The sequence below is a fragment of the Varanus komodoensis genome, unplaced genomic scaffold (genome assembly GCF_004798865.1).
Source record: "Varanus komodoensis strain SLA01 unplaced genomic scaffold, ASM479886v1 scaffold10, whole genome shotgun sequence".
Taxonomy (NCBI): domain Eukaryota; kingdom Metazoa; phylum Chordata; class Lepidosauria; order Squamata; family Varanidae; genus Varanus; species Varanus komodoensis.
Window position 1 is genome coordinate 12,546,520 of NW_025335269.1, and position 72,089 is coordinate 12,618,608.

The 72,089-nt window shown below is 41.4% G+C and overlaps 1 protein-coding gene across 1 annotated transcript; it reads left to right on the top strand.

Annotated features, from left to right (window-relative positions):
- The first annotated feature begins 39,642 nt into the window (after positions 1-39,642).
- INHBA (inhibin subunit beta A) lies at positions 39,643-57,575 on the top strand. Its single transcript, XM_044454158.1, has 2 exons — positions 39,643-40,259; positions 53,389-57,575. The coding sequence occupies exons 1-2, from the start codon at positions 39,872-39,874 to the stop codon at positions 54,267-54,269; spliced, it is 1,269 nt and encodes a 422-aa protein (XP_044310093.1). The 5' UTR covers positions 39,643-39,871; the 3' UTR covers positions 54,270-57,575.
- The last annotated feature ends 14,514 nt before the right edge of the window (positions 57,576-72,089 follow it).

The window sequence follows — 72,089 nt, forward strand, 5'->3', positions numbered from 1 at the left end:
AAGGGAGTGAAAGGATTCAGTTTGGAAGCCACTTCATAGCAGAGACTCTCAGCTATTGGGCAGTATGTAAATTAAATAAAGTGGTACATTAAAATATCATTAAGGCACATCTCCCTAATGGACATTATTCTACTTGTTTCTTTTCTTTCTTACTTCTGCAGTATCTTTTTAGTATCATAAAGGTAACCCACCTGGTCATCTTTAATATAATAAAGAATGCATTTAGACAGGCTTTTGTCCTGATTAGTTTGGAAGGAAGTAAAATAGAGCAGTTTTCAATGGAAGACATCAGTGATCTTGATTATTTCTGTTGCATATGATCCCCTTGGGTTTTCTCATTTTTTGCTTGCATGAGCTTCTTCTTCTAAACTCCCATCAGTCTATTTTCCTCCCGATATAAAATTCTGATCTCTCCCCTGTCCTTACTTCCCTTTTTAACAAGTGAGAGTGTCTTTAGGGGGCAGGTTCTGGAAAATTTAGCAGTCATGAAATAACAAGGGAGGTCCTCTTATGGATCGGTAACCACATATCATAGTGCCCATATACAGATTTATGGTGCTTAGAATACCGTGTTCAGTTCTGATCATCACACCTGGAAACCTATATTGTGGAGTTGGAAAAACCTACAATAAGGAACAACTCATATCTTCAAAGTGGTGGAGCAAAGCTTTTGAGAAAAATTAGAAAAAGATGATAGTGTTTTCCTTGGGAAAAATGGTGAATGAGGGGACCATGACAGAGCTGTACAAAATTCTGCACAGTGTGAAGAAGGTGGATAGGGAGACTTTCTCTTTCACCAAAAGTTTTTGAGAAATTATGTTTGTTTATTTAGAGGAAAAGCTGAATTCTCCACTTTATACTTTCCTTTGGAAATTATTGCATCTACCAATGCAGGAAGCATTACCTTTGGTCACTCCAATGGTAGGATTGGAGTATGATCAATAGGTATGGTAGCTTGGGGTTCCCTCTAATGCACTACACAGTATGCATGTGAAGTAGGGCTATTTGGCACAAGAAAAACCCATTTTATGACACCTGGTGTACAGTCTCAGAATGCAAGAAAATAATTCTTTAAATTCATTGGCCTGGAGAGAGAAGGAAGCACAAACAATCTGTTTCTCGGCTTCAAAAGTACGGAGCCTGTGCAAATGATCACAAAGGGCAACGTTCTGCCTCTCCCTTTTCATGCATCCAAAGGCTTCCCTTTGGAGCTGGAGAAGAGGGAGATAGCAGCTAGGGTAGCCACTTATGCATCACTATAGAGAAGGACAAAATAGGGCACTGATATGCATATGCTAATTTGTATGACTACATGCAAATTTAGACATAGTTACTACAATTGAAGTATTAGGGAAGAGGGTAAACAGGGGTCTTGCTTACCTGCTTGGTCCTTTCCAACTGTTGATGGGTATCTTCAAAGTCTGTGCTCACTTTCCCTTCTTAGGATTCTTTATCTCTAAATCAGACCTGACCTGTATGGCATGTCATACAGAGCAGGGGTGGGCAGAACGTATTTTCAATTCAGCTCTCAGCATTCTTGGCCACTGGTCAAGCTGGCATGAGCTTCTGGGAGCTGAAATCCAAATAAACTGAAGATCTATCTTCTTCCCACCCAAGGTAGAGAGGACACCTCCAATAGAGCACTACTGTCTTGACAGCTCTTCATACAGAGGAGTGTACCTCATAAGATAGGACATGTGGCTACCTTAGAGGTGTTCTCAGGGCTCTGGCAGACTTTGAGTCCCAGAATCCTAGGTGGAAAAAGGACATTGTTTCATTTCTCTTTGTCCTTGTTCCAGCAAAGAAAGGTCCTCTGCTAGGAGTGCCAACCATTTCAGTTAGTTGTTGGCCTCTTTCCCATGAACCAATGTAGGGTCCCAGGCTTTTGGGCTGGAAGGAAGCTCTGGTGGTGATGGAGCTCACAAGACCATGATGAGTAGATCTGTCCCTGCTTGCCTGGCTCGTGCTGATGAGGGATTCTGATTGCTCCTCTTTGAATGCTTGTGACTCCTCTGGTTTCCTTTCGCTCAAGCCCAGACATTCAAATAGATACTTGGAACAGAGAAGGAATTTGAGACTAAGAGCAGGAGACACTTTGTTGATGGAAAATGTATGCAGAGTCTCCCTAGCATATTTCAGGGCCTGTGCCATAAAGTGTTTCTACCCGTTTTCATTTTGGCAGCCACTAAATAACAAGCCAAATAAAGAGATGTGAAAGGAAAGGTGGGGGAGAAGGATATCTCCAGTCACTGGTCCTTTTTCTGTGACCCTGATGTGTTAGTTAAAAGAGCAAAACAGAGCAAAACCAAAGCAGCAGTCGCAAAGGGAAGGTATTCCATAAATACCCAGCATCTTGAGGGAGCCATTTATCAAAGCTGACAAGGATATACACATGAAGGCTTTTACTGATTATTTTTTTAAGGCCATCCACTTATCTAAGAATACTGATTTCAGCGAGTGTTCGGGGGAAGGTTAAGTCATCAGTTTATACTGTTTACAGTATGGACTTTCAAAAAAAAAAAAAGGAGAGAGGGAGGGATGGAGGGAGTGAAGGAAGGATGGAAAGAAGGAAGGATGTCTCAGGCCAACTACAGGAGGACTCACATTGTCCTTCAAATAATAGGTAAGAGCTTCATCTGACCTGCATTTGCTTTTTTTCTGATTTAAAGTCTGCAAGAATTTTCATTGTGAGAGTTTTGCATTTATCAGAGGCATCAAAAAGGAGATAAACAGGACCAAAAAAACGTTGGCAGGACTCACATGGCTAACCCAAGACATTTTGCTGCCTTAGGCATAACAGTAAAGAACACCCTCCTGCATTCAACCTAAGTGTGCAGTTCCCAACACTGGTCACATTATCTTGACACCAAAGCAGAAAATCTCTTATGTACCTCACTCTGGGAACAACAACAACAACAGAACTAGCAGTGGTATAGTCAGCTCTTGAGGTACCCACTGCAGTCTTCCTAAAGATATAGCAGGCCTTGGCTAGGTTGCAATATCATTTGTCTCTGAGAGAAGCATCATATCACTTTTGGTAGGGCTGGGAGAAAGCAAACAAATTAAAAAGAATATTCACAGAATTATGGTTTGGTTGTGGCCAGATTGTATAACATCTAAGCTCATCTTGGTACCTTTCTAACAGTATTCCTCTCAGCTGGCTGCTTCACGCCCAGAGAGGAAATGTTTCCTCAAAAGAAAGCTTAAAAAAGGATAAAGATTTGCATCCCATTTCCCTATACTAATTTATAATTCAAAATTAGACATGATTGCTGTAAATAAGGAGAGAAAAGTGTAGAAGCTCACCTCTGTGGCCAGGTAGCCTCTCTACCTGCTTGCTTAGTTTACCATCCAGCAGCTAATTGATGGGCAACCTCATGTTGCCCACTCTTCCTTCTGATGGTTCTCTTCTTTAAATCAGTCTTGGGCTGGTTAGTCCTTCAAATACAGGACACCTGCCAATAGAGTCTGTGATAGAATAGGATAATAATTTCCAGAATCACTGACTGGAAACTGATGCAATGCACATATTTTTTCCTTGGGTGAAGGCCTGGGCAATGGCTTTTGATGCCACCTGTTTTCTTCCATTGTTCCTTGGTAAATTCCTGGAGAAGGGAATGCCTTGCCAGGGCTCACCAAACTGAAGCAAACATGGTGCTTCTCACTACTAACCAGCTCATGAGCATTCAAATGTTTGTGACACATCTAAGGTGTACAGCTAAAGATGTAAAGTTTGACTGTGACCAGCTTACATACCATCCTGGCAGGGAACCATGACAGACTACTCAATGGCAGAATGAAGGGGGTGGTTGTGTGCATGAACACACATATGGGAAGAATATTGGTGCCTGATATGAGTATTGTGGAGAGACGCTCAGCACTGTGTGGTGTCCCAGTGCCAGACCTGTAGTGGGTCTTAGAGTCTAGAACCTGGCAGAAGTGGTCCAGAAGGGTTTGGACCTAATTTGGTTTGTGGAATGCCAGAACTGATGCAAGCTCATCTTGGTGAGTATTCTCAGGAGAAAGCAGGCAGGGGTAACTCCCATCCAGCTTGGTAGAAAAGGAAGCAGGGCAGCCTCTTTATGAGGAGGTGGTTTCTGGAAGCTGTACACAGGTTGAAGGGTCTCTCCTGAAGGGCAGAAGGGGCACTCCCTATTTGTGCAGTGGGCCTTGTCGATGTGCTAGAATTCCTGGAAGGTCATTGGTTGGAGAGGTTTGCTGTCACAACTACACCTTCATTTTAAGCAGATACGCAGGCTGGGACCCTTTGCTTGGAACATTTTCTTCTTTATAGCCCCCAAATCTGTTTGGACTTGCTGACCTTCTTCTTCACATGGGGTCTCCACCTGTTTGGACTTGTTTACTTCTGGATAAGAACCTGCCATGAAAAGTACTGCTGCACTTTTCATAGACAGTGAATTCTTCTTTGTTACAGAGAACAGAATTTCTTCACCGGTAGCCCAGATGGCTTGGCTTGTTCCTGACTTGTGGACTTTTCAGCGCTTAGACTCATGCAACATGGGGATGCCAAAGTGACAGTTTTGGTCACTGAATTTGTTGGGGTGGGAGAAAAGAAGGAGAGAGATTAATCTGGATTTACTCAGGAACCTGTTTGACTTGCAGATTTGATAAGCTTGATCCCTGCAGTGTGGATGTTCTGCTTCAGGGCTGGGTGGGTTTCAGTCTTTTTGAATTTGATTGCCTGAGAAGGCTTGTCCTAGGAATCATTCAAGCCCTTGCCTTGCATTTTGAGCCTCAGAGAGTACAGCAGGGAAATGGAATTGCCTGGATCTCTGGCATGGCTATAGTTACTAGCTCCAGATTGCTGTGCAATTGTTTTGGAGCCTATAGAGGACTGTCATGAGTTAGCTGTTTTCATAAGAATGTAACCATAAACCTTTTTTGACTGGATTTCTTAAAAAGAAGCCTATTGACTTGACATGTTCTCAGTCAGAAAGCCAGAGAGTACATGGGAGGACTGAGCCTATGATGGATTGGATTTACACTTGACCCTTCCATTTGCAGGGTGAGGGGTGCGGAGCCCCTGCAAAAGTGGAAAAACTGTGAAAATCTCTAGCCCTCACCAAACCTTAACTCTGAATACTGTGGACCAAACCTGTACCAGTAGCTGCATTGTAATTACCTCTTTCACAGTTGGAATAACCTTTAGCTTAAAACCAGACCCAACGGGCTGGAGCGTGGCCCTTATCAGGGGAGCTGATCCTGCATTGGTGCAAGGACGATAGTGCTTGGTGGCATGATGGGTTTCCCCGGAAAATTTGTCACACTAAGAAGCACTCCTGGACTTCTGCTATGGCTTGCTCATGCTAGCGCGATGTAGCTTACAGGAGTGTTAGTGTCATGCTGGGCACTGCCTGATGTTTCACAGAGTATACATTTATATTATACTGTTGCTACCACAAGGGCTGCAAACAAACTTACAGGACTGTCAGAGTTAGAGATATTGTGTCCCATCCTGGTTGATTCAAGCGATGCCTGCTGGCACCCCTAGTCATGCCCCCTACCAGAGAGACCTTTGCACCCCATTTTCCTGAGAAGGGTCTGCGCCATAACTTCGCTCCTCAGCATATTAAGCACTTTTATCCAGTGCAGGGTTCAAGCTAACCTATGCAGCTGTCAGAGAGCTGGACCTATTTTCTCTGCTCCATCTGAACAAAGCTATAGTCTCTTGTACTCCCCTAGTGCCTTGAGGCGGAGTCTGTCTTCTCTATTCTCCTTAAGGGGGCTTCCCCACAAGGGCAGGGAGGGGGAAGCTGTATCACCATGTACCTGTGCTTACAGATTTCTTCCGGAGATATACTGTATGCACTGCAAAATTACACCTGGTTAAGAAAGTCTTCCCTTAGGGTCTGAACATACTGGCAGAGTCACGAGACAGTAAAAACATAAGAAGAGCCAGTTGCCACCTAGACCAGCATTCTGTTCACTCTGTGGCCAACCATAACCAGCCGGGACATCCCAGTGACTGCTGCACATGGGCAAACTGCGCTTGATCCTGGAGACGGCACATGGCTATCAGGACTAGTAGTAATGGAAAGTTGTTTCCTCCGTGACTTTGTCCAATCCCCTTTTAAAGCTATCCAAATTGGGGGCCAAAGCTACGGCATGTGCTAGCTACATTCATAATTTAATTAAGTGTTGAGTGAAGAAGTATGTCCTTTTATCTGCCCTGAATTTGCATTTTGCAGACAGGAGGGAAAGTGGCAGGCATACAACTGTGTCCATCAGGCCACTAATCTCCCTTAGTTTCAAACTGTGTTGTTGCTGTTGTTGTTGTTGCTGTTGTTGTTGTTGTTGTCATTTCTCTATCAGCCCATAACTGAATCTCTCTGGGTGGTTTATTACAGTTCATAAACAGTTCAATAAAATACAATAAAATGGCATAAATCTTATAAAAACCATTTTTTTACAGAACAGCTAGCAAACACACAATGAAGAACAGCCCTGCTAAATCTAGGATGGGTAATCCCCACAGCTCTTGGATATCCAGTGCATCTTTAAAAGTTTTGGCATAAAGGGCCAGTGCTATGTTCTGGTTAAGGAAGTTTGCTTCTAATGGCTAAAGATATTACCAGAGTCTTCCACCACAAGGACAAATTAAAATTAATTAAAATTAATTTATAGGATATGGGATGATCAACTCAAGTTGTGACAACCCAAAATAAGGCTAGATATCAAAAAAGTTTCCTCACTGTCAGAGCAATACTGCAGGGGAACCAGTTGCCTAGAGAAGTTGTCAGCTCTCCCACACTAGAGGCATTCATAAGCCGAAACCCTGGACAACCATCTTTTTGGGATGGTGTAAATGGGTGCCCTGCAACAGCAGGAGATTGAACCTGATGGCCTTCTTACCCCTTTCCAACTCTACTATTCTATGATTCTAGAATCCCATGCACTTACAAAACAAGACAGTACATATCCTACCCTTAAAATGCATGTCACATTTTAGGTGCCTGGGTATTGTGGTCTTGGCACTACGGTGAAGACAGACAGGTATCCTGCATGCTGTATTGCCTTTAGTATACCTATTGATTGTGAATGTGACTATAACAAGACTATAGCAATATATTTATTGCTAGGTTAATTGGGTATTTATAACTCTCTCATCTATGTCTATGTCTACGTCATCTATCTATCTGTCTATCTATCATTATATTGATTGTGAATTTTGTGTATTTTTCCTTTGTGTAAGTTTCTCTGGGAATTAACATGCGCATTGAAAGGAAGGAAGGAAGGAAGGAAGGAAGGAAGGAAGGAAGGAAGGAAGGAAGGAATGAATTAGGCTTGCCTCTGGGTAACATTAAAGAAATGGCCAGTGTGCATTCCCACTTCAAAGGCTGCCATCATGGGACAGAACTGTTTAGTGGCACTCATTGGATGGTGCTAATGACTGAACCAATCTTCTGAAATTTTGGAATATACTCTGAGTTTGACAACTAACTTTAGCCCAAGAACCACTTTCTAGGATGTTGGTCCTCCATGATGAGAGGTGACTGTTCACTATGTACTGTTTTATTGATTTGTAAAGCCCTGATTAATATTTTAATAGATTCAGAAGCATTTGTAAATGTAGAAAAAGGCAAAAAAAAAAAAAAAGCCCTGTGCTTTTAGGGCTATACCATTTAGTCTGTGGTTTGAATCACAATTAATAGATATTTCATCCCAGGATCATGGTCCATTAGATTTATTTTCCAGGAGGTCCGGCTGAGATGCTTTGATTTATTGTCCTATGTAAACAATATATAATTAGTTACTTTAAGTACACCAAACACTTAGCACAACTGAGCTTCTGTACAATGTTATGGTATCTGCAATAAAACAAAGAACATTTTAAATGTCAATCTGAGTTTCACATAAACTCAGTGCTTCTGCAGCACAACAGGAGAAATTAAACAGATAAGTTCTGCTACAGCAGAAAATGAGAAATTAAACAGAAAGTTCTACAAATGTGGGTATTGAACTGGGTTAGAATAATGCTTGCTTTGACTATTTCACTGTTGAGTGACTACTGTGAATTAGGGATGCATATGAATTTTGTTCCTGTTCGTAAATCGTGTGAACTTGTCTTATTTGCTGTCCCAAGCATGAGCAGGAGTTTTTTAAGTTTTCTTGAGAAATGTTCACAAATTCTTGCATTTGTAGTCAAAGCATTTTTGTAAAAATGTACACTTTGGAATGCAAATTTTTCAAAAATAAAAAAGCAATTTCACACTTCAGTCAGTGGAAGGAAGGTGTGGAAGGTTGAAAATATGCACTGAAAAGCACACTTTCCCCCTGTGAACATATTTATTAGCAGGTTGGAAAGTCAAACAGGAGCAAGCTAAAATGCACCTTGGAATGGTTTTTGGAGAATTTAGGTGAGCTACAAGGTCCTCCCATTGCTACGGAAGCTGCGCTCTACTTTGTGATGCTGCTCTCCATTTTGTTTTATTGCAAGACCTTCCCAAGACCATTTCTAGTGGACAGTATACAAAAGTTTTGAATGAATAAATAAATACTGTGGATGGTAAAAGTATTGTAGGCAGCAATCCACCTGGGATGCCCATAGCCCTCCAACCTCCCTGGAGGATTAAAGGCATCCTTCGCACGATGGAAGGAGCATGGAGGTGAAATCTCCATGATCCTGCTTTGCTGCAAATCACGAGGGCCAATTTTGGCGATCTGAATGTTACACTCAGGGAAGGAAGCTGAGGCACCACTAGGGCACTTCTTATCTAGGCGATCCTCTTTGCTCCCCTCCCCACCCCTGCAAAATGCCCACAAAAGACCCTCTCCAAGGTCACACTAACCTTGGAGAAGTGGAGAGTGTGGCTCTTTCCATGCCAGCCACAGGGCAAAGTGGAGGGTGGGTGATCTGTTTTGGCTGGTCTTCTCCCGCTCCTTCCAAGCACACCCGTAGAAAGGCTTTCTGACTAAAAGGCTTTATTGTGTTAAGGCTGGCAGGCAAGGCTGGCTTTAAAGTACAACGAAGAGTATTGCAGAAGTCAGTAATAAAAGAAACAAGCACTGGCCATTAGGACAAAGCAGCTAACAGATAAGAATCTGGTCCCAAAGAAGAAGCTGGAGGGATCCTTAGAAAGAGCTAGAACTCCCAAAAACACCAGCCCCACACCCCAAGCTTTCAATGGGTGGCACTCACCCCCTCTTTTGTTAATAGGCATCTCGGAACGTGGCTTTTAAAGATTAGTCCAGCCATTGCTTTTGATATGATTTAGGATGGTCCTTTGCAGAGTTCCTTATGCCCAAGGTTTAGGAGCTCCGTTTGGTTGCATCCTGTCATCTAGTTGAGGGCTCCTTAAAAATCAACTTCAGAGAGCTTTTGCACTTATCACAACTCATCTCTGTCTGAATTGTGATTAGCATCCAGGACCTGGAATAAAAGCAGAGGAATATATTTTCTTTTCTAGATATTTTAATAGATTAGAGTTGTTTTAACATTCTTTTATTATTATAAAATGATATTATTAAAATGTATTGCTGCTATGCAATGTATCAGTCCTATTAGACTTGCTGTGGGTTGTTGATCTCAGTGTATTGGTTTTTATTGTTTATTGTTTCCTTTAAATATTATCATTTTACTGGTTGTTTATATGTCTTTTAAATTCATAAACCACCCAGAGAGCCTACGGGCTATGGGGTGGCATAGAAGTGCAATACTTACATAAATTAATAAAATGTATAAAATATAGTAAACCTTTATATGGTTGGATTTAAACTTCTTCCTCAGGTACCATGTATACTTTGATACAGAGACTCACAAAAACGCAGCTTAGCACTAGCACTGAATTACTTTATTTATGGGCTCAAAAATGCAAAATACTTGCTCGAGAATTTTTTTTCTGGCTTATGAGCAGCATTTTCCACAATTCAATGGTAAATAATTATACCATTAAAAAGAATGATTAAGACAGCTTGATAACCTTTTAACAAAAAGCTGGGATGCATCACGCATTTAGGCCATAGTGATGAAACAGAACACTGTGCCAACAGAGAGAGTAAATGTGAATGCTGGAATTATTGCCAAGAAGAAAGTAGATTTTGCTGAAGTGAAGTCTTTTGCTCCACAAATCCCCTTTTTCAGAGAAGTCCTGTTGGAAACACCAGGATCCTTTTGTTGTTATGTCTCAAAAATGGACACCAAGGATCATATTGTAATCAAACAGAGACGTCGAACATTTTTCCATCTGAGGGTAAAGTTCCCTTTCTGGGAGGCTCCTGGAGACATGACTACAGGCAAATTTCAGTGGTGAACAGGGACACAGGCAAAGGGGACAGGGACAAAATGCCCCAAGTGCCAGAATCTTTTAGCTTAAAGGTCTTACTTTCCCAGTGCCTCTTAGGAGAGGCATTTTGATCTCCAGAAATGGAGGGAAACAAAACTGCTCAAAAGCCCATCAAACATGCAGTAGTCAGGGGAAAGGACCATGGCAATCTGTGGAACCTCAAGGGTGAGACTGGGACCTCAGGCCGGATTTGGCCAAGGGGCCTGAGAATGATAGAGTGTTAGCCAACCTTTGAAGTAGACATGCCACAGGTCATGTCCGAAGTCCATCCTCCTTTCTAGTGACACCTTGCACATGCCATTACCTCCAAGATCCTAATCATAGCCTTGGCCCCTTTTACCATTAGATCCCAAATGCATCTCTATCCCTGGACTCACTCCTTCAGCTCTGCCATGTTGCAGGTTACCACAGAATAGCAATAGGAAAGTGGCAATATATCCATATCCATATTATCCGGGTAATGACTGTGTCTTTGTTTTATATATTCATAAGCTGCCTTTCCAAGCAGAAATTAAAAAGAATTACCAAACAAACCAATAACCCCCTTCAAGAATATAAAAATGTCAAAACATTAAGTACCAGTACTAAAATAGCAGCTGCCATGAAAATTCTTCTACTACAGACTGGCAGCATTTAGTAAGACAAAATTTCACTTAAAAGCAGATGCAGTAAACCATTTAGTACTCTATTTAAAGTGCCCCATTTAAAAACAGCCAGTGTGGGAGCCAAATGCATTTCCTGAAGGACTTTTACAATGATGATAATTTTGGGTGCCGTAGCTAATACCCCAAAAGTGGGGGGAAAAAATCAAAGTGATCTTGATAGGCTGGAGCTCTGGACTGGAAAAAAAAGCCAGAAGGAAATTTAAAGCTCTGCGCCGAGGAAAAAGAGACCAAATTGATAGTTACAAGAGGGGGCATTATATTAAAATTCCTTAACGCCTTTATTCATTTTTTTCAACTTAGATGATGTTTAAACTAGAAAAGATAATTTCACCCCCCCACCCATCCTAGACCAATAAACAAACAAACAAACGTTCTGGGGAGATCATTCCAGAATGTCATTTCTTTGACAGTTGAAAACCTGGTTCTGATCATGAACCTATATTTATGGATGTGGTTATATCCATATGCTATGCTACCAATGTTCTTTAATCTAAGCTTGATGCAATTCCTTTGATATATTTGCAAGGTTAGGCCGAATGGGCCAAATCAACTCTTAACCTCATAAGACTGGTTCTAAAATCCTTTGATCACTCTAGAATGTCCTTTTCATGCCTCATACCATTGCGATGAATTCATGCTGTGGGACAAAAAATCATATCTACAGTTCCAGACTTCTTTATTCTCTCTGGGAAAAAACTCTAGCTTTGAGTATATGTATATATATTTCAGTACATCAGGAAATAAATAAGGAAAAAGAACAAAGAGGCCCTAAAATCCAGAGGGACAAAAAAGGATGGAGTTCTAGATGGCCACAAGGAGACAAAATATTATTCTAGACTAAGAGGGCAACCCTATACTCTCTTACCTGTTGAACACAATGTGACTTTGTCCTGGTTGGATGTGCGCTGCAGAGATTGCACTGCAAATAGACAGATGCAATTCCTCCATGACAAAAGGAAAAAGAAAAAATACAAAAACTGGACAATTGATTATGCATTTTTTTTTTATTTTTCCAGGGCCAGCCAGAGGCTCACCCCTCTTTGGGTCTTGTAGTATGTTGAGGTTTCTTTTATTCTTCATTCCATTTCTTGATACTTTCCCAGGAATAGTAAAATGTTTCTTAATAGTCCCTGGATGCTTGCCCTTTGAGTTCAGAGTTAAGTTCTGTTTTCATAATGACATGAGTGAGATATAGAAATGTATTTTCTCATGAAATGGGATAGGAACTACATGGAAAGAACTTGCACTTCTGTAGGGTATTGAATAAACTGTAAAGCCCTACTCTCACCTCACCTTTGGATTTGCTAGGCCTAGTTTAGACCCAAGAATAAATGTCCTAAGCAAATATTGGTGGTTAGAGGTGTTCCATGGGAATGTCCCCACTTCCACCCTTGACTTCTTGAAGGATGCAGAACCTGAGGCCCCCCAGGGGCTCACTTTGACCCACCTGGAATCCCTAGAAGATTATACCCTAAGTTTTTCTCCATTCGTAAGGTTGAATTTCCACTCCTAAAGTATGCTAACTGTACCCCTACCACGACCCATTTCCATACCCCTTTCCTTTCCTTTCAAGTCATGACAATCTTTTATTGACACTGGCCACACAACACCACTTTGGGGGAAATTTAAGGTAGCCAGGGTGACCAAACAGAAATGTCAGACTCTGTCTACAAAATACAATATTTTGTGCTGCATATTATATTCCTTTAAAATAAAGGAATGGCCTTCAAAATAAAACCAAAGAGACTTTCCAAAAATCCTAAAGGGCTCTATCCGATACTGCAATGGACCTCCACTAGGTCAGTTATGGGACCCATTACCGGTGCAAAAGGAACTAGCAGTCGTAAAAGTAACCCTGAGAATGAGGAAAATGATTGTTCCTGCAAGAGGACAGGTCAGTAGAGCTCCATTATGAAAGTTCTGCTGATTTGCCCCATTTTGGAAATGAATGTTCCCATTTTTGGTATTTTGATAAATCCTGAGAGCCATAAGGTAGCCTTGAACACCACTCACTTTCAAGAAACACTGTTCAATATGAACATATCAAGTTGTTATAATCAATTTCCTATCTTTAAAACTAAGAGCAGGAATTTTTTTTAAGTCAGCATAAAATGGTTGGATCCAAGTTTAGGCAGGTTTAAAGCGAACCACTGAACATTGATGGGACATAAGTTACTCACTGGTTTCAGTGGAACCATTTTGGAGTATGTCTAATTACAGATACAGCTCATGGAGACAGAAAAATAACATGCATTTGTGGAAGCAGTGGCACTTTGTTCACAGAAATGTGTATCTCTCTCAAATTCTTGGCCAGTTCTTATAAAGTACAATCTCTTTAGCTTCAACATTGCAAGCAAAGATTGCATTTGCTGCTGTAGCTGAACATGATGTCACAATGGAAGTAGGAAGTAGAATCTATTGTCTATCACCTGCGGGTTGGAACCTACATGGAGCACATGGTTTAGGAACAGCCTGCATAGGGAAAGATTAATCTATCTATTTTGCTTTTTCTAATCATGTTTAGAATCCCCATTTATTTGTTTGTTCGTTATCTGGGCAGTTTTCAAAAGTTAAAATTAAACAAAAGATTTAAAAGACATACAAACAAACAAAAATCAATTTAACAGCAATTCAGTAAGCATGGAACCGTAGCAGTGGTACAGAATAAAACGCAATATATAAAAACAAAGTTTAAAAGTTAAAGTGTTAAAATGCTGGGAAAATAAAAAGGTCTTCACCTGCCACCAAAAAGGATACAAAGAAGGTACAAGGTACACCTCTTTGAGGAGCTCATTCCACAGCTGGGGTGACACAACCGAAAAGGCCCTCCTCCTGTTAGCCGCCTGCCCCATTTCCTTTGGAATGGGCTCTTGGAGAAGTGCTCCTGAAGATGACCTCAGGGAGGAGGCGCTCCTTCAGGTAGCTTGACCCTAAGCCATTAAGGGCTTTGAATGTTATTACTAGCATTTGTACTCTGGTCCGGACTTCAACCAGCAACCAGCTTCAAAGCCGTGACTGGAGCCTCAGTGGGAAGAGATGTTCATGGGCTGCTACTCCTGATTTGCTGGCTACAGATATTCTTGGATTAGGATGACCCAGCAATGCACCTGACTGGGCAATTGCAATGCTTTCTACATGAGCTTCCTTTGAAAATGTCCAGAAACCGTAGTTTGTGCATCATATCACTCCATGCATGCTGACTAGGGCATAGGGGGGCTATTGTGAATTTTAGGGATGGGAGCAAAATTCACTGAACCATCCTTAAAGGCAGATTAAATCTAATTTTTAAAAATTAAATAAATGCAGAATTCCAGAACACAATATGTAAAGCAAAATGCAATCATCATTCGGTTTTCATGGTTCTCTAAATTTTGCAGTACAGTTCTGATTTTTTTTTTTAATGAATATAAAATGTCTACACTGGGTTCATTCTCAGTATTGGTTGCCAGTGATCTATCTGTATTTGTACAGGGTTGGGGGTATTAAGTGTTCATCTAATTTACTGGATGATTTCAGTGTAATGAATTATACATCTGTACCTGGAAACTTACAATTTTAATAGTGAATGTGTGTGTGTGTACACACACACCACATATATGGTGTTTTTAAGGGTTGATAGTCACTTTGGGCACTTGTGAGAAAAGGAGGGAAATAAAGCCTATAAATAAATTAAAATTCAGAGTGATCATCAGGGCCCCTAATCCAACACTGGGGATCCAGTTCATGGTGCTCCAACTCATAGCTGGTACAGAAAATAATTGCACCAACAGTTTCAAAGGGAACTGTGCAGAGGTGTAGAGGACTCCAAGGCCATTGGGTTAAAGCTGCAGGCTCTTTGCCCTCTAAAGTGCCACAGACAGAGGGCCAAATCTGGCCATTTAGCTACCTTGCTCCACCGCTTTCCCTGCCCTGCACAGGATGCTTGCAAAACTCCAAGTATGGAAGCTTATGAGCATTCTGGTTGGATCGCACTCTGAACAAGTCGAATGAATGAACCAAATGCAGGGATGTCAGAACTACCAATTCAGTCCTGAGTTTTTTGGAGGAATGGTGAGATTCAAATACAATTAAAGGTGCAATTCCATCCATGTAGTTCCTTTTCCCATCTAAACATGCATAACATTGCCCTGACTCAATTTAAAAAATCAATACATTCACTTCAAAACTACCTGCTTTAGTTTTCGGAATCCTTTGTTTCATTGCATCTGGCTAGACCAACCACTCGAGTGTACTTGAAGCCCCAGGGTTGTTTTCCTGGTGCTTTTGTGTGCTGAGTGCCAAGCCTGTTGTGACATCCTGCCTACCTACTAGTCACTCAGCCAGCTTCTTTTTCTCGTTACTCATTAATCCCTTCCTTAATATCTCATCTTCTAACCCAGCGGTCGCCAACCTTCTGGCCCATGGGTGCTACAGTACAGTGTCCAGTGCCTAAAGAGGGCCACAACTTAAATCAGAATGCAACAACATTATTAACCTACTGATATAGCTCAACAGTAAACATTCAGAGGTCAGTGTAGAAAGGTTAACTCAAATGGAATCCATTTAGGAACAATATTTTACTGTGGAATCCCTTTATTTAGCTGCACATGCTTACCTAGTCCATGTGATTTGTGTGGCTGTTTTCTGTTAGCCAAGGCATTCATGTTCAAGTCAAGGTTTGTGACAGACCCCCTTAAAATGTCATGTAAATGATAATTTGTAAGTCCTGACCTACACTTGGATTTCATGATTTTCATCTTGGGAAAGTTTGTTCACAGATGTATGTAGTGCCAAAGACTGTGAACATGCCTACAGCAAATTTATTTAGGTTGATAAATATATCTGGTAGACCACAGTAGACTATTTTCTTTGTAAATGTCTCTGAGATGATCACTGGTTTGCAAATCAATTAGTTCCAACTGAAAAAAGTTACTTGCATCTTCAGATACTACTTCAAATGGATTCTGAAACATTCATATTTTCTTTCCATGGTTATGGTAATCAATGAATCCATGTGCAATAGGTTCAGTGCTTTGATGTGACTTTCAACATTGAATTGTACATTCCCATCCTTTTCAATGTTTAGTTCATTACAGCATAAGACATTTGAAAAGTTACTTTCACTAACTTGCTCCACAAAAATATTTAGTTGTACTTCAAAAGCTTTCAATTCAGAAAACATGGCACACACCAGCTTTTCTTTTTCCTGCAACCTTAAATTAAATGTGTTTAGCTGCTCTGTGATATCAGTTAAGGAAGCCAAATCAAAAATCCATCCAGGGTCAGAAAGTACTTCTTGACCTTTTTCTTTCTCCTTGAGAAAGACATCAACTTCATGAGGACTGAAAAAACATTTGAGAACTTTGCCTCTGCTAAGCCATCTGACTTCTGCATCGTGCTGTACATTTCCATATTCTGTAAAATTTTGAAACTGACAATAAGTAAGGCTGTGATGCCTGATGGAATTAATTTTGGTTACAACAATACACACCAGTTTCCCACTGAAGAATCTTACCTCACAAGGCTTGCTGAGGGATGATGCAGTGAAAATGCATGGGAAGTGTACTGTTTAATTTCACTATCCTTTCACTGATTCTGGCAACAACCCCAATTTTTTTCCTTCCATATTTCTTGCACCATTGGTTGTGATGCTTTTCAATTTATCCCAACTCAGACCAAGATTTTCTCCTGATCCACATATTTTCAGAAACATGTTTTCTGCAGTTGTAGTGACTTTCAGACTTTGCAGTGCACAAAATTCTTCTGCAATCCTGGGGTTGAAATCTGTCCCTCAGAAAATATTAGTAGTAGACCTTAATACCAAAGGAAAAAAATCTAAACTTTTTGCCTTGACAATCAATGACATGCAGCTCTTCCAGTTCTTAAACATGCCTGGTGATTGTAGATGCAGATAGACTGACACTAGTAACACAAGATACCTTATAAGGGCACATTTCCTCCATTACTTTAACCATGCCCTTTGTGACAAATTCACCGTTGGTGAATGGACTAGTGCTATCAGCAATACATTTAGCAACATGATAGCTGGCCCTCACCGCCAACAGGTTCTCCTCAATGTGCTTTTTAAAGCTATTTTGCTGCAAAAACATTGAGTTTTAAAGAAAAAGTATCTTGCTCACTTGCACTGCTCCTTGATATATTGAGTAGCTCTTGTGACAAGATTCAAAGTGCTTTTAACATTGTACTCCTTTAATACTGAGACATTTTCAGGACATATCAGGCAAACTGCTTTATCCTTGTTTTAAAACAAAGAAGCACACAGTAGTCCATTTGTCATTAAAGACACAGAGCTTACCTGCAATTTTTTGTTTCTTTGAAACAGCACTTTCTTTTGAAGACATCTTCTACAGAATTTTTATCAAAGCAGCAGTTGCAGAGTTTCCATATCAACTTTAAATAAATAAAAAATATGTGAAGTAATGTTTTAGGGATTAGGGATTGAGATAAGGTTTGCAAAATCTTTCATAATTTCGGTTTTTTCATAGTTGACATTAAAGTTGTGTAATTCTTTTGTAATTGTAATTCCTGTTCCCTTACTGTTCAGCTTCAATCCTGCTTTGTACTTTCTTTTTTCACTTTCATCAGGATTAATTTCAATTTATTGTTGCTTTCGGCTGGTAACATGGTATCATAAAGCATATCTTATATTATTGATGTTTCTTCCCCAATTTTTACTTCTTTCTCTGATCCTCATCAAGCATTATTTATGTTATGTTCTACATGCAGATTGAACAGAAGGGAAAATAAAATGCACCTTTCTCTGATGCTTTTGCCTTTAGGAAAGTATTTTGTGACTCCATAAACTATACTAACAGTCTCTTCTTGGCCACAATACAGGTTATACATCCAGACAATTGCTAAGGCACACCCATTTCTTTCAGAACCATCCGTAGCTTCTTGTGATCCACACAGTTAAAAATTAGCAATAGTCCATAAAACAAAGACTGATCTTCTGCAATTTGTTGGTGTGCCCAAGTAGCCAATGCATATTTGTGATAGGGATCTTGGAAATGGGAATCCACTGGATTCTCTGGACTTAGCCCCCTGCACTCGGGTCTGCTTTGCAGAAGCCCTGAGTCTGATTTCTGAATGTGTCTGGCCAGTATTTGTGGGGCACTTACTAGGAATCAAGCTCCACATGCTGCTCAAGCAGCATCCCTTTTCATGCCACCTGCCCTTGATGTGGAAGAAGGTTGGCTACATGGGGCTCACCAGGAGCGGAGCCCCAGGTGATCACTCTGCAAGCAGCATCCCTCCTTCTGTGCCAACTGCAGCAGACTTTGTGTCGCTTCAGCTGATGTGGAAGAAGGTTGCAACCTTCCTTCTGTGAGAGCTCATGGACTCCCTCTCAGCTCAGCTCGCTTCACAAAACCAGGTCGAGCACAAGAGGAAGTCTGTGAATACGAGAGGGACAGATTCCTGAAGGTTTATCCCAACCCTAATTTGTGATCTCAAGCTTTTCATAATTCAGCTTGAATGTCAAGCATTTCTCATTCCACATTGGTAAAATTCTGTGTCGCAATACCTTAAACATGTACTTTGTTTCTGTGGCAATGGTCATGTATTTGGGATACATCCTTGGTATCTGCTTTCTTTGAGATTGGAATATATTCACTATTATTTATTAATTAGATGTTTAGCCTGTCCCATTAGCCACAGGTTACAGACAAACATACACAATCAACAAAACCATATAAAACATTAATAACACAATATTAAACTCTTAATCATAAAACAATAAAGGCACACCAATATCGCATCTTAACAGGACCTATAATTATATAAAAGGCATAACCTCAATCTATATTAAAATGTACCACCATTAAAACCAATCTAAGAATTAAAATACTGGTGAAATAAAAAGGTCTTCACCTGGCACTGGAAGGAATATAAAGAGGGCTCCAGGTGAGCTTTTCTGGGGAGCTCGTTCCAAAGTTGGGATGCCACTCCCAAGAAGGCCCTCATTTCCTGAAGAGTGGGCTCCTCCAGAGAGGCTTCAGATCTAAGGGGCCTCATAGGTTCATTTAGGGTCTTTAAGACCCTAAAAGGTACTCCTGTTAGGATCTTAAAGACTAATGTTAACACCTTGAATTAGGCCCAGACCTCAACTGGTAACCAGTGGAGGTGGTAGAGGACTGACTTTATATGGGCCAGTCCTAGTCAGCAGCCTCACTGCCCTAGTCTGTACCAATTGAAATTTCTAGATCATCTTCAAGGGAAGCCCCATGTAAAGCTCATTGCAATAATCCTGATGAGAGGTTAACTGTCTATCCAGATAAGATCCTGTCTGTCCAGATAGGGCCACAGCTGATATATCAGCCTTAGCCGATAGAAGGTGCTCCTGGTCACTGAATCCACATGGAATTCCAATGATAATTCAGGGTCCAAGAGAACCTCTGAGTTACGAGCCCTGTCCTTTATGGGGAGTGTGTCCCCATCCAGAACAGGCAAGATGTTGCCCGTCTGAGCAGACAGTCCTCCCACCAACATTATCTCTGTCTTGTCTGGATTAAGTTTCAGTTGATTAGCCTCCATCCAATCCATTATCGAGGCCAGACCATGATTCAGAACATCTACTGCCACACTGGCTCCAAATAAAAAAGAAAGGTAGAGCTGAGTGTCATCAGAGTACTGATGATCTCACATCCCACAGCTTCTGATGACCCCTCCCAGGAGTTTCATATAGATGTTGAAGAGCATGCAGGATCAGATAGAGACCTGTGAGACTCCATGCCTTAAATGCCATGGTGCAGAGCAATAATTCCTCTGTGCTACCTTCTAGACATGGCTGGTCAAGTAGGAGTGGAACCACTGCAGAGGAGTTCCTCCTACCCCCAGCTCCTCCATCCTGTCCAGAAGGACACTATGGTCAATGGTATCAAAAGCCACTGAGAAGTCTAGAAGACCCAGGGTCACACTCCCCCTGTCTTCCCAGCAAAGGTCATCCCACAGGGTGACCAAAGCAGTTCCCATTCTGAATCCAGGTCTGAATCCTGGAGTTAGCCAGCTCCCATCCACTCAAACGCATTGCCCAAGAAGGGGATTTTAGTGACTGGGTCTATAGTTGTTGACATCCTTTGGGTCCAAGTTGTCTTCTTCTGGAGTGGTCTAATTACAGCCTATTTTCATTGAGTCTGGGACAACCCCCTCTCTTAATGATGTATTCGCAACCTCCTGGATCCAGGTGGGACACTCCCTCCTTGCTTTGTGTGACCAGCCAAGATGGGCAAAAGTTGACCATACAGGTAGTAGGCCAGTCCAATCCAAGCACCTTGTCTACATCCTTAGGCCTCAACAACTGAAACTTATCCATATAACTCAGATCCAACAGTGCCTGAGCTAAGGGAATTGCATTACCATGGAGTCCAACTAGTTAGAGCAGAATGATTTTACCCACCAAGTGCTGCGCATTTGTAACTGAGGTTTGAATGTTCCTTTGATTTCTTGTATCTTCTGGAAGAGGTTTCTTATTTTTCCTGTTTTGTTCTCTTTTATTTCTTTGCACTGGTCATTGTAATAGTTCTTTTGTCTATGCATGAAGTTCACAGAAAAGTTGCATGATTCTGAACCTATTTCTGTCACTTTTTGCTTTTGCTGCTTGCCTGTCCTTAACTATTGTGAGTGTTTCTTCCATAATCCATATAGGATCGTTCGCTCGCTTGTTCGTTCATTCATTCTTTTATTACAGGAATTATCTTTCTGCATTCTGCCTTAGTAAAATCTTTGGTTTCAGTCCATAGTTCTTTTGGTTCATAGTCAATTGAGTTAAGCAATGCAAATCTGTTCTTTATTTGTACTTCACATGCCGTGGGAATGTTATGTAAATTGGCACGATGCTTCTGTTAGTGATTTTTTTCTTAAATTGATTTTTGAGAGTGTCAGTACCATAGGCTGCTCCTAGTCTTGATTTGACAGTGAGAATGAAGTTTCTCCATTTTCTACTTCCAATTACACAATCTATTTGATTTCTGTATTGGCCATCTGGTGATGTCCACGTGTACAGTCATCAGATCAGTTGCCTCAAATATGTATTTGCAATAAACAGATGGCTGGCTTCACAAAACTCTGAGTCATTCTCCTGCTTCGTTTCTGATCGCTAGACAAAGTTCTCCCACAACTTTTGATTCTGCTTTCCCCCTCTATTTTTGTGTTCCAATTACCTATGATTATCCACATGCCTTCTTTTAGTGTGTTATCAATTTCCTCATGGATATTTGTGCGTGCTCACACACACACACACACACACACACACACACACACACACACACTGGTACCTTGGCTCATGAATCTGTTCCATGACTCTGGCTGTGACCCAAATTGACTGTGACCCAAGTCAAATTTCCCCTTAAGATTCAATGTAAATAAGGTTAATCTGTTCTGTAACTATTTTTTTTAATCAGAAATTTTGAAACAAAGTAACAAAGAACAACAAAGTAACAAAGTACTGTACAGTACAGTACAGTGGAGAACACTAATCTAGGTGGTGGGGGGAGATTATTGTTTTGAGGGAGAGTTCCCCTCCAAAAGGACACTGGGGAGATCTCTTTCAGGGGTTTCCTCTCTTCTTTGTCTCTTAGCTGCAGGGTCAATTTTGGTGAAAAATCTGCCTATATTCACTTGTTTTTTCCTGTGCTGCATAACCCTCTGGAAATGAGAGACCACGTTATCGTTCATCAGATTCAACAATCTGTTCATTACATTTATGTTGGGGTGGTGCTTCTCAAAGAAACCCTGGCATGGGTGTGCTCCTGCAGGAAAGACAGGCGCAATCTCGGCCATCTCCCCCCACACCAACCAGCACGATCGCAGCCATCTCCCCACCCCCCCCCCAAGTGGGGAGATGTCCAGGATCGCGGTTGTGTTCATGCAGGGAAGACGTGCGTGATCACGGGTGCGCTCCTGCAGGAAAGACGGGTGCAGCACAGCACAGCCCTGATCACACATGTGTTCCCTGCACAAACTTGACTGTGATAGTGGCCATCTCCCCACTCAGGGTGGGGGTGGGGGTGGGGAGATGGCTGCGATCTTGGCCACCACCCAAAGCGTGACCCAAGTCAAAATTTTCATGAATTTTTTGTTCGTGACCCAAGGCGTTCTTGAGCCAAGGTACCACTGTATATATATCTATCTTCTTTGGCATCTGTTCTTGGAGCATGTACTTGGCATACATTTTTAAATTCAAACTTTTTATTCAAACGTCATTTTAATTGCTAATATTATTTGCTTAATTCTTCGGCCAGGGCGACTTATTTTATACTGTTAATGTGTTTTATATTTTTAGTGTTTTATATTTTAACTGTTGTTTTGTAAGCCGCCCCGAGGCTTCGACGAATGGGGCGGCATAGAAATTTTTGAATAAATAAATAAATGAATGTATTGTTGATACTTTTTTTGAGAATTCTGATTGATATGATTCAGTCAGCCTGTGCTGCATCTTGCCTATTGGAGCCCTTCTGCTTCTTCTGAGGTTTCCATTTCTCAAGTAAAGTACTTTGTGTTTGTCTGACTGCAGATGTTCCACTCCACTCGAGTTCACTCACACCAAGTACTGCAATGTTTAACCACCCCTTTCCTTGCTTTGCATTTTCCATCTCCATTGATTCATGCTCCCCACACTCCATGTTCCACTTGTAGGTTCCATGCAGCTTCAAACATGCCCTTCACCTCTGTGCATCACCAGACCACTATGGTCCTTTCAATTTTGAGCATTATAAAATGCATCCCTCTAACAATTGCCCACTCTGTTCTGCTGATGCAGATGCTCCTTAGTCAATGTCTCAGCATTGACCATTCCGCCTTGGGTGACCCTCTTGGGAGATCAGCCAAAGGAGAGCGAGCGGCATTGCCCCCAACTTCCCTGACACCCTCAGACTCCTCACAATGTTAAGGTGTGCATCCAAGAGGAGGCTTTGTATGTGCACCTCACACCATGAATTCTTCAGGCATTAGAAATATCATAAATTTAATATGAGGAAATGTTGATAGGAATCGGAGTGAAAATTCTCCTTGAGTGTTGTCCTCATCCACCTTCCTCGAGGAGGGGGAATGGGAACATCTAAGAAGCTCAGATGATCTTCAGTCTCTCCTTAATCACTTGTTTTAACAAAAGTAGCCAAGCTAACTATACAGTCATACACACAGCTAGGTTATTGAAATCCCATTTAATGGGATTTAAATAGCAAAACTGCACTTTCCATGTTTTGATATTAAATCATACCTGGAGGACTTATAGAACCAATTATATAACTGTGATGAAGATGCAAACAAATAGGGCAAGATGGCAATCAAATGATGGGCAGCTCTCCTATTTTACAGATTCACTGTCTTTAAGCAACTTTTAAGAATAATGGCTCCATACAGGTCTACACAACCAGTGAGCCAGGAAGTCAAACTCAGACTATTAATAAGCAACAATTCTGCTTTTCTCTGTTCATTGAAGAGAGAGGCTTTTCTCTGCCTTCCTGGGATGACAAAAGATATTCTGTGTGTGCCTGTGTGTGAAGCACCTGGCAGGCTACAATGTAGGTGGTCTGCAGTTGGCTTGGTGCAGTCCCTGACTTTAGCAAAGTAACAATCGCATGAATCATTCTTGTATTTTAACCCCATAAGTCAGGTGTAGGCAGTCTGATGCTTTCCAGATGTTTTGGACTATAGATCCCATCTTCCCCTGCCAGCATGGCCGACAACCAGGGATCATTGGAGCATTGCATTCTATGGCTTCCAAAGGGTGCTGTGTGGTTCACTCCTGATAATTCATGCAATTAAGAGGAAGTTGGCAGAAAATCCTTTCCTGAGCACCAGTGAAAAAAATGGAAATGTATGTATGACAAATAAACTTTAGGAACCATGAAATATCGAATTGGAGTGCTCAGAAAAGTAGGCACCCTTGTTTATTTGTTTATTTATTAGAGTTCCATATTACCAAAATGCCAAAACTCTCTGGGTAGTTCAGAGCAATAAAAACAATTTAAAAACATAAAATGCTGTGTGAAATATGGGACAAAAACTTAAACATTTAAAGCTATAGTCTAAAATAGAAGTCAAAACCAGAGGAAGACCCAGCAGCAGTTCAAAGATTTAAAATACAGTGCAGGATTTAAAATAAACTGATACTTAAATTCTTGGGAAAGTAAGGTCTTCACCTGGCACTGGAAAGAGTACAATGTAGGTGCCAGGCAAGCCCCTGTGGGAGGATCACCACATGGGAGGCCGTGTGGCTCAGGCAAGCATTTTGTTTCTGGCCATGAGCAGGATATGAATAAGTAGTCATCTCTGCCTTCTCAGCCACTTCCCTCAGCTTCCCTCAAGAGCACCCTAAGTATATATGGGGTGGGGGGTGGGGAAGGGGTAGGCGGCCTCAGCAAGGCAGTGTGGCCACTCCAGCTTCCTGGTGGAACATCCTTTCACACTGCGCACGGGACTGGACTAAGAATCTGAGCCTCCCTGGTGGAAAGGTAATGCTATTCGTATCTATTCCTACCGAGGGAGCAGAGGCGGCTTCTTCCTTCTCCTAACTTATAGGTAGGTTTGGTAGCAAGGATGAGAGAGTGATTACTTTTTGAGCAGTTTTGAACATGTTTTGAGCTTTATGCTTGTTCACTTGGGAGGGGTGGTGCAAGATGGCTCGTTGCCTGAGGGGAAGGGAGAGGTGCCATCTGCTCCATCACTTCTCCCCAGTCCTCCATCATATCCTCTTTTCCTCCTCTTCCCTTGGGATCCTTCCTCAGAGGAAGGGAATGTGGTTGACATAGGCATGGAGACCACTGGTGGTACCCTGGTGGGAAGTGATGGTTGGTCCTCCTTCAGGTGGTGTTGAGAGAGACACAATTTTCTATCGCATCCACCACATTCATGGAAGGCATGGCAGTCCTGCTTCCTCATGAATAGACTTGGTCACTCATTATGGACATATTCCCTTTGGGATGCTCAAGCTTCATGTATAAATGATCCTCTGTAGAAACTGTTTCCTGAAAATAGGCTCATTCCTGTCAAGAGAACTAAGCTTGATGCAATCGCTTTATTGTCAAAGGGTCTCTGTCATGGCTTGAACTTGACTCAGGGGCAAATGGAAGGTCTGTGTTTGGTTGGACAGTCCAAGTGAGGAATAGTAATCACTTTCATATGACATTTGAGAAATGTTTTCACAAAGCTGACTAAAGTCAGTTAGCCAATCCCCTTGAATGATGATGTCACCCATTTCTACTTCCTTCATTATTTCTGGGACTTACCCTTAGTGGGCAAGACTGACATCAACAGCAGCTGAGCAAACTGAGTAAATTGACTGAATTTGGTTGTGTATATACGCCTTCAGTGATGACTAATAAGATTCTAATAGCATTTGAAGAAGAAAGGCCCTTTGGAACTGGAAGAACCTTGATTTGAATAGGGGCCACCATTTTAGTTTTACAGTCAAATTATGGCTTTGGTTGGCCAACAGATGCTCCTGGTCACCCACCCCATTAATTAAAAATATAGCCAAAAAATTACCCTGCATCCTTTTCTGATGTATGATTGCAGTTGCAGCTTAATCCCTTCCCATTTGCTTCTCTCTCTCTCTCTCTCTCTCTCTCTCTCTCTCTCTCTCTCTCTCTCTGTATGTTTGTAAGTAAGTAAGTAAGTAAGTAAGTAAGTAAGTAAGTAAGTAAGTAAGTAAGTATGTATCCCCCATCACCATTCCTAATTCCCATTTGCCTGTACTAGAGGAACCGAATGTATCTTTGGAACATGGATTATTTTAACAACACTTAAAAAAAAAAAAAGTTAAACACTGGAGTGCAAAATGACTCTGAGTTAATCTCCAGAAGAATGCTTGTTTTAATTACATTTTCTTTTTTCCAAACTGATAGCGCCTTATAGAAATCCTGCCTGCTATTTAACCTTTGCAAACTTGACCTAGCCACCTGGAAATATTTACCAATTGAACTAAAATGCATTTCTGGAAGTAAGCTGGATGTTTTAGCTCCTGTTGAGAAACAGGATTTCTATTGTGGTCCCAAACCTAATTCTGAGGTGTCTGACAGGTCTCTGGACGCTTGCTATCAGGTTAATGTTTGTATGGGAGACAGGCAAAAACTACGGTGATAACCGAAAGACATACAGTGCTGCCTCGAACTATACTCCTCTCCTCATTCCTTCTTGCTGTGAGGCAGTCAGTTAGGCATAATTCTCTCAGGCAGTTGTGAGAATGCAGCAGCGCCTTAGGAAGTGGTTCCCAGGCCAAGGAAAATTTTATAGGAATTTCTTCTCAGGATCATGAACAACCAAATAAGGCACTTACATTCTGAACCTTCAACATACCAGGAGCTTAAAGCAATGTAGCAGATTGCAGTTAAAATGGGGACATTTTGTGCAGGTCCCCAAAAGAAATCAACGGTCCTAAAGAAAGTCTGACAGAAGCAGAAAAAGGATGAGAACTACTGAAAACAACTGTGATGTATTTATTGACTTACTCCAGTTTTGTGCTAGCCATCAGCAAATTATTGACAGTTTTATAAACTTCTTGCTGCAGGCTGGCATTTGGAAATTCAAGCTGGGGTAGCCCACATGTGTTCAGGTCGGCATGTTTAACTCGGGGACGACTGATTGCTATAGGGTTTTATCTTCTCTCCTGTTTCACAGGATTATTGGACATCGGGGCAATTTTTGGTCAGCACTCTAAAAGCATGCAAATAACTGTATCTAAAACTGCCATGCGGGGATGTCTCAAAGTCCTCTGGAACAGGAAAGCTGATGGCATAAACATACAGGAGTGCGCTGATGGGGAAGTCCGTGCTCTGGTGCCCTCACTTCTTACACAAAACGACTGGACTGATGAGAGAAATCTGTTTTTAATGATGCTGATAGGAGAACACCTTCCTCCTGAAGGTGGCAAACTAGCAGGCTCCATGACGCATGGCCCTGTCCTCCAAAACCTTGCTCCCACCTCACAGACCTGTCTACTTTGCTCTGCATCTTGCTAGGACCAGGCCATGTTATTTCAGTAACCCTTACAACAATCCTGTGAAGTAGGCCAGTACTATTACCCTTTGTTGCAGAATTGGGAGGACATAATGAGGTGCCAATGGTCTCTGTATGGATCCCTAGTGCCAAAGTTGCAGCTGAGAGAGAGATCTGAAGCAGAGACTTTGTGTCTCACCAATGTTTATGTTCTTAGCTATTGGGCTACCTGGGAGCTTGGTTCTATCACTTCCAGCTACCATTTGGAATGCCTAAGATTGATGTCAACTTCCATCCAGAATATAAGGCCAAACATCTAGCTTAGCCTCTTAGTCAGGGTCAGAGGTGCCTGGACAAATAAGCAGAATTGTGGCCTTCTTCTGGATTGGGACCCTAGTATGGCAGCGGGATGCTTAAATCTGTTGTCTGCCACTGTGTGCTTGGTCTGGATTGGGCCCTCTGTGTTACATAGTAATCCCTCTGCATCTAAGCATGGGGCTATGTGACTAAGCTCATGTGTAGTTTAGCCGTAAGGTATACAAAATTTGTGGGTTTTGTTGAACTATAAACATACTTAAAATAAGCATATTAAAATCAGTGGATCTTGTTAGGCATAACTGATTTATGTCCCATGGATTTGTTTGGTCTCACCTGACTAAATCTGATTCACCCCGATGCCCAGGAGGGCAAGGACTAGGATCCCTCTGTACCTAAAGTTTAGAAATCTGAAATTGTGTGGCAGGATGAACCAGTTGTCCATGAGAAATCACTCTGCAAGGCAAAGTGTTTTATTCATTAACTTATCATCTTAAGCAGGTTTTGGTGTACATTTTTTCAGATACATGCCTGGGAGCAGGGAGGGAGAGTTAATGGTTGGGGAAGTGTTTCTAGTTTTCTGGGATCAAAGCTGACCAATAATAGCAATATTAATACTCAGCATTTAACAAAGCTCTTTAATCTTCAAAGCATTAACCGGGACTGACTGGCCGGCTGAAGAGATTACTAATGATGGCCTGTGCTGTGAAACTTCTGCACATTGAGATCAACAGTTTAGCTCCAACAAGAGTCAGGAGTGACTCCAGTGACATGTCCAATAACAATGTATTGGTGATAGTTTTGCTAACTGACTCACTGTTCAGCTAGCAATGAACTGGTTTCCAAATCTTAAAGCCATGATTGACAATCTGTTGAATCCCATGTGTGTGTGTGTGTGTGTGTGTGTGTGTGTGTGTGTGTGTGTGTGTGTTTAAATCAGCTGTGTGTGGGGGGATTACTTTTTCATAAATGGGGGGGGGGGAATGGAGCCAGCCTGATGTCTCCCTAACTTTGACTTTTTTGCAAATTGGTAGATAACGTTCATTGACAAGGTGGTGGCATTTGTTTCTAGTCATACAAGAAGGAAACAGGAAGCTGCAAACAAAATTAATCAATGCAAATCTGTTTGCTGGAGAATTTCTGAGCTTAGCTTTGCAAAGGATACTGTATTTCAACCTTGATCACTGACCCTGCATGGGCAGTAACAAAGAAGCAATTAAAAGATATGTGCATGGCCAGACTGATGAGTCCTGTTTGCACACAAACACTTTATTCTGAGCTACCTTATCTCACCCCTCTTAGCAGGCCACGGCAGAGTCACCATGAGGGCATGATAAATGGACCAATAAACGGACAATGAAGAAAGAAAAGCTGTTTGTGATTTCATGCCTGAAGCGTTTATCTACAAGGAAATGATATACTACAAAAATGACCAAGATGGCTATCCAGGATCCATTGATTTATGTAGGCCTCAGTGCAGAGTGCCCATTAAGCCCCACCCCTTTCCCCCAACCTTGGTTCATTTGGTGCCACGTCTGCTTTTGTGCACTGTTTCCCCCATTCTTAAAGGTTAAAATGCCTTTCCGGAGGCTTAGTTCCAGGTAGTGGCATGCATGATGAGGAGAATATTGGACTGGGAAATCCAGGTTCTAGGTCCCACTCAGCCAAACTGCTCACTGGGTGACTTTGGACCAGTCACTTGCTCTCAGCCTATTCTACCTCACAGGGTTTTTGTGAGAATAAAATAGAGTGGAGGAGAACTACATAAACCACCTTGGGATCCTTCAAGAGGAAAAATGGGCTATTGATGCTCTATACTAATAATATGCTGGCATTTTCTGACAGTGCTCACATCAAGAATGTGGCTCTGAGAAATGTAATTTGGTCTTTGGGCTGAAAGTGGTTCTTTACTCCAGATTTAGGGACATTTTGAAGCCTGGACATCTTGAAAAATCTAGTATGTTTCTCATTTGGATGTGTCAACAAGGAAGTGACACTTGCCAATTTTGCTGAATGCAAAGGAGCATGTGGAAATAACCACAATAATATCCATGTTTAAAGAGCAAAGCAATTCCCAGAAGCTAAAGGGGACTGTGGCATTACTTTGAATAACTTCCCTGACTTTCAAATCAGGTAGCATTTTCACCAGCAACAATGATAAGCAGGAGTAAAATGACACCAATAATATACAGAGAGTTCCTGTAGAAAATTGTTGTACAGATGGACACTTGCCAAATCGTATAGCAAAATATCTTTGGACGTTGGGAAAGTTCATGTGCTGTAGATCTGGATATGAACTTTGCAGCTGTCCCCTCTATCTGTAGTGGGCAGTGCAAACACCTGGGTCTAAGCATTCTTGAACTCTAGAGGAATTCAGTTCTACATTCAGATCTGCAGCTCTCAAGTCTTCTTTAGTTCCTGCTAATGAGGCTGCAGGGACACACAGTCCAGAAATACATTTTCACTAACATTTTTAGATTCTTTTCTCTCTCTCCTAGAAATCCTCTTAGCATTCCTTGCTTCACTGAACAAATTCCATTGTGTGTATTCTGTTTGGGCCAAAATGAGAATTCCAGAGCCAAACACTAAGCTGTATTCCAGTATTCTGTAAATCCACCAAGTTTGATGAAGCTTCTCTGGATTCAGTGGTAATTGGAAGCTATACTAGTTAGCTAATTAAGAAAGACAACACCGTGTACATTTTGGGTTTAGGCTTGGTGGAGGAACTATTTACTCCCACCCCACCCCTCAACAACCTAGGATTAATTCATTTTCATTGGATTAAAGCATTCAGCCCTTTTTGAATATTGATTAAATACATGGAGAAGAAGTAGCCTTTGCAGCTCTTAAGGTCCACACATTCACCAGAAGTTATGAACAGAAAATGAATGCATGTATGCTTGAGACACATGACTGGCAAACCTTGCCCTTGTAGCTTCTCACCTGTGTGGGCAGTTTATGTACACACACTTGTACATGTATACACTTGTTCAGACTTTTGACTAAATGTGTGCTGTCTGGAAGCAGAGACAGTAGATACAATTCTAAACATCTGAAGAGATGAATAGGCTACAGTCTCAAGTTTAGTACTCCACCAGTGCTAGAAGTAGGGAATAAGGAGAGTTGGGGTTAAGCTCTGAAAACCTGGAGCAGTTTCCCCAAGCTGGTGGCTTTCAGAGGCATTTGGACTGCTACTCCCAGAATTCCCATCCAACAGGGCCACTGACTGGGAATACTGGGTTTTGCAGTCTAAATGTGCCTTTACACTGCAAAACACAAGGTTGGAGAAGGCTGGTCTGGAGGATGTTGTGGTGGATTTGGCTTAGAAAGCCAGTTTTCAAACTGCCACCTTGGAGAAGAAAGCATGAAACATTGAAGAGCAAATACTTCCAACACTGAAGCTAAGATAATCTGGAATCAGTGGTGGAAACTCTTCTGCTGAGAGTGTACCCCAGTTTAGTAGTAACCAGCTTAAATGCTGATTGATGTTTATCACATGAATCCTGCTCTGACTTCAAAGTACACAGAAAGCTTTGTGATTTCATGCTAGCTTACTAACCAAGGCACGAGAAAAAAACCGAGTCTATCCAGCTGATTAGGTCTCAAGACTTGACAGGGTTACTAGTGTTTTTCCTGCTGCGGCTCCTGTGTTTCTTAATAACACTATAAGAAATTCATTAGCACCTGGCATGAAATTGCTTCTTTGACTGATTTTGAACCTCCTCCGAAAGAGTTAATAGCACAAGTCTACAAAAGAGGGTGCACTGGCGCCCTCTGCTGGAGGGAAGAGCAGATGCCCATGGGCGAAACCCCATTTTTGCCTCTCCTCCAAAAAAGTCAGGTGGGCCCAGGGAAATGCATCAGCTCCCAACAGAAGCTCATTAATATTATTGTGCCAAGGTGAATTGAGAGCAAAATATTAGCTGGTGTCACATGAAAATCTACTCTTGATAAACAGGGTAGAATAATCTATGCACATGTACCAGGGATCAAACTCCACAGTGGGATTTACTTCTGAGTAAGTAAGCATAGGATTGGGCTCCTAATACATAGAAATTACAGAGTGTGTGTAATATATTGTGTGTGTGTGTGTGTATATATTTGTAAATATATTGAGGCATTTTGTGTGCATGATTTAAGGAGCTTCCAGTCTCTAACATTCCATTTCCATGGAATATGCGACCAGCAAGAACTGTAAGATGGCAAGTCTGAGGGAACAGGCAAATTTCACATGTGAAATTCAGTGTGATCATTAGTCATGATCTCTGGGCATTTCTGAAGGGAAATGTTAATTTGATAATGTTTTATTCTCTAATGGGTCTTCAAGGGAAAAGAAAAAGCAGAGTATTATAATTTATTTTCCTTTTATGAGAACAAATAGTTAAGGCAAGCACCTTCAGTTCTTTACATGATATCCTTGATTCATACACAATTGTACATAGTATATAAACTTAAAAAACTCCACAAAACTCTTTGCGAATAGATTTCAAACCTCCCCCTTGGGACATCTTAAGCACTGTGACTGCGAATTGCATTTGTGTCATTCTACCTAAATAGAATGCCATCTTCTGTATCACCTGCTTTATGCTCTCATATCTTCCCATTTTATTTTGCTGTGAAAAGAAACCCTATCTATGGAGGCTAAGGTGCAAGAAATATTATCTGTTTTCATTATTAAACACTCACTATTAAACATTCATTATTAAACATTGTTCAACATTACATTACTAAACACTATTAAATCTTTCGTTAAACATTATTAAAACATTAAACTCACATTGTTTCCCAGTCTGCATGCCTGCAGAATTGACTAGGGATAATGGGAATTGAGGTTCCACGCATCTAGAGGATACAGGCTCAGGAAGTGATGTTGTACTTAATGTATTAGAGCAGCCTTCCTCAACCCTGTGACCTCCAAGGACAGGCAGTGTCACATAGTGGTTAGAGTGTTGGACTGGTTCTCACTCAACCATGGACCTTGGGACAAGTCACTGTCACTCAGCCTAACCTACCTTGTGAGGATAGAGAAGAGGAGAAGGATTAGATTAGCTAACTTCATTGCAGAAAAAATGGTGGAATATAAATATAATAAATGTTAGAAGTGTAGGTTGTGTTCCATAAGAGTCAGTGTGGTGCACTGGCAGGAAGTGCAACCTGAAAACCGAAGTTCAGATTTCTATTCCTCCATAATGCTTGGACTAGTTACTTTTCCATAGACTAACCTACCTTACAGGGCTGGTTTGAGGATGAAGCACAGATATCACAGGCATGCAACAAACTGCCCTCTGACAAGTCAGAGCCAGTGCAGTCAACACTGACTGGCAGTTGTTCTTTGGGATTTCAGGCCTTTCCAGCCCAACCTGGTGGTACTGGGGATTGACCCTGAGACCTGTGTGTGATGCAGGTGCTTCACCACAGAGCTGCAGGCCAGCCCCTCCCCTCCCCTCCCCTCCCCTCCATGGAGGCTGCCTTAAGCTCCTTGGAAGGAGCCTGGGATAAAGCTGTCCATTTGCTGCAGAGAAAACATCAATACAGATAATCATGTTTACAGAGCAAGAGGTTTTTTAGAGCAGCAGTTCACAAAAGAAAATGTCCATGCCCCAAGTAGCTTACCTTCTAGGTCAGCATGCTGGCTGTATTTTATTGTCAGAAGTTTAAATCTAAAAGTCATTGATGTGGTATGAGAAAACGAAGCTGATACCACAAAATCAAAAGGTTCTCCATGTTATGTGTCCACCTTCCGCATCAGCAAGAGGAGAGAAGAGTGACTCTCATCTAGCCTTTGAACTGAGTTCTTATCCCCAGATAAACTTCTTTTTAGCAGCTTGCTAATTATGGCTGAAAAAATGGGCATTGTATGTCATCATGTAAGCAACAGTTGTCACACGATCAGGAAGACAAACTCTAATTGACTGATTTACTTAAAAGTAAAAACAGAGAACTTCTGATGTTAAGCTTGTGGCCCATCTTTTTCAAGGCAATTGTGGTTAAAAATCATGTACAACGGTGCAAGATTCAAGCAGATTCACAGCATGATGGCCTAGCAGTGGCTTTTCTAGTCACTGCTCTTCAGAATGAAGCAGAGAGATGCATATACCCCCAGTCCTTTTAGATCCAGGGCTTCCAAATCCATCAACACATTGTGCAACTCCTTCTGGGTGATTAGAAGAGTGACAAAGGTCGCAATGCCATGAAGGCATAAAACGGGAGAGCTTTAATGGGAGACCGGTCTCTGGCATATCCTCATTGGTGTTTTGTTAGGCTATGCCTGGAAAACACAGGGATATGCCTGGGGAAGGAACAGACATTTCTGAGTTCCTCCAGTGTTCACATTTCAATGCTCAAACAAGAGCATTTGGATTACAGCTCTGTGAAATGAGCAGTGGTGCTTTGGATTCCCAGTTGTGAAGCAAATTGCTGTCATCAGTCAGGTCACCTTTTCTAGTGGGAAGAAGTAAAAATAAAGCAGTTTCTTTGTATGGCTTGGCAGAGCTGGATGACAGCTGGTGTGGAGGCTTGTTTAAATGGGTCCTTCCGGCTCATTGCCAGCAGGTGCTGCTGTAGGTACAGGAGAAGAAGACAATGAAATTCACAAGGGAAAAGATGATGAGGGAAGGATGGGGGTGGAGGGGGGGAATCTGGAGAGAGAGAGAGAGAGGAACATGAAAAAAATTAGTCATCACATTTAGCACTCATTAGGCATTTGAAAAAACTGCATTCCACCTCCCTGAGGGAATAAAGAACCCGGTCTGAAATAAATAACAATGATCTTCTCCACCATTTATCTCCCTACCTGAGCCATCGTATATCTTGTTTCTGTGATTGCCTTAAAATAGCAGACTCCAAAAGTAATTTTATGGAAGCGGTCCCAAGCCCACATAGCTAAATCCCCTCGTACAAAGGAGGTCTTTCCATCTGGCCTATGGACCGAGCCATGCAACCCAGACCACAGGAAGGCATAAACTGGGAGCAGGTACATGACAGAAGGAGCGGCCAAGCAAAGTGAGGCCTGGGGTTAGTCTGGCTTCCCACGTGTGCATTTGGTTGTAACATAGTTACTCCCTTGGAGGCTGATGTAGCATAGCCTTCCCCAACCTGGTGCCATCCAGGTGTGTTGGACTGTAATTGCCATCATTCTCAGGCAGCATGGTCTGATAGGAATTGCAGTCCCACACTCACCTGAACTCTGCCTCAAGTCTTGTACGTGTTTTCAAGAGCAATTCGAATATTGTGTAATTCAAAATAGCTCCTCATTTCCCACAGATGCCTCTGGGCCACATGGGGCTGGATGCAGGCTGAGGCCTTCCTTGGCAGTGCATCAAGCCACTCACAAGGTGGTGTCCAGGGCAGTTTTTCAAATTATCAGATGTGCCCAGGACCCCAACGGTTGTCTGCCCCTCATTACGAGTGAGTGAACGGATCCACACAGTGGATCCACATCAGAAGGCAAAAAAGAGCCAAAACCATGATGAGCCTTTTAAATGATCCCCTGAAAATCACGAGCCATATTTGCATCCACAGTTCAGATGGCTCATTGACTGGGATAGAAGAGTGCCAGGCAAGAAGGATCACATCTGATGAGGAATCCCAAAATCTCCTGTGATTATTTTTGAAACATCAACAGGCACCATTCTTGAATTATCTATTAATCAGACAGTGATGCATGAAAGATGTTGAGAGTGCACACTTTCCAAAATTAGACCACTACTGTGTTCTAAATAATGAATTTATTATTGCAGCGAACTTTAGAGGCAAAGCCTTTGGTCAGTGGTTTCCAAGGTCTTTTCCGAAGATCCTTTATATACGTATTGCATGGATCCGCAACAGCAAGTACATCTCCTGAAGGGGCAGTTTGCCCATCCTTGCTGTCCTTGCCCAGCATGGCATGGGCACAAGGAAGTGTTGTAAAGCATGCTATGCTGTAGGCTATGCTCTATGATATTTTTTTATTTATTTTTGATTTATATCCTGCCTTTTTCCTGCAAAGGGCACAAGGCAGCTTACATCTCCTCCTCCATCTTATCCTCACAACAACAACCCTGTGAGGTAGGTAGGGCTGAGAGTCTGTGACTGGCCCAAAGTCACCCAGTTGGCTCCATGGCTGAGCGGGGACTAGAACCCAGATCGTCTGAGTCCCAGTCCCAGCTCTTCACCACTACACCACACTGGCTCTCACCGCCGTTGCCTTCTTTGGCTCTGCCCATCACTGAAATGTGTCCCTGTGAGCTTCTCTGAAATGTAACCCTGCCATAGGGTGCACTCCTAATTCATATGTTGCAGCTGAGAAGCTCAGGATGCTGGGCAGTTCTCCACGTGAACTCCAGTGCTTCCCAGAATCCTCTGCGACACAAGGCATTATGGGACTCATGTGCAGACATCCCAAAATACAAAATATGCTGAAAGGCTTGAAAACCACTAGTTCTGGTTATTAGAAATGCACAACTTCCAAACCCATATATCCTTTTGAAGGAAAACAAAAACTCTGCAAAGAGAGAGCTCTTTTATCTATCAGAGTTTAAGATTTTTTCTTGGGATCTCATCTTTCCCATTCTTCTTCAAATAAAAAAGGGGAAGCTTCTCTCTTCTAAATTACAGTTTTAATGACATAAAGAATTCTCCGAATCCCACTTAAAGATTCTATGGGCTCCTGAGACATTTGTTATATGCATTGTAAACCTTGAGAGCAAGACAACCTGTCTGGTCATATGTTTCTCTTTAGTTCCCAACTATGTGCAGTATGCATTACACCACACTTGCCATAAGAACATCTTGCTCCTCCTCACCCCACCATTTATACTCTGCTCTGCTGCCCGTGGCTGATGGGGTGGGATAAAAGTCCAATGACAAACAAACAAGAGTCTACAATGTTATAGCATTCCTTTGCATCAATGCAAATTGAATAGCTATTCATAATATTTTACATCTTCCCTGTTTAATGACAATTATTTTCCATATTAAGCACATCAAAAAACCCAAGAGTTCAGTCTGGAAGCTGGGAACCATAGTTTGGCTTTCTTCCCTTGAATGGGCATTGCATATGAAAGTGGATTGCAGTTTATGGGCCTTTGTCAGAAGTGGTATTCGCGTATCAGATCGCAATTCAACTCAGTTATCCATTTTGAGGCTTTCTTCTTTCTCTTTTTAAGAGTATTCGACCTCCACTGCTTAAGCCAGTGTGTTTACAACACTGTGCAGCAATAAACTCTAAAACAGTTCCAAAATAGCAAACAGTAAAATGATAGAATCAGGTCGCAATTTTAGGCAAATGTATTTGCGACTATAGTATAGTGCTATATAGTATCATACTATGACTTTTCTAGTTTTCCTCTGCGCTCTCACTGGAAGTGCTTTTTTGTTCGTTTGTTTTGTTTTAGTGTAAGGAATCTGTAGTATTTCATTGTAAAAGCAAGAGAAATGTTTTTTTTTTCCTTTCTTCCCCCTTTTCGCTTATGTTTTGGTGCTAGTCTGCTATATCAGAGTGCCACCTAGAGATTATGTTGTGGAAAAGCAGGAAGGAAATGCTCTTTGTTTCCAGCTTCAAATACACAATAAAACTGAAAGCAGATACAGCTCATTAGCAGGCTTGTAAAAGAAAGTGCTTCCTCTGTTTGTAAGTAAGCCGAACTGAGTTCAGTGGGACTCGGACCAGGTACCTCTTTGCAAACTGAACCACACTGAACTCAGTGGCACTCCGAGCCAACATAAAGAAGATAAAACTGTACATGAAATAAATTGGCTTTCAGAGTTACTGCTGAGCTGTGCTACCTTGATACAAGAGATATGAAGTTTTAAGTATTCAACAGCTTTTAGAAACATGAATGCTGTAACACAATGGGATGATGCAACCACTTTCTTTTCAATACTTCTGATTCCGACATACACGTGTGAGTGTCTAAGTCTCCTGCTGCTATCAAATAAGACAGATCAAGTACTATAATTAATTGGCAAAGAACTATTTGGGTTTTGGGTCTTTTCAAAAATTTGTATGAGATACACAGAGACATGCAAACTCATTCATCTATCCCTTCCTATCTGTATAACTCTTACAGAATTCTTGAAAACCAGCTTGTTTCCAAGTCATGATTGGTTTTGATCTGATTTAATAAAGTCTTGCATAGTTCTACAGCATTTACACATGAGTAAATTGCAGTTTTCAAAGAAAAAGTAAAATCTTGTCTCAGGGCAAATGATATTCAGATGCTATTCAGAAGTATGTGTCACACAGGAAAACACTCATATAATGTTGTAACATAGGACTAACCAATTGAGTGAAATGCTGTATCCCACAACAGTGATGTGTCACGAATGTGTAAATAAATGCAGTACAATATAAAGCTTTGAATTCCACTAAGAACTTGGAAGTGTTCTTAAGTGCCAATGAGAAAGACCTCTGGGAAGTTTTAGGCACAGAAAGGTAAAGTTTAAATTTTCTGTTCTCTCTTTTACAACTTTAAAAACTTATTTTGGAAAGTTCATATGAGGTATGCCCTTATCCGTCAGGTCATGTGAAATGTTCTTTTTTTCAGTTTAAAGTAAAGTTTAACATTTAAATATATTTGTTAATGGTAATGTTAGGTGAATTATGCTAGCAATGTCCATTTTAAAGATTTGATTTCGATCAGGAGTTAGGGATTTTCCATGAATACTGTATATGTGCTTACCCAGTGTGTTGAAATGCTTCATTCCAACCCTTATTCCAGGCTCAGTTATAATTTAAGCTGTTGATGAGTAGTTGTATAATGAAGCTTGTGTTGAATATGTATGTACAGTACTTAAATGGTGTAACCAGAGTTGCTAAAAAAAAAAAAAAGTGAAACCAACTATACTTTCTAAGTACAGCAGCATCACAATTTAGGAGATGAGATCTAGGCAGCATATGTAAATGACAAGGAAGTCCCTTTCTTTGTATTCAGTGTCAGAAAGCATCCACTGCACAAACAGAGGAAAGAAAGGATAGGACACAACTTTTCTGGCTTGTTCAAATGATCTGTATGCAGAAAAAAAGTATTTGTGTTCTTATTTCTTCACCAAGTTCTACTGTGTCTATTCCATGTTTCTGTTCATTGCCGTGCTTCCTCTAAATTGAGATTCTTGGTTGTCTTGGCATTTAAGAAATGGCAGAGGGTATCACCCATTATGAGGTAGACCTGTTTATGAATGAATGAAATGGAAGGCAAATCGAAAATGTTTGAGACCCTGAATCTGGTTTCTTATTTGAGGAAATCCCGATAAGAATTTTGGAATACCAGACATGAGTCTCAACCACTTTAAATAAACACACAGTTACAGAAATTAATGGAAATCCATTATGTCTAGGGGAAGGTCTGGTCCATAACATTATATTTTTCAATTCTATCACCATTTTGCAGTAAGCGCTACTGCAAAAAAAATACCTTCCATGTAATCAGGGACACTTTCAGAAGATGTTAAGCTGGAGCCTGGACTAATCTATTGAAGTTTATGACCTTAGTCATCTTTTACTCAGCTTTAACAGAGGCAAAATTCCCTCTAGCAAAACTCATGGATTTGCCTCAAGTTGTTACAATTGAGAAAAGGCTTTCTGGTTTGGCAGAAGCCCATAGATTTGGCAGTGCTGCCTAATTCCCAATGTATTTGTTGGCAACTTTTGCAAAGAACTGCAGCACAGAACTTGAGAATAGAACACAGTTAGGTGCTTCTTGGGCCTTTCAGTGCCTCTCTGTTTCCTGCGGCTTGGAAATACAAAATATATTAAACGAACCTAAATAAAGATTTGTTTCATTTTCTTCAGATCTCTTGCCAGTGTTGATAACCCACAGCATCTAAAAAAAAAAAAAAAGACAACCAAGTGGAACCTTTCCTCAGCTTCATTCAGAACACAATCAACATATTTCCCCTCCTGTTTTCCCTCTGCCCAGGTCACACATTATTAAGTAGCGCTTCCTCAGAGTCTATTTAACACCTTCCACAACTCATAAGAAGGTGATTAAAAACTCTGTCTTTTCCTCCCCTCTCATTCACACTCGGTTTGGTTAACCTGAGGTGCTTCGAAAAAGCTAGGAACAGAAAAAAAGCAAAGATGTTGAAGCTGCAAAAAAGAAAAGGGGGTGGAAAGGAGAGGAGAGGAGAGGCAGATGGAAGCCCAAGACAAACGTTGCAGAAGAAAAGATTTAAAAGCAGAGGTGGGTAGGGCAAAAAACATGAGTGGCGAGATATAAACGAGAAGTGTATGCTCGAGTGCAGTGAGCATAAGGAAGGCAGCCTGTCAGAATATGGGTTGTTCCTCCCCCTCCTAATCATAGGTTTTACTCACAGACAAAACTCCCTCCCTCTCTCATTCACTCACTCACTTTAGGCCAATCCGTCCTCCTCCTCCTCCTCCTCCTCTTTCTCTCTCCTTTTCTCAGTGTGTGTTTCTCCCACTCTGAGACAGTCAGAACTCCTCTCACTGACATTCAGAGACATCTATAGCACTTACTGAATTCAGAGAGGGACCCTCCAAACAAAACTTCACAGAAAACTTTTTGTTCTTCCAGAGCATTTACTGAAGAGGAAGCAAGGAAGAAGAAGAAGAAGAGGGGAAAAACACCAAACCAAACAAACTGTGTGAGAAGTGGTGTTAGGAAAAGCAGTGCCTTTTCAAAGGGAACCACCACAACTGTTGCTGCCAGGATGCCTTTGCTTCTGAAGAGAGGATTTTTGTTGGTGCTTTGCTGGATTACAGTGAGGAGTTCCCCGACCCCAGGATCTGAGGGGCACAGTTCAGTCACCGCTTGCCCATCCTGTGCCCTTGCCACGCTCTCAAAGGATGTGCCCAGCTCCCAGCCTGAGATGGTGGAAGCAGTCAAAAAGCACATTCTCAACATGCTGCACTTGAGGGACAGACCGAATATCACCCAGCCGGTCCCCAAAGCGGCACTTTTCAATGCCATCAAGAAACTCCATGTGGGGAAAGTGAGAGAGGATGGTTATGTGGAAATAGAGGATGACATTGGGAGAAGAACAGAAATGAATGAACTTGTGGAGCAAACTTCAGAGATCATCACATTTGCAGAGTCAGGTGGGTGCTCTTACTGGGTGGGGGTGGGGATGGGGGCAGGGAGGCACCCCTTGGTCTCGGTCAGCAGTGCAATCAGCTTGCCTTTTCTTTGCAACCGGAATGCCTTCTGTGAGGCTACAGGTTGAGGGAAGGGAGAGAGAGAAAGCATGAAGCAATCTGGGTCTCTATAATTTAACCTTGCCTACAGATGAGCTGCTTACACTTATTGCACTCAGCCAGCCAACTAGTGGGGAGAGATATACCTATTGTGGCTTGAAATGTTAAGTGAGTGGGTCCTTTTTCTTACTTTATGAAAAGAATGGAGCAATGCTAAATTACTGAGGGTGATGATTCAAAATGAAAGACCGAGCCAGAAACAGACAAATTGCAATACTCTGTTAAAAAAAAAAAGGGGGGGGGGAGGCTAAAATTAATTTCTGAACCAACACACTGTAAAACCTGCCACATTGCCTGTATTTTTAAAATAATTGTGACTCAATTCACAGCAGATACTCAGGGCAGTAAAAGTGTTAACAGCTACTGTCAGTAAACCTCAGTAGTAACTGGGACAAATAGTTGTAGGCAATCCAAATTGTAATGCTGACTTTTGCACACTGGAAAAAACAGAAAAGAAAGATGGTGTTCTTAAGAGTTCCTCGCTAAAGAATGCAACCTTGATCGGGTGTGTTTTGAATTATTCAATTGCTCATAAAAATAAAAGAGATTGTCCTGGACATCTAGTCAGGAACTGCTCGCATTTATATCATGATGCTCAGAGAATTATTTAGTTTGCCAATATCAAATAAAGGCAGACTGAAAATTTGGTATGTGCATATTAAGATCTGGCATTTTTGATAGGGGCTGTACACACACACACACACACACACACACACTCAGGTTTACCTGTCTGATTGTGTGATCTACATAGGTTCAGAACCGCTACTGAAAACTTCCAACAAATTAGTTGTGTTGCCGAGTTAAAGCATTTTTTCTGTTGCCAAGACAGCTTGCAAAGAATGTCATTGTTTTGCTCAGCACAGCATATGGTAGGCAAAGTATGCACAGGGACACTGAACATTTTTGTTTAAAACTTTGCTGCAGCAATATAAACAATCAAGTCAACTCTGAGTTTCCAGTCCTGAAAACCTGTTGACTCAGATGTTCTGTTGCAGGGAAAAACATGCACAGAAGCGTGTAGGGTTTAAGAGCAGACATTCCTGGTGCTAACTGCATGGCTTCTGACATGCTAGAAGATGTCCCTGTGGTCAGTGTCTGTGCCAGGTTGCCCTTACCAAATCAGCTATTCGCTCGGAAGAGGGGTCATTAAAGAACCATGTAAAAAAAGTTCATTCTCCATTTCCAAGGATGGGTAGAATGCTCCAGTGCTTATGATCATCAAAAGTACTTCTGGTCTGACTCACTTAGGCAAGGAGCATTCAGAAGCAAAGACATGACAAGAGCATCTGATGGGCAGACGGTAGATCTAGCTTACCACAGCACTCTCTCTAAGCAGAGGGGAAAGACACATGGAATGAACTGTGGTTTTCAAACACTGTGTGAGTTCCAGCAGTCTGAACTGTTTCTGCTTAAAACAGGCTCTAAAGGCAACTGTGACATGCTTAAACGGTGACACTGTCCAATTGGCTTAGAGCGTCACATGATTAATATTAGCCATGCCATTGCCCAGAAAGTGGCCAATAGTCCATCTACTCATTTTTTTTTCCAGTAACAAGCTACCAAGTGTTCAAACCATTATATTTTCTAGAAGCACTAGCACTGATGACATTTATATCAGTGCCAGCCACTAGGGATTGAGAAGTTTGGGCCCTTTCTTTCCCCACTTAAACCCCCAAGCAAACACCTCTCTCAGAGTAAAATTGCCATCTATCTACATTTTAGCTTCCTTTTTCCAGTATCACCTCCTTCTCCATGGCAATATTCTCTACATTTGGCTATCAAGGAAACTTACATACTTATAAACTATATTATTTGAAATTACACATGCTGTAGCTGTTAGGAGTTATTCACTTAAGGTTCCAATGGCTGGTTGAATTAATCTCATAGATATGGCTGTATAGTAGCCTTCCCCAAACTGGCAACCTCCAGATGTGTTGGACTCCAGCTCCCATAATCCTCAGCTACCATGGCCAAGGCCTATGCTGGCTGTGTATGAAGTGAGTTGGATTTCAATACATTTGGAGGGTGCCAAGTCTATAATAAGTCATTCTATAAGCTCAGACACTGTCTTTTTTCACCTCCATTTATAGTTCTTGCATTGCGTGTTTGAATCTTAATTCTCCTAGGGTACAATCCTATGCATGGAAAAACTGGAAGAAATCCAACCAAGAGTCAATGCTGGCTGGAGACTGCTGGGAATTGTAGGATTCCCCTGCCTCCATCTAAACATGCCTAGTTCTGTACCCTTGAACACTTTTGTTGGGTAAAGGCATACATGCAATTTCCCTCTTTTGCAATGGTGAATGCCAGATTCTAAAGTAGCAGTGGTATCTTTTTATCCTACCTTTCGAAGTGAAAGAAAATCTAAGATCATGGTTAAGGGTTAGCCTGTTGAAGGACAGGGCTTTACAGAGGTTCATGAGTGACCCACGTCAGCTCCAGGATATGTTCCGCATCAGGTTGAGCAAAACATTCTGTTATGGGAAATATTCTTTTCCAGAAGAGGATGCTAATACTGTTGTTGCTCAAAGCAACCATTGTCTAAAAGGGAGGCGGTAGAGAATCAGTGAAAATGAATGGAGGCATGCTTGCAAGTTGATGAAAATAAATGCAATCTATCTGCGCCCTCTCCCCATGCCCAGGGGACTTGATCTAATGTAATGGTACTTTTGTTCTCCAGAATTAGGAGCTATCACATTCACTAAATTAGAAGTGTTTCACCTTTTATACAGAGGCACATTCCAGATGCATGCATGCAGGCACACGCCCACACACACAAATGAAAGATTTGATTAACAGCAAGCATGTGTACAGGTTATTCTTTTGTGTTTGGCTAAGATGGATTAAAATCAGGGGAGGGGGACTAAAATGTAATATTCTGAAAGATATAGTGAGCAGACAGTGGGAATAAAGCTTGAAGACTAATATACTGAATTCATCCCAAAATGCAGGTGTTCTCAGACCCAGGAGATCATATGAAATTCTTGGCAGGTGCTATTAAAATTCCAGGCAGAACTTTGTGAAACTAATAACTTTCAATATGGATAAAAGATTTGTGGTGTCAGGGAAAGCGGGATTCCTGCAAGCCATTAGAATTACAGCATTTATAATAATACCATTAACAAACTGCAGTTGACAAATATTTATGACATTTCACTAGTAAGAGAATAGAACATATTTAGATCAGTTTTTCAGTGAGCACAAGACTGCCAGAACTCTTGTACTTAAGTAGACTTCAGGGAGAAAGAAGGAATACTACTTGTCAAGAAGAACAAATGGCTGATAATGGTTACAATATCCAGTGATGAATTAATTGTACTGGCTGCAATAGGTTGGCTTCAGGCGTAACCTTCCTTGGAGTGGACATACTGAAATCAGTGGAATTAAAGATAATCATGAGTAACTTGAGTCCTATTATTTTCAGTGGGTTTCCTGCAAATATGACTGAACCTGGAACCAACCCTGCTTCTTTAATAGCTAGAGAGCTTATCAGCCAATTTAGCAGTTCATAGGACTCTTAAATTTGCCATCAGGGCTGCTAATGGATACTGAACTTGTCCTGGGATTCTGTAATAAACTACTGGCAGCTCAATGAGCAATAAAAATATAAAGGCTGTAAATGAAAATTACACATGAATAAAGAAGAGATAGTATTGACATTCCAGTGATTATGATCAGTGGTTAATCAAGCATGAGTGGAAATTGTGATACAAGCTTATATCAGTTGCAACCTGAACCTAAGTGCAGAAATAAATAGGACCCATTGAGTTTAGTGGGACTTACAGCCAAGTAAGTGGGTGTAGCCTGCCTTAGATCTTTTCTACTTCATTAACACTTGCCAGCAAAAAGAATGAAAAGAAAACCAGATACATCTTTTTAAATGGATTCACAGTAAAGCATTGAAAGGGGCCAAAGAGTATCACTGATTTAGGTCTACCGAATGAGGATTTCATTCATTCTTTAAAAAAAAAAATCAGTTATGCGTTTCTAGAGGTTCTGCTTTCTAAATTGCATATAAAAGCAAAATGCCACAAGAGGGCATACTCGAAAGGATTTTCCCCCTCAACTTCATGCAAGTTAACCTTGATACAAGATGAGTTTCTTTTTACCCAGTTGGCTCAGAAGCATGAAGACTGCCCTGCTTATCTGCTACTTCTTCAGATTTTAGGTTTTCCTCATCCAGCAGAAATTTACAGTTTGGTGGGCTGTGGGGAGAATGAGAGGGAGAAACAGAAGGTGAGGCACCAAGGGAAACACAGAGAGAGAAAACATAAAGTGGATAGGCTCAGAAGCTGAAAGACTAGACCCTTATTAAGGTCAAAGCGGTGGAGATTTTTTTTACACTATATGCTGTGGTTTATATGCTGGGCTGGTCCAATTTTGTTTTCCTTTTCACAAAATAACCCGCTCTCCCTTTTCAGTTTGGCATTGGTTTTTCAAAAGATGCCTTGCAGCATGAAGATACTGTGCTGAAAGATCATTTGAATTCAAGGGAATGTGAATTCAGCTTTTCATTTGAAAACGGTTCCTTTTTAAATCCGACTCTGAGGGCTGCACAGTATAAAAGGCATTGGAGAAGGGTGTTGTGAGAGAATAACATGAGTCCCCAAGGGTGCGTGCACACTCTTGTGTGCCCATATAGGTGAGCATGCCCTTGCAGGAGCATCTATAAATAGTGCTGGATGCTTGGTGTTGTGTAAGACATTACCTCTTGGGGAGGCCATGATGATGAGTTTTGCTTCGCCCTTGGTAATGATCCGATCACTACACAGAGGCATTTCCCCTCAGGCAAGCTTGGCTTACAACCATGAAGTGTTTCAAAACCCTCCACCACTTTTTCTTTAAGAGAGACATTCCTTCAATCATCAGGCACCACTTGCATGTGCAACTCTGTTCATATTAGTGATCAGCGCATGACACATGGTGCTTGTCAGTTCCCACTAAGCAGAGGTGGGAAGCCATCATTTGGACCTGTCTGTGTCTCCTGTAGGCCTGAGGGAAGGAGACGAGGCCTGAGCCCAAGGCTTTGCCTCTCTCACCATCCTCAGTTGGCCCTTTCAAAGGCAGAACAAGCACTGACCTGCAGAGAGGTTAAGTAAAATGGAGCTTGCCTGCTCTTCCTAGCTTTTAAGTGAGCAACTGTGGGCAAGTAAGGCCTGTTTCAAGGGTTATATTGCCTTCCTTCCTCTGTAGCACATTTAGATGGGCTGACTCAAATCCATTTCTGAACCTCAGTTTTCTCTAAACCATTGCTTCTTGGGTTTCAGACCCTGTGGGGCCCCTGTCAGGTTGTAGCTGAGGGAGAAAATTATCAGGGTAATTGTTTCACAATATTGCTGCCATGACACAAGGCATGTGTCCAAAAGCCAGTAGTGCAACTAGGATGAACCACAAATGGCCAGCCAGAGAGGGGCAGGTGACTGCATGAGTGGCAAACAGACCCAGTAGTAGCACCTGATTCAACAGCAACAACAAAAACCAAATTATAGTCAGGGAATGGCTGGCCAAGCATGCACATGGTTACAGATGCTCTTTTATTTTACACACACATGCACACATACTACTCTAAACAAAGTGATGCTCATTCCCAATTTTTTTCACATCAAAGCAGCAGAAGCAAACTCCATTTTCTTCCTTCAATTAGGTGGGCACCAAGAATTGAGTGACTTTAAAATGTGAGACTGCACATGCTCAAAGTAATATTATTATTTAAAAAATCAGTGAGCAATAGTCTAGAGTGATCGAAGTAGCTACAATGGTGTGGCTGGAGAAGAAAAATGTTAGTTATGCACCTCACATGGGAAATAATATACATGGCTATTTAAATGGTGAAGGCTTATGATCATGAAGTTCACAGTCTAAAATTGCATAGCTGAACTACTGCAGAAAGCAGGACACTGATGAGGGAGGCAGTAAGTGCTTCAGGAGCCAATGGAGAAATGGAAAGAAGTGAGCAATGTGAACAAATGGGGAAAAGGTAGCCGTATGTTAAGTTCCCACAGGGCATCTGTGAGGAGAAATAGGGCACTAAATAAATATGGCACATACACATGATGTGGTGTGTGACTGTATGTGTGTTGATGTCAATGTGCCTATTTATATGGCCACACAATTGCAATTCTTCTTCTTCTGGATGTTTGTATTTTGAAAGGGGAGAGGGGTGCTTCTCCATCAAACAGATCACTATCATAGGATTTGGAGCCAACCCCAAGTTAAAAGTAATTTAACATTTTCAGTTCACTGTTGTGAGCTTAAGGTTGAAAGTTCAGTGAAAACAATGCCCACCCATGACTGAGGAGTCCTTCTAATCCTAGGACATGCTTTGCCAAGGGATTTTCAATCACAGTTATCTAAGGAAGGGGTGTATTTTGATAAAACTGAATCTCTGCTCTTTCATTTCTCAGGTGCTGATTTGTTTAGTATGTAGAAAAGTTGTTTAGTAAGTAGAAAATGCTAGATTGGGGTGGCTTTGAGTTTTGTTTATTCATAATTTTAAAATCTTACTTTTTAGTTCTTAAATATTTACTCAGTTCTTTACTTAAAAGTGAAAAAATTGTTGCCAATCTTCACTATTAGGAAAAAACAGAGTGCCAAATCACTTTTCAACTATCTAACTCCCCAGCCCCTGTAGTTATCATTTTGAAAGTGGGTAGGCTACTTGCCTGGGGACAACTCTGTCATATTTGCTAGTTTCATAAGACTAGTTGGGAAAAAAGGGGCAGGAGGAAAAGGGAACGAACAATTTCTAAACACATCCTGTTTGTGGACCTATTCCCCATAAATTACTGAAGCAATCTTTTTGAAACTTTACAGGTTTTTAAATGTACATTTAAATGTACAATCACATCCAGGCTGTTTGTCTGTTTCAGAACAGTCTGCAAGGAAAATTGTGGTATAAGTTTGGCTACTGCCAAAATGAAAGGACTCCTGCACAAAACTCCCTGAGCCTGCTCATCTGCAACTTGGCAAACTTGATTCCCTGAGAAATGGCAACTAACCCTGCAAATTCCACCCAATCCACCCCCCGCTCTGAAACCCTCATTTAAAAAAAAAAAAGATCAAAATATAAAGACACACAACATTAAAAAACATTGCATTTATTTTTCTGAAATTTGCCAGGCAAAATTCACTCTCAAGGAGAGATTATGTTTGTAAATACTATTCACTTCTGCCAATGAGGCAAAAAAGTTGCCACAGTCTAGAAACATTGAAACATAGAAACAGAGCAAGTCAGAAGGGGTCTCCCAGGCCATCCAGTCTGACCCCTGGCTCCAGCTGGCTCCGTTCATGACATGCCCACCATGTGCATGTCCAGCCTATCCTTGAACAAGTAGTTTCCATGATAATCAGTGGGATGCACCACGCTTCCTTCCCTCAGCCACCCATTGGTTGGTGGCTTCCTGATTTATGGAAAAGTGCTTCTTCATTCTAATTCCCCATTCTGATCTGGTCATTTGGGGGGTTGCCCCCCAAAACTCAGAGGATATATTTGACTGGTGCCCCTTCAGCCCTGGTGGACTTCACTCCTCTGAGAACTTCTCTAAAATGGAATGTGTCCCTCATCCTGGAAGACGTTCTGTACCACTCCCTTAGAGCAACCCTGAGGGTTCACCTTGAGGGTCGCACTGCATTTTCAAGAAAATCTTGGGGGCTTTATTCCAGAGGTGGGCAGGGCTGAAGGCAAAAAGGGGAAGGGTCAGAATTCAAAAAATGGCAGCATATTTTAGCTGATAGCTGTTCCTGCCTGTAACTACACCATGGAAAAGGTATTTCAACTTTTAGAATGTGACATTTACTGAGAGAAATATAGCACGCTTAGGAATCATTGCAAATATTTGTATTGATTGATTGATTAGATTTATACGCTGCCTTTTTTCTTACAACAAACTCAAAGCAACTTGCATCATTCTCCTCCAGCTGCTCTCAATCTCATCCCCACAACAACCCTAAGGGGTAGGTTGGGCTAAGTGTCTGTGACTGGCTCCAAGTCACCCAGCTGGCTCCATGACTGAATGGGGACTAGAACCCAGATCACCCAAGTCCCAGTCCTATGCTCTTAACCCCTATACCACACTGGATCTCAGGGAACGTCAGTTTGTAACTAAATAAACTAGATAGACTAGAAGTTTAGTTTATAAACTAGATTTAGTGTAGCCAGCAAGGGCCAATCCATGGCAAGTATTCTGAATGGCCATATCTCAATAACCATCCTTCTAGTATTAAAAAAAATGCACTAGTTACTCATTTTCATTCTCTTTTAGGGGGAGTTGAAGATCTAAGACAAGGGCATGCTTAAATGCAGTTGTGCTATTTTCATAGTGTATACACATACCCAAACATAGCCAAAAATTATGCTAGTGTAAAACCAACAGCTTACCTTATGGGGGACAAATCATTTACTTACACTGCAAAACAGAGCAACCTAAAATAAACTGGAGTGAATAATGAGCATATTAAGTAGCAGGGCCCTCTTATACTAAATGGTTTATCCCTAGCCATATGTAACAATCATACAGTGCAGTCCTGTATATGTCTACTCAGAAGTATTGCCCTGCAGAGTTCAGAGGGGCATACCCAATGTATGTATAGGGCGTATAGGAATGTAGCCATGTATAAAGGGGAACAGAATGGCTTCTATTCTGGGATGTGGTGAGACATCATAACTTATTATCTCTTGACTCTTGGACTATTTTGAAGTATAACTCTTTAATAATTTTATGATTTGCACACCACAGTTTTTTTTATAAACTGCAGCTGATACCAGAAGAAAATGTTATTTACAATTAATGTTTTGATTAGAAAATTACAGCTGTACAGGAAGAAAGTGGTGCTAAGCTGATATTTCAGAGAAAACATATTTCTTTTCCTCACAGCTCCAAAACTTTCTCCGACTATGCTCCACCACTTTTTTTTCTGACAGTCCCCACTTCTTTTGCCTCAATGATGTGCTATGATGTCAGGTCCAGGCCATTGAGAAAAATGCAAACTGGTGGCCAAACTGTCAACCCATTGCTGCTGCTTCCACTTAAACTGGCAGCACAAAAAGTTTTAGGAAAGAAGCTGCATGATGGTCTCTGCTAATGGCAAGTTTTACCTCCAAAATGCCATCAGAGAATTTCTCCACCTGCACTGTAGTTCTCTCAGTTGCTCTGACCACAAAAAGGGTGGAGAAATTTGAGAGGCTTTTGAATGCATTTCCAAAAGAAAGAGACACAGTCCCAAAATGCAGGAAACAAGTATGAGAGCCAGTTGGTGTAGTGGTTAAGAGTACATGACTGGGACTTGGGCAATCTGGGTTCTAAACCCCACTTGGCCATGGAGTTAACTGGGTGACTTTGGGCCAGTCACAAACTCTCAGCCCCACCAACCTCACAGGGGTAAGATTGAGAGCAGCAGGAGGAGAATGAGGTAAGCCACTTTGCATTTGTTGTAAGGAAAAAGCAGGATATAAATCTAATAGAATAAATCTAATAAACAGTTACCATGAGCTTCCAGTTTCAGAAGTAATAGGAAAGAATGTGTTTGGCAATCTAATTTACACAAAAGTGTTAATCAGCTATATGTTGGCTTGGCCCAAATAAAAGTGAAACAGGATTTTCTTTCATTTTAAAATTGAGATTTGTCCAAGCAGAGACCTTCTTAACTTGAACAATTCTAATATCCAGATTATTCACACCTGAATTAGCATAAAGTTTCCTTTTTGAGTTCACCATCATTTCAAATATGTACTTCATAAAATATAGCCCTGACTTCTGATTTGGCCCTCTCTGATCCCTGAAATCATACCCTTGCTTTAAGACAAATTGCAACATTTATACTTATGTTCTTTAACATATTGTGGATAATAACTTTGTAACAATCCTAAATTGTTGTGGATTATAATTTAATCTTAGTATTAGAATTAAAATTTCTGCCCGAAATGTATATTTGAGATCTAGAATACTTGTAGGAACAATGCAATTTTGGGGCTACAAACCAATGTGAGGTCACATTTCCAAAAGTTCTGATTTGCAGGAGAAAAGTGAGTTTCAGTGCTATTGCAAACTAGCCTTGACCATCAGCTGTAAATATCCAGTCTTCCCATGGTGACAACCTGGGTGTGTCACTTCCACCACAGAGATGTTGCCATGCATGGCACTGATGTCAAATAATGTAGATGCAAGATTTGCATTATCTGATGCCTCTCTTTAATAAGAGAGTATCATGCAAATTTGGCATAACATGCGATGCTTGCTCCAGGGTGGGAGAGATGAACTCACTCCTAACCAAAGACTGCTTTGCCTGGATAATCGCCTGAATTGCTTCTGCCTCTTCTCTCTACATCAAGACTGAATCCTTAAATCCTGTTGGGTTTAGGGATGGGGAAAACTCATTTGATTCATATATTTAATACAAACTTACATTACTTGGCACTTCCAGACAAATAAGAGTTGAAGTGCAGTTGTCTTTCAACATTTATGTTTCTCTGAATTTTGCAATGGATCAAATAAGATATACAAAACATGTTTATTTGGGGAAAAGTGCACAAATATGTATATAGTAGTGAAAAAATGTTAAAAAATGCATCATATTAGGAGATGCATGTTGGGCAAAATTGCTTGCAAAATGCAAATATTAGGAGAAATGCGTGCGTGTGTGCGTGCGCGCACACACACACACGCATATATAGATTTTCATGGAAATGTTTCCTCTCTAAGTTTGGGACACCCAAACGTAAGACTGAAAAATGAGAAAATAAGAAAGACCAAAATGGTCAGATTTGCCCATCCCTAGTTGTGTTATCAATACATCTGATGACAGCTAGAGCTTCACTGAGACTTATGGAAAAGTGTTTCACTGCATTAAAAAGCTTCCCAAAAGAATTTAACTGTATGTCTCCCCTTGACTAGGGAAGCTGTTAGGTTATAAAGCTATTGCTGCAGCTGAATCAGAGAAAAGTTATCATGGCCTTCTCACTGAGAGAGTTGCTTTCTAATCCTCTTCTGAACAATGCTTCTCTGTTTTGCCTCTAATATCGTTTTAAATATCTGGATAAATAAATATAAAGAGCTGAAATAGCTATTTCCTAGCTTGTGCTTGTGCATGAGCACTGTAGCTTGTGCTTGGAGAGTGTTTTGTGGATATGCTTACTTTCAATTCTCTCAAGGAACTTGACGAAATTAAAGGCCCTGACATTGAAGAGAAAATTGAATACACATAGCTGCACATCAGATATGATTGAATTAACTGTACAGCTCCCACACCCACCAATCTGTGAAGCTAATAGCTATGTATGTAGTGGTTTCCCAAAGTTACATATGGAAGAGATGTTTGTACACACACTGTGCACAATTGTGCAGTTGTAGATATTAGGAATATAGTCCATGGCAAGTTTCATGGATAACCACATCACCACCACCAACAGGAAAAGGTTAGCCGCATAGAATGTGGCCATCCAGAGAAGCTAGTAAAATGCTTCTTTTCTGTTGTAAAGCTAGCAATATAGGAACATCACATCCAAAGGGGATCTTGTGAAGGGAAGATTCACAGGTTCAAACTGAATAGTAGTTCAAGTAGTTTTGCTGCACAATTTCCCATTCCAGTGTAGTCAGCCTGTTGTTCCAGCTGAACAGGGAACATTACTGTGCATTTCAGCTGGCTGTGTGCTGCTTACCTGAAGCTGCTCTTGGAATGCTAGGCCCAAGTATGATAACTGAGAGCCAACTTAAACAAGGTGGCAGGTGTGTGCAAAGTTCCATGTATTTAAAGAGGCCTTACTCTGTGCCTAAGCCAATATTTGCATATAAAAGAGCCTATGACCAAGAAGGAAGGCTCAATACAGAACCAAAAAGGAAAGGCACTAAATGCAACAAGCAAGCACACTTCTGTTTTCAGAAGTGCCAAATGATTTTTTTAAAATCTAGGTCCAATATGTTTTGCAAACAATGGATTGTGTTAAATGTTAATTCTATTCAGAGCCAGCTCCAAGGTTTTAAGGGCTCTTGGTGGAAACCCCTAAAAAACCCCACCCCTCAGTGGGCCTCTCCCTCAGCAAATCTTCCTTTCCACCACAAGTTTCACTAGCCACTTTTGCTTATCCTTTTTGTCATCATTGCTACCATTTGCTTGTTGAATATGCAGAAAGCCAGTCAGTCGTGGAATCCACTGCTCCTTCTCACCACCTTCGCTGTTGGGGCCAGAGTGAGAGGAGGGTAAACAAATTCCAATGGAGAAGAAGAAGAGCAACACCAGGGCTTTCACAGTGGGATCCTGCTGGGATGTGAGCCTTTGACAGTTGCCCCACCATGCCTACCTTTGAAGGCCCTGGTCCTACTCAGAGTAGAATTATAGGTGAAACTCACATTGGGCATGACTATGTAGTCCTTGATGCATTCCTGAGAGAGTCAGTGAGTTTACCATTGCAGGTGGCTGTTTACTCTCAAGAAGCTAATAGAGTCCCTGAAATGATAGGACTGAATAATTTGTGTGTGTGACGCTTCTGGAGATAGTTTCTCAGCAGCTTATTTGTTCCAAGAAGGATGGCTAGCATGCAACAACTGCACGTCAGGACTGCAATGTGGATTAAGAAGTACGTAGAGTCTTGCCCAGACAAGTGTTTTTTCCATGCTCGGGGTCTCATGATGGTTGGCCTTTGCATTTATACCCAATGTCAGTGGCAGCAAATAAAACTTAGCGGAGAATACAAAGTGAGGCAGTATGCAGTGATCCTTCTGCAAGCTAGCGTTAGCAAAGCATCACAATTTTTTTTCAGTTGCACAGCCTCTGGTGTGAGTGCACTTGCACAAATGTTACATTGGTTAGATTCTCAGTTTGTACTAGTGCAACCTAGTTCCCACTGGTAGAATGATTCAGTCACTTGCAGCCCCTCTTGTTTTAACAGGCAGTGCCCTTGATGCTAGTTCATTAAAAAAGAAAATGAAGTGTTTTTCAGCACTAATTGGTTGCCCCCATATCTATCTTTTTCACATTTTAGGTCCTGCCAAGAAAATGCTGCATTTTGAGATTTCAAAGGAAGGCAGTGAACTCTCAGTTGTGGCCCAAGCTGACGTGTGGCTCTTTCTCAAAGTTTCTAAAGCCAATCGGAGCAGGACAAAAGTGACCATCCGCCTATATCAGCAGCAGAAATTGCCAAAGCGCAACTCGCAAGGTGTGGAGGAGGAAGCAGGTCTGAAGGGAGAGAGAGGTGAAATTCTCATCTCTGAAAAGGCAGTGGACACTCGTAAAAGTACCTGGCACATTTTCCCAGTTTCTAGCAGCGTTCAACGACTCCTAGACCAAGGCAAGAATTCCCTTGATGTGCGGATTGCTTGTGATCAGTGTCAGGAAACTGGGGCCAGTCTGGTGTTGCTGGGGAAGAGGAAAAAAAAAGAAGACGATGTGGAAGGCAAGGAAAAGGAAGGGAGCGAAAGCACCGGAGAAGAAGAGAAAGAGCAATCCCACAGGCCTTTCCTGATGATGCTTGCCAGACATTCGGAAGATCGCCAGCACAGGCGGAGGAGGCGAGGTCTTGAGTGTGATGGCAAAGTCAACATATGCTGCAAGAAGCACTTCTTTGTCAGCTTCAAAGACATTGGCTGGAATGACTGGATCATTGCCCCTCCAGGCTACCACGCCAACTACTGCGAAGGTGACTGCCCCAGCCACATTGCGGGTACATCCGGCTCAACCCTCTCTTTCCACTCCACAGTTATCAACCACTACCGCATGAGAGGCCACAGTCCATTCTCCAACCTCAAGTCTTGCTGTGTGCCAACCAAGCTGCGGCCCATGTCCATGCTCTACTACGACGATGGGCAGAATATCATCAAAAAGGACATCCAGAATATGATTGTGGAGGAATGTGGGTGCTCATAGGTTTGTGTGCAAGTGCGTGCACATGCACCTGTTGCACCCCTGCCCCCCAGGGGTTGGGACTGCCTTTCCGCCAATTCCAAGAAGACAATTTAAAACAAGAGGAGAAACCCAGTGAGTTCAGGCTTTCCGAACAGAATCATCCCATTTCTTACAGGAAAGCATCCCATGTTCAGATCAGAGACAAACAAAGGAAAGGAGAACAGCAGTGTTCACCAGGGCTTGGATGACAAACATTCAAATGGCGTGGGCATGGGTGGTTCCTATCCTATATGCTCCATATTTTATTACATAGTATTTTCACACTTTTCAACAACGAGGGGAGGTACGTTTCTCTCCTCTACGTTACCTATGCATTCAAGTCCTTACAGCAGTTCACCTAAAATGCAGCAATCTGGATGCTAAGTCAAAATGGTATTAAAAGTCCTAGAGAAGCCATGTGTATGAACGCTACATTCACTGGCACTTTTGCTCCCACTGATTTACCAAGGACACAGTGAGTGTGCGCTTACATGTGTGTGTGAGTGCGTGCAGATTTCTTATGGCATATGCACGCATAAAGCACACTTGTGTATATATATATTGGTAAAGGGGACAATAATGCGTAGGTGTACTCACCTTTATCTTCTGCACTATTTTTACAAATAAAACATTTTTTTAAAAAAAATATAAAGAAAGAAAGAAAGAAAATACAAAGTTACATTTCGTAAAGGTGCTTATGACATTAGAACTATGCAACCAAGTTGGTTTGAAACTGTTTACCTGAGAGATAAAGAAAGAAAGAAAAATACCCAGACGTAAATGGAAGTAACATGTTTAATTTTTGCTTCAATGAGAGATACTTGAAAGGAACATGTTTGTCCAGCTACTGGAGCCAAACATTTCTATATTTTGTAAAAAAAAAAGAGAGAAAAAAAGAGATTTTTAAAAAATTGTTTACTATTTGCACTACAAACAATGTTCAACCTGTCTAATCCTTATTTAACAAGTATTTTTTGAGGGGGGAGGGGTTATGGTTAGGGGTGGAAGGGAGTCGAGAGCTGCACTTATTGTGAGCTATACAAGAACTGCTACAGCACACAAAAATAGTTATTTTTATTATAATAATTATTTTATACCTTTAAAATAATAGATGTGTACACCAAAGACACTTGTGTGAGCCTCTAAACAGTCTGTTTTTAGCTAGGTTAGGTTCATAGGTTAGGATCTGGCTTAAAGGTCACCAGCAAGGTTGGTTGTGTTTAGAATGACATAGATGATTTCTAGATGAACCTGTTTGGCAACCTAAACACAAAACCGAACTCCGCATTTGGCTATGGATTTCAAACACTACTAAACCACTCCTCCCCAGTCTGGTGCCCTCTAGAGGGTTTGGACTTCAATTCCCATCAGCTCTACCCATCATAACTAATGGTCAGGAATTCAGGGATTTGTGGTCTAAAACATCTGGAACCCAGCAGGTTGGGGGAATGCTACCCTATATTGTCAAGGGTGTTTTGAATTAAGGTTCTATTTAAGGCCCAAGAATACTTTAGTTGTCAATCCTTCATATGTACAGCAGCTGTACACTGTTGGAAAACAACTTCCTGTAAAGGGGAATCTATATTTGTATATGTATGTATATATACAGTTTAAGCACTTCAGGCTACACTTTTAATGTTCTTAAAAACAATGAATGTGTGTGTGCCAAGCACAGTATATTAAATGTCTTTTTTCCCAGTGGAGGAAACCTATTTAAAAACATACCACTCAATATGAAAGGAATACGATCTTCAGCATAAACATGGAATAGTCTGGCCCAAATCCAGCTTTGCACCCTTCTCCAACCCTGCATCCAACGATCACCACAGCTGTATGTCCAGTATCTCTCAGGTAGCTTAAATCTATTATGTTGTTGTTAATACAAGCTGTATAGAGAAAGTGCATGAACCCTGATGATTGTGCACATTCATTTGAAGCTGTGGAGAATGTGCACAAATTGACTGTGTCAATAAGAGATGTTACGCATTGCCCAGTCAACATGCATAGTTTCCAAAATGGAGCGCACACAGACAATGTCAATCTGGAACTGTGCACATTGTCTTGTCAATGTATGTATTCTTCCCGTGGGGGCTAGGCTGTTGCCCAGGCAATGCCCAATATTTACATGCAGCTATGAATATTAATTGGACAAGGTATGACAAGTCTTTGATCAGTCCACATTTCCTAGTACCTATTGCTGATTGCCGGAACGGAGTGAGCAATATGTGAAATGTCCATGCTGTCAGCTGGTGCACATTCTCCACGTGGACATGAAGAATTGCTTGCATTTGTGCATATTTGCAAGTCAACTTGCATGCACCCTAGCCTGTGAGTATATAAAATGGTTAGATTGAAAAGGAATTCAAAAGGCAGTTAGTGCTGTAGCTTCTTGAGGCAGTGGGAGATTGGTTTATTTGTAACTCGTCAATCTGGAATCCTGAGCCTGGCAGTATAGCTCAGATGGACTTTTGTGTTAGTTAAGATGTTAAGTCCCTAATACAGCAAGTGTTTCTTTCATATGGGAGGCTATAAGCAAAATGTATCACCTCTGAGGGCTTTAGATAATGCTATGTTGGTAAGTTTGACTTATACAGGAAAAGCTGTGCAGCAGCTGACTCCCATGCAGTTGATGGGATGAGCTTAGGGGGCCTTCAGGCTAGAGAAGCATTAATGTTCTCCCTGCTTCTGGCAGAAGTCAAACCAATCAATTTTATGGCACAGCTAGGCCCTGTCAGTATTCATGGGGTAGCATGGTAGCACCTTGAGGGCAAGAAGGATAGCAAATCCATTTAGTCGGTGCCTTTTGCTTTCCTTCTCCATCTTCTTTTGGTCAGCCAGATCTCAGACGCCGTGATCCAAAGAGGATCGTATGTGTGCAGGAACTTTTTTCTGCATATAAATCGTCAGGATGCCAGTGTGGAAGTCCGCTGAGGGTGGGGGAAAGAGAGGGTCTGCCCTCCACACTTGACATGTGGAAATCACAGAGAGCGATAACTGTGCAAGTTGGAATAGTCAAGGCCATTCCTGACAATGTGAATCACCTGCCAGGTGGGGAGAATCAAGTAAACACCCTTTTACCTCCCATACATCTGTCATCACGGAACAGCCATTGTCAAAGGTGGTAAAGAGGCCGGGCAGGAGTTTTCTGTGGATGCAACACTAATTGTGCCACTTTATGCACTTGTGGTTCCCTTAGTCAGGGTCATAGTCTGCCATGCTTCTGGGTGCATTTGAGCGCATGTATGTCAAACTGAGATAACAAAATAAAGGGAAAAAGAAAAGAAAGTTTTCCACTGTTCAGTAAATAGCAAAGCACTTGCTTACAGACAAATCTAATGTAGTCCACAGTATCCAGCCTGCACAGTGCCATTTTGAATTTATGTAGGGTTTTAAACACCACTTCCTCTTCCCCTCCTCCTCTTCTTTTTACAGTTTGCCAAACAAAACAATTCCCTGTTAGAATTGTTGTTATAATTGGATTACATAATATGTATTCCATAGGCTATCCTGGCTTTCAGATTTAAATTATTCACAAAAAGTTAAAAAGAAATCAGAAAGATACTCATGTAAGAAGCTCCAAGGACTCTGATCTAGTTAACAGCACATTCTGCATGTGTCTACCCAAAAGCAGGTCCCATTGGGTTCAGTGGTCTTTACTTAGAGGTAACTGGGTATAGGATAGCATCCTTAATATGCATTTGAGTAACAAGGGCTCTTTTGTGAACAGAAGATCAGATTGGAGGGTAAAAGGATGTAGATGTTGGCCAATGTTGTGCAAATTGTAAATGCTAGTGCACTGGGTTTGTGTGTGGGAAAACCGGGTTCTGTTCCTACCCATCTTGTCTTAGGCAAGTCACTATCTCTCAGCCAAACCTACCTCACAGGGTGGGTGTTCGGTTAAATGAAATAAGTAGCATAAAATGCCATTGTAGAAGTAACGATGAATAACATCCATAAGGCCACATCCAGTACTAACAAACCACTCCTTTACTAATTAATCACATGCTTATCCCCGTCTCATTGTCACGGACAACAGCATCGACAATTTCATGCTAGCAAAACCATATTTATATTAATTCTGTTTAAAAGATATATGGGAAGATCCAGTTCTGCTCAGTTCACAGCGAACAGCTCCATCCATCTTCCCTTGCTATTCACTGGGTTTGCGAACCAGAGATCTGTATCTCTGAGTTCTTCATTCAGACTAGTCTGATCTATTTATCTGTAATTGTCAAATGGATGGGAAAAATACTAGTTTAGATGTGGTGGATGATTTTATGATAAACACATTGGAAAGAGTGGGAGGTACATAAATTAGCAAGCAACTGTTTCTCATCCCTATCCAGTAGCATACAGACATATGTATGCCCCTGTTTCTAACTCTCTCGTTCTTCATTTTCTACAGTCAGTCAGAGGCTTTTCATTTGTAGTTATTCAAAGCAGAGGGAGGTGAAAAAGCACATGAATCAACAAAATATGACATTGGTACATTAACTAAGACTGACTGTAGTCTCAGTACAAGAACAACAGCACAAAAAGGGAAGATAATTAGTTTTAATTAAATCAGTATGTCCTCAAACTAGCATTTTAAATTGCTACCATATTTGACAAGTTTTGTAAGGATACTCAGCCTTGGCAACAACAAGCACCTTTAGGTAGCAATAAAATAGAATAAAAAGGCTGTTCATTGTTGTTCGATCCTTTTTGTTGTTGCTAGCCTTGCTCAGGTGTTCTCCAAAATGCCACATCTGCATCTGTCAAGAAAAGATCAATTTCAGATACTAGCACTATTTGACAACTTGATAGTGTTGAAGTGTGCAGCAATACCATGTGGGTTAGAAAGAAGTAATATATCTGTCTGTGAGGTTTGCAAAGCCATGGTGCAGACATAATGCTATCCAAACACATATTCTTCCTCCTATCTTGGCTGGGCATTTTCTTCTCACTTTCAGTTTTGGAGCTAAGTAGGAAAACTATGGCTAGCAGAGGCTAATGCAAATATAATTCTAACAAAATAGCATGGTACGAAGGGAGCACCTTCCTGAATGGTTCTCTTAAGTTTGGTTAGGAGATCAGGCAGCACCAAGCCAAAAAAAGAAGGCCTTGCAGATGCTTCTAGTTTTCCCATAAAAATTCCATGGCCTTAAATATACAGGTGGTCATTCCTAAACTCTTCAGAAGGAGAGGGTGCCTTGCTCTTGACTGCAAGAGAAACAGTCCTATTGCAATTCTTTCTTCAGAGCGTTGAAACACAAAATTGCAATGAAACCCAAATCCTAACACCATTTCAATGCAATTGAGTTCATTCAAATATGACATTTCAGAATTACAAGTAGTTTAATGGCTTCTGGTTATTTGCTGGTGATAATGTACAAAATATTTGTACAAAGCAATTTTTAAAAAAAATCTTAACTCCCACTACTCACAATTTCCTTTTGGTACTTGTTCCACTGAAGCCAATTTTAGTAAGTTGAGTTTGCCACAAATCTTCCATACAGATGATAAGCCAGATTCTGATACCCTATGTTTATAATGCATCTTTGTAATTTACAACCTTCATGCGGTATTCAGTATAAGAGGGGTCAAGGCCAGAAAGTGTTGTGGCCATCTTATTTCTGTAAGCAGAAGCAATCTACATTTCTAGCATATCTCATTATTTATTTTTGATTCTGTGAGTTTTGTTGTTAATTTTCAGCAATTTAGTTTTGTATTTAAACTCTCTGAAAGCAGACCTTGGATGATTGGTTGAAATGTATATCTATATCTATCTATATATATAGTCACACACTTGACCTGATCCAGCAAGATCACATAGAGCTGTTTGTGCACAAGTCCTGATTTCTGCCCCTCTAGATCTGATTCTGTATGTGCAGGGTATGGTGGAAGAAAAAGGCCAAACTCCATGCACCTTCCAGACCTTGCTGGCATTATCAGCTTGCCTTAGTTCCATCTGGAGGCTGAATCGAGGTACTTTCCTTCTCCTCCTGCTGCGTCTTGACAGGGGATCAGTGGTCTGGTCAGGCCAGGCCACTCATCTGATCATGGGTTCAGTGTTAGAGAGGGAGATCTTTACAGGCATGGAGTCTAGCACAGAATCCTGTACATGAAAAGCTCTGGATTAAGGAATGTGTGTGTATATATGTGTGTTTGGGTATCTCTGCATGTGTGCATGCATATGCACAGGTACATGCACACATCATATATATATATATACACAGATATATATAATATAATGACACGTCGGGTTTTAAAAAATGTTTTATTATTATTGGGTTATCTTTTATTTTGGCATACTACATGCAGTGCTTTAACCAATGTCCATTTGGCTAATGTAATTAAAGTTGTTAATTTATATGAGTACATTTCAATTATGTCATTGTTTTCTTAATATTTATTGTGTAGAAGGACTGGTAATTTTTTATTATTATTTACAGTATGTTTTAAAAGTAACAGTTTGATATGTTCTCCTTCTTGTTTGTGTTAGGAGTTATTTATTTTCATAGCATTCCGTCTGATATTTTATACCTGGAAGGCATGCAATCTATACTTTGTACAGTTAGCAAGAAATTTTCATCAACTCCCAGTAGTTTCTTAAATAAATAAACTACATGTTTGGAAAAAAGAGGGTTTTTTTTTGGTAAACTTTCTACATTTTAATTGGTTTGACAAGAGTAATTCCATGCACTTATTGTCAGACCGATATGTTCCTCTTGTGTTTGTAAGAGGACCAAACCTCCTCTTGGCCCAGATGAGCTATCCTTCAAGCAAAGCAATGCCAGGGGCAAATTTCCTCCACTGAAACTCCAGGTGACATAATAGAAAAAGCAGAAAGTGTCCAAAAACCCATTCTGTGTATCTGCCTCTGTAATGTAAATAGCAGAGCAACAGGGATGCTGGTGGTTCTGCATTTTGCATAAAGTTGATATGTTTGAGATGGTGGGTCAGCAAAGATTTGCTCTTGTTCATCTTTTTTTTTTTTACATTGCTCTTTCCTAAACAACAACAGCAAAACCACAAGTGAAATAAATAAAGGGAGTTTCACCTAGCAATGTGTAATTGTCCCTTCATATATCTCCCTGATGCAGAGATTGGACAGCTTCTGAACTGGACTAGGATGAAATGTTCAGATCAACTGGGTTTTGAAAACTGACCAAAAAATGGGCTGTACCCTTTACAGTTGTTCACCATTCTGGATATGAATTGCCCTGACTTCCATTTCAATATGTTTATGTTTCCCTATCCTCCTGACCAACATAGGTTGTGTTTACATGACAGTTCCAACATGCATCCAGATCATAACAATACTTTTCCCTTTTCAGTTTTAATGAGCTCTTATTTGAACTGATGACACATCTCACAAGAATGAACACAACTGAATGAATACTCTGCACAGAGGGGAATTGATCTCAATGCCCTAAGTGTGCCCTTCCAACGCAATGATTTTATGCTGGGGTCCTCAGACTCTTTGGATCTGTGGGCATATAAGGGGAATTTGAGAAACTGCTGCAGGCACCACCACAAAGTGGCTCCCACAGAGGGACTCTACTATCATAGAATAGTCGAGTTGGAAGGGGCCATGAAGGTCACTGAGTCCAACCCCCTGCTGTTGCAGGACACCACGTTACACCATCCTACTCAGATGGCTGTCCAGTTTCTTTTTGAATGTCTTTAGTATGGGAGAGCCCACCACCTCTCTAGGCAGCTGGTTACACTGTTGTATTGCTCTGACAGTGAGGAAGTTTTTCCTGATGTCCAGCCTGAACCTGGGTTGTTGCAACTTGAACTGATTATTTTTGCGTCACTCTGGTATCAGCAAGAAGAGAGCTTGACCTTCCTCTTTGTAACAGCCTTTGAGACACTTATAGAGGGATATCATGTCCCCCCTCAGTCTTCCCTTCTCATGTGGGTGGATGTGGGTAGTCGCAGAACCTAGGCTGCTCTAGGAACCTGGCTAGTCAAGGGATGACTCAAGAAACAGTGCTGAGAAACTGAGAAAAGGAAGGATCTGAATGAAGTCAACCCACATATTTGTCTTCACAGAAACACCATAAAATACCAATTTCACAGACAGCAAAGTAGTAAGGCATAGAGATAGGTCATCTCTCATCAGGGATCCAGTCTCTCTTTCTCTATTCCCCTCCAGTCAGTTCCTGCCTTCAATCTGTCCCTTCATATCTAATGTTGAAACTCCACATGCTGATTCAGTCCCACTCAGTGGGACTTCTGAGTAGCCATGCATAGGATGGTTTTGCCTATCCTACACATGTACACATATATAGGTTTCTAGCCTCCCCCAGAATGAACATGCCCCTAGCCCTGGAAAGAAAGAAAGCCATGTTTGTAAATCAATCCAGTTTATTTAAAAGTGCAGACTGGATGAAATGCATGGAAATTCATAGGACTGACTCTGACACCTTACATATGGTCCACTCATTTAATTAGTTGCTTAATTAAATGTCTCTTCTGTACTATTTATATATATCTGCTCACATGGTTTAGGCTAATGCTCAAACAATTCTAGCAACTTAAAAAACCCAGTAACCACAATAGACAATGCACCAGATGAAAACCATACTGTGTTTTAAAAGGCTGGTGTCAAAACTGTTCTTCCTCCAACACAGATATAAAGCTACAACAACTTCTCGTCAGTTAGCTGATTTTCTCAACAATTTCACATTACTGTTAAGGCCACTGAAATGCTGAGAGAAATGCATCACTAGCCAGAAATTTTCCTTGCAAAGCATTGCTGCCAAAATTCCAGTACACTTATTTTCTCTTAGGTGAATGTCAAAGCCTTTCTAGCAGATTTGTAACTGCTCTGCCCTGTAACCAATTGTCCTGACTGTTCAGGATTGCCAAATACACGGCACCACTCATGCTTAGGAGATTTCAAGGTCTGGGCTTGAGGAATGAGCCCTTTTGTTCACAAGAATTTGACACTCTTCGGTCCCAGTCTCCTGGTGGTCCAACAGCTCATCTGGCAAGTGTGCACCATTTACAGATAGATGAAAGTGTTCTTTCCCTGGGTTGGGACTTACACCTCCTAATTCTGAACTGGCAACACCATTTAGAAGGCAAAAGCCCACCTGTGCCTTGGCATGCACATTTCTCCTGGACATTCTGGCAGCCGTACCATCAGGCTTTCAGATAGATGGGGAGGAAACTCAAATCAACTCAGCCGGTGGATCCTGCAACCCTTGACTCGCAAGGCCATCCTCAACAGCAGTGAGTAAGGGCAGCCCGGAGAGGTCAAGGCCTGGAAAACATCCCTCGGAAAAACTGGGGAGAAAAGCTATTTTCTTCTGTGCCCCAGCCTCTCTTCCACCCCCTCTTCTATCTGTGCATGCATAGCTGGGTGTCCTTGAGCTACCTGTAAACCACATATCATCAGATTAATTCTATAAAGGTATAATTCGCTTTCTCCTCAGGTAAATTAGATTTATGTGGCATGTAGTGCATTGACTGAGGTTCTTGCAAACATCACCCCAGAGGAGGCACAGAGAGATTAATTCCCATTCTGTTTAACCCTTGCTGGCCATTTGTCACATGCTGGCATCTCTCCCTGCTTCAGACACAAATGGATTTGTGGATTTGCTCGCTTTTCAGAGAGTAGATGTCCTTTCTCCAGCTCTGTTATGATGGCTTTTGAGGCATGCTGGCTGCTGGGTGCCACTGCACAGGTGTGCTTCCAAGAAGGTAGACTGCACAGCCCAGCTGGCCATTCCACTCAGACACCATGCTCAGTGGCAGAGGCAGGGTCCCACGGGGAGCATTGGGAAAGGTGTTATTGGTGCCACTTTGAGCCCTGGGTGAACCATTCTGCAGATGCCAAAAGGGTAACAGGCTAGCTAAGACAATTCTGTTCACTTTTTGTCATGTAGACGGATTTCAGAACTTAGATGCGGGTGTGACAACCAGTATGTTTTCACATACTTAGGAATTCCTGTCCCATGCTTGGGCAGCCTTGAATCTGATCTGATCTTCATCTCGGACAACTTCCCTTCATGCACATATATTCATGAATACTGGCAGGCATACAATGCACATGCAAGCCACTGAAACTAGTATAATCAATCTGTGACTTCAGTTTCTCCACTGAGAGCAAACTTTGGTTTGCACAAGCCATCATTTGCTACATTCAGGTTTGCAATGGCAAACCACAGTTCTTTGCAAATTAGAAGTCGGGCACCACATTGCCTGACCCTGATTTAGACTTCAAAACCAGTGCCATGATTTGGGCCTGGAAATGGAAATGGAAGCCTTTGAGGCTTATAAGCCATGCACTGTGACTTCTTTGCCACAGGGGCTATGATGTGCCTGACAAAGGATCAGGTACTTCATGGCCACAGAGCTGCCTCCCTCCTTTTTCCCTCCCAGTCCTCCTGCAGGTATTCCAGGGAACACCACAGGAGCATCAAGATTTCCCCACCCTCCCTGCTTCAATCACGTCATTTTTTGACCACCACAGTGTAACTTTAAAAAAAAGAGAGCCGAGACCTCTGCCACTGTGATTCTAATAGCATGGGGGAGGCAGTGCTTCAGTGTCCAGATAGTGCTAAAGATAATAGGTAGGTCCTGCATAGAAAGGTGTTTATTTGGTTGTGGGAACACTTACAGCACGGGCCTCATAGGGGGAGACTGAACCCGCAGCCATAAATTACCATCAAAGCAAGGTTTCTCTCCTTGTTTCCCCGATTAACCTTCCCATATAGATTCAGCAGTCAGAAAACTCCTCCTGCCTTGAAATGATATCAAGGTCATTGGCCCTATTCCCAAAGTCCAACATAGGGAGCAGAGTCTTTGGGGGCTTAAGGCATTATTATTATTATTATTATTATTATTATTATTATTATTATTATTATTACATTTCTATGCCGCCCCTTGCCGAAACCTCGGGGCGGCTTACAACACGATAAAATACAATGAAATACAATAGCACATAATAAATTACCATTAAATACAAAATACAAAAAATACATTGGTTTACAAATATAAGATTAAAATTATCAGTATAACTTAAGTAAATAAAAATATAGGAGGAGAAAGAGAAGGGAGAAGAAGTTGCCCTGGCCAGATCATGGGTTTCTATAAGTGGAAGCCTCAAGTGTAAAGCACAGAAGGGCATGGAGGTTGGGGAGCTTATGAAGATACTGTGCAGGAAAGGCAGAAAGAAGTCATCCGAATAGGATCTTATCAGTTGTCCATCAAATGAACGCCCAAGAAAGAGTGTGCTGTCAATGTCAAATAGTGAGTGGATCCTCTGACTTCCCCTTTTGAGACTGACCTTGGCAATATTGAATGACTGACTTTGCTATTGAATACGAGATTTGTACAAGTAAAAGGAGAGCACTAAATGGAAAACTGACCGCAGCTCTTCCCAGCCCCATGACAGTCTTCGATATTGCATGGGATTTTGGTTTATGAAACTTGGAGCTTCCTAAAAAGTATGTAGAACTGGGGACAGACAGCAGACTGCTTTTGATCTGTACATGGTATATGGCCATTCCAAGCAAGGAATGCAAACAAAGAAAGGGAATGCATGCAAAAAGAAATCTTGCCTGTTTCAGTATACGTGCAAAAACCTACAGACATGAGCAACAGCATTCGAAACAGGACCGAAGTACGCACACCTACATTTGTACTGCACATTATCCAGTTTCACTCTCCTTCCTTCCCTTTTCCCTTGTGAAGCAATTAATGTGCCATTGGATGTGTTGTTGCATGTAGCAAAAGTGGCAAATAGCAGGGCTTCTTTGCAGGGTGTTGGGCTAATCTCAGGATTACAACATGCAGGGAGGGGATTTTAAATATTCCTCTCCCGTGATGGCCTAATGAAAATCTATTTTCTGAAACTGCAATGCAAATAGGGGAAGTTCCATTGGGACCACAGCCAAGGAGGAAAATTTAGCTTCCTCTTCCTGACTACTCCTATTGCAGTAATGATTAGTGCCTCCACCCCAGCAGCTTTTCATTGCATTTTGAAAAACTTGGGCATGGCCTCCTCCTCAGAGCTTCTCAGAGCAAAAACATTTTCATTTATGTTCCTTTGTAAGTTGCCCACTGTACCGTTAGGCTAATGATAGCAACAGAACTACAATTATTGTTCTGTACTTGAAGTTCCACTTGCTTTGATTCTGCAATTATGGGGTGGGAGGTTCCCTGAATTATGGGCAATGTTTGTCCTTATTGGTTTATCTGATATTTATGCTTTTGACTTTTCCACATTCCTTCCCTCTGCAGTGAACATGCACATAGTAAGATACGGGATTAAACTCCACCTGCTCTCCTACCAATGTCAGTTCCCAGGAAGTGATGCAAACTTTCCCAGGGAAGCTGAGGGATATTTGTGCTGAGAGGTTAACTAAAAGTTCTGACTGCAGCATTGAGACTTCCCTGTCAGCATAACGGGTCAATGAATGGCTAAGGAAAGCCTGTAGCTTGAAAGTTAATCATCATTCTGGGTTACCTTGGGCTTTGGCTTGTTACCAGTTGTGTTTTCTTGTTATTTCTTTCTTTTTGGAAAGCAGTTAAAACTAACCACCATTTCTGGCAGCTCCCCAAAATCACCCATACCTACTGAGATGAAGGAGACTGAAAACAGGACAGCAATATTTGATGCTCTACGAAAATTTCAGAACTGAACGTAGTAATCCAAGTAGCTCTCTGTAATCTATTCATCTCCATGATTAAAACAATGCTACTGCTAAGGAAGAAAAAATAATACAGAGATGGAGGAGGTGAGAAATAAATCTACTTCATCGGTTTCCAGAGACTGTTGGTTTTAAAGGTTTTTGCTGGAAATTATACAGACAGTATGGGGTTTCTTCCTACCCACCAGCATTTTCTCTTTGTTGGGGTTTTTGGCAACATAACTAACATTTTTGTTTTAATTCCACTCCAAAACATTTTCAGGTTTAAAAGATCATTGGAATAACAACTGTCATATGATGAATCCATTGGGCACGATCCAGTTGATGTTAGGCGCTCAAGTCACACCGAGTTCAGTGGAGAGATCGAAGTACATGCCCTACTTGTGCGTCCCACTGGGATCTTTGTGTTTCACTGGCTTGAATGTATCTTGGGGTGCTTCCAAATCAGGCTTTTATCCTGCAATTGCCTTGTCTAAGTTTCTCAGAAACACAGCATTTTAGTGTGTGGGGTAATGGTGGTGAGATCCAGATCATCAGCTCCCATTTGCAGTGTTCCTGTGCTTTTCAAGTCTTCCATGTTTTCCCGTTACCAGCAATGAAAGAAAGAAAGAAAGAAAGAAAGAAAGAAAGAAAGAAAGAAAGAAAGAAAGACCCTTCAAGGAAGAAGAAATGGAATGTCTGCATAATACCTACTGACTGTTAGTGCAAGGGATCCTATGTCTGGAAGGGCTGTTGGTTAAAACAAGTGGCAAAGGCAAATGTTGGTATTATTTGAAGGCATGAAATTGTGAGGAATGCACAGGCAGAGTTTTTTAGATCATGTGCTCTAATATTCCTGTGTGAGGTAAACTATCCATCCAGGGCTTTTAAAAACTGATAGTTTTTCTCTTCCTTCACTCACCCTATGCCTCATTTTCAAATATATGTCCTTTTTATTCTATGCATGAAGGAATGAAGGTCAGAAAAGTGTGCAAGGAAGAAGAAATAAGCAATACCAAAGTGTTTGCTTGCAACATGGCACTCTGTGTGAGTAGGTATTGCGCAACTTCCTATAGGTATTCTCCTCATAAATTTTGGTTCCCTTTCCAAATAGGCTGCCTTCACTGAAAGATCCCAAGTTGAGTGTCATTTAAGATTTAGAATCAGAAGTGAAATAGCAACGGTTGCAGATAGTGCCACATTACTGAGTTATTGGGAAGCACTCCAAAAGGAACTTCCCAAACCAGGTGAATGGGCAAGAAAATTACAAATTAGGTTCAACATAATTTGAAGGGATGCATATCAGGACAAAACATGTTTGCTTCACATGGATAAATCTGTCTGATTCATTTTCTGCAGCATTCATTTTTTGAAGCAGCAAGTTCTCACATTACTTTTGGGAATTTTTGATAAAACATATGCATATAAAATCACATGCATTTTGTATGCACTTCTCCAAATGCATGCCTTTTTGTATATATTCCATTCTTTCCCCAGAATCTATGCATTTTTAATTGGAAATCCGGGTCAAAAACTTCAGAAAAGTGCAAAATCCCAAAAGATAAGATTCTAGTGATTTGCAACAAAAATTCCTATCATACGGCTTTTTAAAAAATGAAAAAGCAAAGTGAAATAATACATATATTTAAAACGTCACAGCAAGAACAACAATGTTGCTGCTGCTAGTTGCGATGTCATGCCCGACCCATCGCAACCCCATGGACAACATTTCTCCAGGCCTTCCTGTCCTCCACCATCCCCCACAGTCCACTTAAACTCACACCAACTGCTTCAGTGTCTCCATCCAGCCACCTCATTCTCTGCCATCCCCTTCTTCTTTTGCCATCAATTGTTCCCAGCATTAGGCTCCTTTCCAGTGAGTCCTTCCTTCCCATTATGTGGCTAAAGTATTTGCGTTTCATCTTCAGTATCTGGCCTTCTAAAGAGCAGTCGGGGTTGACCTCGTTTAAGATTGACTGGTTTGATCTCCTTGTAGTCCAAGGGACTCGCAGGAGTCTCCTCCAGCACCACAATTCAAAGGCCTCAATTCTTCTGCACTCAGCCTTCCTTATGCTCCAACTTTCACAGCCATACATTGCAACTGGGAAAACCATAGCCTTGACTATACTCACTTTTGTCGGCAGGGTGATGTCTCTGCTTATTAGTGTGCTGTTTAGATTTACCATAGCTTTCCTCCCAAGGAGCAAGAGTCTTTTAATTTCTTGGCTGCAGTCACAGTCTGTGGTGATCTTGGAGCCCAGGAAAATAAAATCTGTCACTACCTCCATTTCTTCCCCATCTATTTGCCAGGAAGTGATAGGAATGGATGCCACGGTCTTAGTTTTCTTAATGTTGAGTTTCAAGCCAGCTTTTGTGCTTTCCTCTTTCACTCACACCAAGAGGCTCTTTAGTTCCTCTTCACTTTCTGCCATTAGAGTGGTATCATCTGCATATCTGAGGATGTTGATATTTCTCCAGACACTCTTAATTCCAACTTGTGATTCATCTAGCCCCACCTTTCTCATGATGAGATCTGCATTTAAGTTAAATAGGCAGGGTGACAGTATACAGCCTTGCCGAACTCCTTTCTCAGTTTTAAACCAATCAGTGGTTCCGTGTCCAGTTCTCAGTGTTGCTTCTTGACCCGCATACAGGTTTCTCAAGAGTCAATTAAGATGGTCTGGTACTCCCATCTCTTTAAGAACCTGCCACAATTTGTTGTGATCCACACAGTCAAAGGCTTTAGCATAGTCAATGAAGCAGAAGCAGATGTTTTTCTGGAACCACCTAGTTTTCTCCATGATCCATTGTATGTTGGCAATTTGATCTCTAGTTCCTCTCCCTCTTCGAAATCCTGCCTGTACTTCCAGTAGTTCTCAATCCACATACTGCTGGAGCCTAGCTTGTGGGATTTTGAGCATAACTTTGCTAGCATGTGAAATGAGTGCAATGGAGCGGTAGTTTGAACATTCTTTGGCATTGCCCTTCTTTGCTATCAGAATGTAAACTGACCTTTTCCAATCCTGTGACCACTGTTGAGTTTTCCAAATTTGCTGGCATATTGAGTGTAGCACTTTTACGGCATTGTCTTTTAGGATTTTGAATAGCTCACCTGGAATACTGTCTCCTCCACTAGCTTTGTTGTTGCTCAGACTTCCTAAGGTCCATTTGACTTCACATTCCAGGATGTCTGGCTTGAGGTCAGCAACCACCCCATCGTGGTTATCAGGGACGTTAAAGTCTTTCTTGTATAGTTCTTTGTGTAATCTTGCCACCACTTCTTAATCTCTTCTGTCTCTGTTAGGTCCCTGCCATTTTGGTCCTTTATCATGCCCATCTTTGCATGAAATGTTCCCTTCATATCTCCAATTTTCTTGAAGAGATCTCTGGTGCTCCCTATTCTATTGTTTTCTTCTATTTCTTTGTACTGTTCATTTAAGAAAGCATTCTTATCTCTTCTAGCTATTATCTGGAATTCCGCATTCAATTGAGTGTACCTTTTGCTTTCTCCCTTGCCTTTTGCTTCCCTTCTTTCCTCAACTATTTGTAAATCTTCCTCAGACAGCCATTTTGCTTTCTTGCATTTCTTTTTCTTTGGGATGGTTTTAGTTGCTGCCTCTTGTACAATGTTGTGAACCTCCATCCATAGTTCTTCAGGCACTCTGTCAATCAGATCTAATTCCTTAAATCTATTTGTCACCTCTACTGTATATTCATCAGGGATATGATTTAGGTCATACCTGAGTGGCCTAGTGCTTTTCCCTACTTTCTTCAATTTAAGCCTAAATTTTGCAACCAGAAGCTCATGATCTGAGCCACAGTCAACTCCTAGTCTTTTTTTTACTGCCTGGATAGAGCTTCTCTGTCTTTGGCTGCAGAGCACATAGTCAATCTGATTTCTGTGTTGACCGTCTGGTGATGTCCATATGTAGAGTCGTCTCTTGGGTTGTTGGAAAAGAGTGTTTGCCATGACCAGTGTATTCTCTAGTACTAGCCCTCCACTCTTCCCCAGTAGCACATTGGACACCTTCTGACCTGAGGGGTTCATCTTCTGGCGTCATATCTTTTTGCCTTTTGGTACTGTCCATGGGGTTTTCATGGCAAGGATACTGGAGTGGGTTGCCATTTCCTTCTCCAGTGGATCAACTTTTGTCAGAGCTCTCTGCAATGACCTGTCCATCTTGGGTGGCCCTGCATGGCATAGCTCATGGCTTCATTGAGCTATGCAAGCCCCTTCGCCATGACAAGGCAGTGATCCATGAAGGGGAAGAACAACAAGAACAACGATAGAACTACATAATGTCATGGTTGATTATACATCATGGAAAGCCTGAGCTCACGATATATTCAAAAGCTCATCACAGTTTCTGTTTGTGTACCACCCATGAGAAAGCTTACCAGAATGTGGGGGCCACTACTGAGAAGGCTTTCTTATGTGCAGTGACTGAGTTCCTTCCCTTTCTACATTATGTTGTGCTGCTGTTCAGTTTGCCATTGTGTCACTAATCTAATAGCACCTTTCACGGGTCGCTCTTTGTTCTCCATCCATTTGCATCAGTGGTGAATTTGACAAGGAGGGTCTGTGTTGTCGAAACCAGAAGTGATTTTAATTGGCTTTCCCCCTGTCATTTCAAAATAAGCAGCTGTGGCATTTAGTCAACTGTGAATGCCCACAACTATCAGCACCAATTACTCATGTGATTAGATCAGACCCAGAGTGAATACCCAGGGAGTACTTCAGTGTCAGCTGAAATGTTCCACAGATTCCTGTATTTCACGGATACTGGCTTGCTAGGCCCTCTCAGTCCCACCTTCTTAATTGTACTAGCCTTGAACCAGAAGACATAAATCATTTCTCACAGATACTGCACCTTTCTTTCCTCCTGCTAGCAGCTGTCATGCTACATTAGGCTGTGTTCCACACGCAAGCAAGGAAGGGGTGAGCTTGGGTGTGATGAACCCACTCAAACAGATTTATTATGCTGTTTGGCCAATGGGCCAATTCATCTTTCAACACAGCGAGTACTAAACATCCTACTAACACAAACTAACAGCACTTTGGTAAAATGCAAAGAATGCAGTCATAATGTACAGGCCAGGAACTTCTGCTATTGCATACTCAGTGGGACAATTTGCTTTTTTGGAAATAAGGATTTGTAGGTGCCTACATTAA

Bases quoted from the DNA above. Each gene is read 5' to 3' on its own strand.
- INHBA (XM_044454158.1), top strand. From the start codon at position 39,872: ATGCCTTTGCTTCTGAAGAGAGGATTTTTGTTGGTGCTTTGCTGGATT. The intron at 40,260-53,388 runs GTGGGTGCTCTT...TTCACATTTTAG, and splicing joins CATCACATTTGCAGAGTCAG to GTCCTGCCAAGAAAATGCTG.